Source organism: Macaca mulatta, chromosome 12, assembly GCF_049350105.2.
Source record: "Macaca mulatta isolate MMU2019108-1 chromosome 12, T2T-MMU8v2.0, whole genome shotgun sequence".
NCBI lineage: Eukaryota > Metazoa > Chordata > Mammalia > Primates > Cercopithecidae > Macaca > Macaca mulatta.
In genome coordinates this window covers 8969508-9039740 of record NC_133417.1, presented here as the reverse complement: position 1 = coordinate 9039740, position 70233 = coordinate 8969508, and the positions used below count along the sequence as shown (strand labels likewise).

General features: G+C 56.8%; 1 protein-coding gene across 1 annotated transcript; it reads right to left on the bottom strand.

Annotated features, from left to right (window-relative positions):
- Window positions 1–12415: 12415 nt before the first annotated feature.
- Window positions 12416–66478, bottom strand: HS6ST1 (heparan sulfate 6-O-sulfotransferase 1). The gene is made up of 2 exons (XM_015109806.3): window positions 65645–66478; window positions 12416–15779 (listed from the first exon to the last, which is right to left on the bottom strand). The coding sequence occupies exons 1-2, from the start codon at window positions 66169–66171 to the stop codon at window positions 15071–15073; spliced, it is 1236 nt and encodes a 411-aa protein (XP_014965292.2). The 5' UTR covers window positions 66172–66478; the 3' UTR covers window positions 12416–15070.
- Between the last annotated feature and the right edge of the window lie 3755 nt (window positions 66479–70233).

Sequence of the window (70233 nt, the reverse complement as noted above, 5' to 3'; positions counted from 1 at the left end):
ATGTATATACTCTGAAAGGTGGAGAGAAGATAGACCAGCTAGGGACCTTGAGACCCAAGGAATGATGTATTAATCCATTGTCATGCTGCTAATAAAGACATACCCAAGATTTACAGAGGAAAGAGGTTTAATTGACTCAGTTCTTCAGGGCTGGGGAGGCCTCAGGAAACTTACAATCAGGGCAGAAGGGATGGCAAACACATCCTTCTTCACATGATGGCAGGAAGAAGTGCCGAGTAAAAGCGGAAAAGCCCCACATATCCATATATATATATGTGTATGTGTGTATGTGTGTGTATATATATAATCTATATATAATTTTATATATATATATATATGTATTTTTGAGATGGAGTTTCACTCTTGTTGCCCAGGCTGGAGTGCAATGACGCAATCTTGGCTCACCGCAACCTCCGCCTCCCTTGTTCAAGTGATCTCCTGCCTCAGCCACCCGAGTAGCTGGGATTACAGGCATGTGCCACCACGCCCGGTTAATTTTGTATTTTTAGTAGAGATGGGGTTTCTCCATGTTGGTCAGGCTGGTCTCGAACTCCCGACCTCAGGTGATCTGCCTGCCTAGGCCTCCCAAAGTGCTGGAATTACAGGCATGAGCCACCACGCCTGGCCAAGGAAAAGCCCCTTATATTAATAAAACCATCAGATCTCATGAGAACTCACTATCACAAGAACAGCATGATGGTAACGGCCCTCATGATTAAGTTACCTTCCACTGGGTCCCTCCTGTGACACATGGGGATTATGGGAACTGCAATTCAAGGTGAGATTTGATGTGGACACAGAGTCAAATCATATCCAATGAAATAGTGGTGAGTCCCTGGGTTTTCTTTTTGGCCTCATGTGTCCCAGACTTGGAGGAGAAGCAGCTGGCAACCCAGAAATGCTCATGGACATAGGAAAAACTAAAACCCCAAGAAAGTCTGCTATCTTTTTTTTTTTTTTTTTTGAGACGGAGTCTCGCTCTGTCGCCCAGGCTGGAGTGCAGTGGCCGGATCTCAGCTCACTGCAAGCTCCGCCTCCCGGGTTCACGCCATTCTCCTGCCTCAGCCTCCCGAGTAGCTGGGACTACAGGCGCCGCCACCATGCCCGGCTAGTTTTTTGTATTTTTTTAGTAGAGACGGGGTTTCACCGTATTAGCCAGGATGGTCTTGATCTCCTGACCTCGTGATCCGCCCGTCTCGGCCTCCCAGAGTTCTGGGATTATAGGCTTGAGCCACCGCGCCCGGCCGAAGGGCGGACTATCTTAGTCCAAAGACCAGGAAAGGTGTCGCCTACCAGAACAGAAAAGTCTCAGGCAGTAATCATTCTAACCCCGCTGAACACCACAGAAAAATCTGTAGTCCCCCGAACCCCCACCAGCAAAGGCCAAGGTGAGATCCTAAACTATAACAAAGCACCTCAACGTCTGCTGGGATGGTGTCAGAGAAGGCCAAATAGGGGACTGGGACTTCTATCCCCAGTGGCTGGTTATGGGCCCCTCCCAGGTTTCAGTAACATTGAGCCCCTCACCTCAGGTGTCAGGAGAGCCAAGCGAGGAACCTGCATCTACACCTGGAAGTGCTGGGACAGCATCAGCGCCTCCCCTGTTTCACCTCCAGAGCCATGCCAGTGACTGGAAGCTGAAACAGAAGGATTCAATAAGATCCAGAGTCTTAGGAAAAATGTCCATATTTCAACAGAAAATCACTCATCATATCAGGAACCAGGAACATCTCAAGCGGAATGAAAAAAGACAATCAGTAGATGCCAATACCAAGATGACAGGGATGTCAGAATTATTTGAGAAGTTTGACAATAATTCTTAAAACAGCCATGATAAAAATGCTTCAATGAATAATTATGAGCACTCTGGAAACACAGGATAAAATAGAACGTCTCAGCAAAGAAATAGAAGCTATAAAGAAGAACCAGGCTGGGTGCAGTGGCTCACGTCTGTAATCCCAGTGCTTTGGGAGGCCAAGGCAGGTGGATCGCTTGAGGCCAGGACTTCGAGACCAGCCTGGGAAATACAGCAAGACCCTGTCTCTTCTAAAAATACAAAAATGAACCAGGTGTGGTGGCACACGCCTGTAGTCCCAGCTACTTGGGAGGCATGAGAATTGCTTGAAGCTGGGAGACAGGGGTTGCAGGAGCCAAGATCATACCACTGCACTCCAGCTTGAGCAACAGAGCAAGACTGTCTTTCAAAAAGCAAAAACAAGCAAACAAACAAGAACCAAATGGAAATTTCAGAATTGAAAACACAATAACTGAAGTAAAAATCTCAGCCGATGGTCTCAATAGCAAATGGAGGGGACAGAAGAAAGAACTAATGAACCGATGAACCGGAAGACAGAACAAAAGGAGTTACCCAATCTGAAAACAGGGATTAAAAGCAGAGCTTTAAAAAATGAGCAGAACCTTATGGGCCTATAACAAGATCTTACATTAATACCATCCAACTCCTGGAGGGAGAGAAGAAAGAGGGTGAAGTTGGCAAAGTATGTGATGAAATAATGGCTGAAAACTTCTCAAATTTGGCAAGAGACATAAACTTATGTATTCAAGAAGCTGAATGAATGCCCAACAGGATAAATTCAGAGAAATCCACTCCAAGATACATCATAATTAAACTTCTGAACACATAAGATAAAAAAAAATCTTAATAAGTAGCCAGAGAAAACAACAAATTACCCCTAGAGGAAGAAAACATTGAAATGACAGTGTATTTCTCATCAGAAATCATGGAAGCCAGGAGAAAGTGGCATAATTTTTTTTCAAGTGCTGAAAGAAAGGAATTGTCAACCCAAAATCTCATTACTACCCCTGCTCCCCAGATCTTTCAGGAATAAACCAAGACATTCTCAGATGAAGGAAAACCAGGAGAGGTGGTCATGAGCACACCTACCCTAAAAGAGTGGCTAAAGGAAAGTCTCTAAACAGAAAGGAAACAATAAAATAAGGAACCCCGAAACACCAGGAAGGAATAAAGAACATGGTAAGCAAAAATTTGGGTGACTACAATAGGCTTTTCTCTTCTTGAGTTTCCAAATTGTATCTGATGGTTGAAGCAAAAATTGTAACATTGATGTGGTTCTCAGTGTATGTAGAAGAAGTATTTATTAAGATAATTATAAATGGGGGAGAAAAAAGGGAGGTAAGGTTTCTATACTGTATGCAAACTGGTAAAATGATGACACTAGTAGACTGTGATAAATTGTGTATACTTATGTAATAGTAGAGCAACCACTAAAAAAGCTGTATCTAGAGATACACTCAAAAACACTACAGATAAATGAAAATAGAATTCTAAAGAATTGTTCAGCCAAGCCACACCAAGGCAAGAAAAACAAAATAGAAAAATGAAAAAAGAGGACAAACAGAAAACAAAATATAAAATGTTAGACTTAAGCCCTACCTAACATATCAATAATTATATTATGTGTAAGCGGTATAAATATACCAATTAAAAGACAAAGAAAATGTGGATGAAAAAACATCCCTCAGTTCTGTGTTGCTTACAAGAAACTAACTTCAAATAAAACAGTATAAGCTGGCTGGGTGTGGTAGCTTACACCTGTAATCACCGCACTTTGGGAGGCTGAGGCAAGGAGGATTGTTTGAGGCCAGGAGTTTGAGACCAGCCTGGGCAACATGGTGAAACCCCATCTCTACAAAAAATGCAAAAATTAGCCAGGTGTAGCAGCATATGCCTGTGGTCCCATGTACTTGGGAGGCTGAGGTGGGAGGATCACTTGAGCCCTGGAGGTAGAGGCTGCAGTGAGCTATGATTGTGCCACTGCACTCCAGCCTGGGTGAGGAAACAAGACCATGTCTCAAAAAGCAAAAAACCGGCCGGGCGCGGTGGCTCAAGCCTGTAATCCCAGCACTTTGGGAGGCCGAGACGGGCGGATCACGAGGTCAGGAGATCGAGACCACCCTGGCTGACACGGTGAAACCCCGTCTCTACTAAAAAATACAAAAAACTAGCCGGGCGAGGTGGCGGGCGCCTGTAGTCCCAGCTACTCGGGAGGCTGAGGCATGGCATGAACCCGGGAGGCGGAGCTTGCAGTGAGCTGAGATCCGGCCACTGCACTCCAGCCTGGGCGGCAGAGCGAGACTCCGTCTCAAAAAAAAAAAAAAAAAAAAAAGCAAAAAACCAAACAAAACCAACCAAACAAAAAACCCAAAAACAGCAACAACAAAACAATATAGGCAAGTTGAGAGTAAAAGGATGAAAAAAGATATATCATGTAAAGATTAATCAAAAGAAAGCAGGAGTGACAATATTAATATCAGAAGGCAAACTTCAGAGCACAGACAATTACCAGAGATAGTGTGGGATAGTATATAATGCTAAACCGGTCAAAATCCACCAGGAAGGCATTGTAATTTTAAATGTTTATGCACCAGACAAGACAGTTATAAAATACGTGAAACAAAACTGAGAAAAGAGAAATAGATAAATCCACAATTATAGTTAGAATCTTTAATGTCCCTCTCTCAAAAATTGATAGAACAGCTAGACAGAAATTGGCAAGGATGTAGAAGAATTCAACAACAAACAGACTTAATTGGCATTTATAAAACAACAGCAGTATATACCTTCTTTTCAAGTGTCCATGGAACATATACCAAGACAGACCATATACTGGGTGATAAATCTCAACAAGTTTAAAAGAACTGAAATCATGCAGAGCATGTTCTCTGACCACAATGGAATAAAATAGAAATCAGTAACAGAAAGATAACAGAAAAATCTCCCAATATTTGAGAACTAAACAATGTCGTTCTGAGTAATCCATGAGTTAAAGAGGAAGGTTTAAAATGAAATTTAAAATTTAAATGAAATTTAAACATTGAACTAAGAATAAAAATGTAACAGTAAAATTTATAGAAGGCAGCTTAAGCAGTGTTGAGAGGCAAATGTACAGCAAGAAATGTTTCCATTAGAGAAGAGGAAAAGATTCAAATCAAGAATCTAAAGTCCCAGGTCAGGCCCGGTGGCTCATGCCTGTAATCCCAGCACTTTGGGAGGCCAAGGTGGGTGGATCACCTGAGGTCAGGGGTTCGAGACCAGCCTGGCCAACATAGCCAAACTTTCTCTCTACTAAAAATACAAAAAAAAAAAAAAAAAAAAAAAAAAAATTAGCTGGGCTTGGTAACGCACCTGTGATCCCAGCTACTTGGGAGGCTGAGGCATGAGAATTGCTTGAACCCAGGTAGTGGAGGTAGCAGTGAGCCGATATCATGCCACAGCACTCCAGCCTGGGGACAGACCAAGACTCCATCTGAAAAAAATAAAAAAAAAAGAAATCCTGGGCAGTGATCTGATTGGTTCTGCTTGTGTCATGTGACCACAACACGGCCAATCCCTGTGGCTGGGAGGCAGGGCCCTTTCCCCCAAGGTGTCCGCCTCCACGTTGCTGGCTCAGTGGACTTCCCCTCACCCAGCAACGCTGTGTGTGGTAGGGCTGTGGCAGCCGGTCTTGGGGGCTCTTGTGAAAGGGGACAAAACAGATGTGTGGGGGAAGGTGGGCCTACCCTGGGGGAACCAGGACCAGTGTCACCATTGCTCTATGATTAATCCAGCAACACGATGTGCCACGGCTTAAAGCCCGTGTCCCTGGTCTCCCCTGCCTTCATGGCACCTGGCCACCCAGGAGGTGCCAACCAGCCTGGCCTCTGTCCATGTCCTGGGAGTGCTTGGACCTGGCTGTGGGTGCCAGATCCCTTTCTGTTTCGGGAGCGGGTAGCTTGAGGTAGCCCAGGCTTCTGTGCTGGCCTCACAGGCAGGCTTATTCAAATTATGACTTTATTTTGAGACACATAACCACACAGGAAAGTCCAAAGAACAACGTGTATCCTTAGTACGTATTTATGTATTTATATTGTTAATATATACTATTGTTATATAAGATATATACATATTTATGATTCCAATATTTATACTTATTGATTAATAGATTTATAAATTTATAAATTTTTATAAATTTATAAAATCACTCAGAGGTGATGATTGCTGTCCTTATTTGTCTTATTTTCTAATGAAAATATGTAAACTGTTACAGATAAAGTTGATGTTCCCTTATTCCTCCAACCTGAGAAGTCCCCATTTTGCAATTTTGAGAAAATTCCTGTCACGAATTTAGTGTTTATCTTCCCTTCCATTTTGCATTTGCTTTTATTTCCAGCGATTTATGTTTTGAATGGGTAATTCAAACATAACGTCATTGTCTTCATCTTCTCTTTCCCTCCTTCCCTCCTTCCCTCCCTCCCTCCCTCCCTCCCTCTCTCCCTCCCTCCCTCCCTCCCTCCCTCCCTCCCTCCCTCCCTCCCTCCCTCCCTCCCTCCCTCCCTTCCTTCCTTCCTTCCTTCCTTCCTTCCTTCCTTCCTTCCTTCCTTCCTTCCTTTCTCTTTCTTTCTCTCTCTCTTTTCTTTTTCTCTTTTCTTTCTCCTCCCCCTCCCCTCCCGTTGCTTTCCCTTCCTTTCTTTTTTGTGAGACAGGGTCTCATTCTCTCGCCCAGGCTGGAATGAAGTGGCTCGATCTCGGCTCATGACAACCTCCAACTCCTCAGTTCAAGTGATCCTCCCGCCTCAGCTTCCCAAGTAGCTGGGATTACAGGCATGCATCACCTCTGCTGTCTAATTTTATTTTATTTTTTTGTAGAGACGAGGTCTTGCTATGTTGCCCAGCTTGGTCTGGAACTCTTGGCCTCAGCAATCCTCTCAAACCTCCCAAAGTGCAGGGATTATAGGTGTGGGCCACTCCATCCGGCCTCATTCACATGTTTCAAAAATCAAAAGGTACAAAAGGCAAAAGCTCCTTTCCCCTCTCTGGGCCTTTTAACACTTGCACATAAATGAAGCCAGGAACAGCAGCAGTGTCTTGCGTAGTTGGTGGAAAGAAGGTGTTATTACATGGGCTGCAGCCTCCAGCTATGCTCTTTGTAGGAATTTGATCTTTAGTGGTTCAGTTGAGAGTGACAGAAACCCCAAGTGACACTGGCCTTAACAAGGTACACATTTCTTTCTTTCTTTCTTTCTTTCTTTCTTTCTTTCTTTCTTTCTTTCTTTCTTTCTTTCTTTCTTTCTTTCTTTCTTTCTTTCTTTCTTTCTTTCTTTCTTTCGTTTTTTCAGACAGAGTCTCACTCTCTTACCCAGGCTGGAGTGCAGTGGCATGATCTCAGTTAACTGCAACCTCTACCTCCCAAGTTCAAGCGATTCTCCTGCCTCAGCCTCCTGAGTAGCTGGGACTACAGGTGTGCACCACCACTCCCAGCTAATTTTTGTATTTTTAGTAGAGACGGGGTTTCACCATATTGGTCAGGCTGGTCTTGAACTCCTGACCTCAGGTGATCCACCTGCCTTGGCATCCCAAAGTGCTGGGATTACAGATGTGAGCCACCGCACCTGGCCAGAACACACATTTCTATTTGACATGGATAAAGTCTTAAGGTAGGCATCCCACAGCTATTAGGGTGGTTCCACAATCATCAAGGACCTATCTTGTTGCTCGAGCACCCTCACCACATGGCATCTACTTCATGGTCCAACATGGCTGCTTGAGCTCCAGTCATCACATCCTCATTGTAGCCATTCAGTAGGAGAAAGGGAGGAAGTTACTTCTGTTTCAGGATTGTCTCCCAAAGCGGAAAGGAACATTTCCTCTTGCACACTGTTGGCCACAGGGTGTAGTGACAGCACAGGTAAGTGTACTCTTGATCCTGGCTGGCTGTGTCACCGCTGATACGTAGTGGTTCTACCGCTAAGAAAGGAGGGAAGAACGCCTACCAAGGCACAGCTAGCAGGCTCTGCCACCATGCCTGAGTTTCCGATATTCCAGGTTGAAAAACCCCCGCCTTCATGGAGTGCCCGCCGGAAAGGGACCGACTTCAGGCCACTTCCCCAGCGGCACCTCTGGGCGAATCTCAGAAGCTGCAGCCAGGCTGCGCAGGGCCGCTTCCTAAGCAAGCGCATGAGTCACACAGGCGGCCTTTGTTAGCTCAGCCAGCTCTCCTGGAGTCCTCCTCCCGGAGCCGAGGGCCCCGTCCAGCTCTTCCTGCGCCCGAGGCAGAGGACGCAGTGCAGCAGTGAGCCCAGCCGCTCAGCCTCATGAACCACATTGCCTGGTGCTCCCCAGCCTGGGACCCGGCCTTTGCGGCTTCTGGGCTGGGCGGGCACCGCGGGGAACAAAGAGGCGTTCCTGAGCCTGAGCCACGCGGCTCCAGGCCGACTCCCTGGAGTCTTGGAGAGGCTGGTCTTGAATGCCTGGCTTTTTGTTTGAGAAAGAAAAGTGTTTTCCAAAGTCCCCGGGCTTCCTCTTGCATAGAAATCACAAGTTCCGAGGAGCCACAGTGTGTGGGGTGGGCGGACGGGGCAGTGAGGACGCCCTGTCGCAGGGGACAGTGAGAATGTGCGAGGGGTGGGGAAGTCTGGGGGCACAGGTGAAAGGGAAGACACCCCACCTCAGCCCTCCACGGCTGTGGCCTCTGCCGGGGCCGGGCGCTGGGAGGCGGGCCGTGGCATCCACCTGGAATCCTGCGTGGGGCGTCTGGCAGGCCTGGCGGGGTGCAGTGCAGTAGACACGGCCGTGGGCGCTCAGACACGGCTGAGGTGCAAGGGGGACCTGGGGCTGAGGTGGGGGCTCAGAGCAGGGCATCAGAGGGGTCTCTGTGTCTCGCCGGAGCCAAGAGACTAGACTCTGAGTTCCGGCCGCCCTGGACACGCCTGCAGTGGAGCTGCTGAGGGCAGAGGCTGGCGGTCCTGGCGAGACCAATGACCCCTCTACAAGGCGGGGTGAGGGGGACCATGTGTGAACGTCCTGTCCCTGCTAGGGGGATGACTGACTTAACAGGATGTAGGTGGTTTTTTTTTTTTTTTTTTTTTTTGAGATGGAGTCTGGCTCTGTCATCCAGGCTGGAGTGCGGTGGCGCGATCTCGGCTCACTGCAAACTCCACCTCCCGGGTTCACACCATTCTCCTGCCTCAGCCTCCCGAGTAGCTGGGACTACAGGTGCCCGTCACCACGCCCGGCTAAGTTTTTGTATTTTTAGTAGAGAATTCAGTAGTGAATTTTAGTAGTGAATTCAGACCCTCCTCTGGATCTGCCCCAGGAGCCCAGGTCCCACCTGAAGCCCGAGGCCCGGGGCTGAGCTGGGAGTGTTCGTGCAGACAGAGCTGGAGGCCAGTGAGAGGCAGCAGGGCTGGCAGGAGGGAGGCAGACAGGCGTCCTCTCAGTGTGGGGCTGGGAGCAGGATGGCAGGGCCAGGCAGGGTTGCGTGGTAAACTGTCATGGCCCTTTCGGGGAAAGAAAGGGGGGAGAGAGGGACACTGCGTCCGTGTGCCCATAGGAGGGGCTGGGCCCACGTGGTTTTGCTTGGCACCTGCAAGGCAGTGGGTGGGGCCAGGATTCTGTGCGTTCAACAAGGCCCCCAGGTGGCTCATTTGTGGTCCATGTTTCGTCCGCCTTTGTGGGCAGGTGTAGGGCCAGGCCTGGCTCCCCCGATGCAGCCGGATCCTCAGCCGGATCCTCACGGCAGCCTTCCCTTATTTTTTATTTTTTTATTTTTTTATTTTTTTGAGATGAAGTCTGTTGCCTGGCTGGAGTGCAGTAGCATGATCTTGGCTCACTGCAACCTCTGCCTCCTGGGTTCAAGTGATTCTCCTGCCTCAGTCTCCCGAGTAGCTGGTATGACAGGCGCCCGCCACCACTCTTGGCTAATTTTTTATAGTTTTAGTAGAGATGGGGTTTTGCCATGTTGGCCAGGCTGGTCTCGAACTCCTGGCCTCAGGTGACCCGCCTGCCTAGGCTTCCCAAAGTGTTGAGATTACAGGCGTGAGCCACTGTGCCTGGCCCAGCTTTCCCATTTCACAGAGAAGGAAATGGAGGCACAGGAGCGAACAGCAGCCAGCGGTCCACTTGGAACCCAAGACCTGATCTGACAAAGCGACTCCTGCAGGTTTCTCTGCTGCTGCCGCTACATGTCAGGGGAGCCAGACCCAGGCTCTCCCTGTAGGGGTGTCGTTTGAGCCCTGAGGTGAGGCCCTCCTAGGAAGGCGTTCTCATGTCATGAATACACTGTGTGCCCCCCGAATCCTCCTAGTCTGGAAGCTCCCCAAGTCCAGGTGTACACTCCCAGGAGAGGTCTTGGGGCTCCCACCTTTACGAGGGTGGCCTGAGGATGGGCTCCTCTCTGTGCCACAATGAAGGGGACCAGGGGCCCCAAGCCAGGCACCTGGGAGACCACACCTACGTAGGGGTCGTGGGGGCCCAGCTTCCCCGAGGAAGAGAACCCAGCGCTGTGTGCAGAGGTGCCCCCAGCTGAGCAGGGTGTGAGGACTGATACTGGCCTGATGGCTTTGGCATGAAGCCCAAGGGGGAGCAGTGGGGAGCAGGCCCAGTAGGCCCGTCCAGGGATGGGGCCGTGGCTGGCCATGGCTGGAGCCTCTTGTGTGAAGACGGAACGCCGGGGCAGGAGGGATGAGGCATGTGGTGCTGGCCATGAGGCTGGGTGGTGGAGGCGCTGCCTTTGTCCAAACCCAGAGGCCCAGGAGCAAGGACAGATGTGGACTTCCCTGGCAGGATAGAAGGGGGTAGGGGACCTCGGAGAATCGGGTGAGCCTGACGCTCACGGGACTCTGTGGCAGTGGGCAGGAAGTGGGGATGAGGGCTGGGCAGGGGGCAGACCCGAGCCTCCTGGGTCTTTGGCTCAGGTGGACTTCATTTATTAATTTATTTTTGGAGATGGCGTCTCGCTCTGTTGCCCAGGCTGGAGTGCAGTGGCACGATCTCGGCTCACTGCAACCTCCGCCTCCTGGGTTCAAGCGATTCTCCTGCCTCAGCCTCTCCAGTAGCTAGGATTACAGGCGCCGCCACCACGCCTGGATGATTTTTTTATGTTTTTGGTAGAGACAGGGTTTTACCATGTTGGCCAGGCTGGTCTTGAACTCCTGACCTCAAGTGATCTGCCTGCCTCAGCCTCCCAGAGTGCTGGGTGTGAGCCACTGCGCCCAGCCTCCTTCTGGCGCATTCTGACTCCTGCCCTACTTGTGCCATGACCCTCCCAGAAACATCCTGGTGACCTTTGTCACTGGGATGGTGGCGAGTACAAGCCTTTACCCTCCTAGAAACACCACGGTGACCTTTGTCACTGGGATGGTGGCAGATACGAGCTGGCAGGTGACCATTATGGTTGGGTTTCCCCAGGGCCCCAGTGGGGAGGCTGGACTTCCCTCATCCAGGGAACAGAGCCAGAAGACACCTGGGCTGACAGAAGGTGCCTCGCCCGAGGGCCTTCCTGCCCAGTGTCACCAAATCTGACCACTGGGAAACTTGCATGTGCAGACCTTTTAAGACAACTGGCCCGTATTAGTCAAATAAGTCAATCCTGAGAAAGATGGGAAAAAAGAAGGGGTGGCCGAGACTCTCTCCTCCATTCAAGGAGACAGGAGAGGCACACAGAGGATCGTGTGGTCCTGGGGCTACGAAATGCTCCGAAAACATCTCTAGGACAAGCGGAAGATCTGGATATTGGAAAATATTGTATTGTTAGAAAATTTGGGGGCTGGGATAACAGGGTTGAGTTTTGTGGCAGAACGTCCTTAGGAGACATGAGCTGATGGATTTAGAAGTGCGGTATTGTGATGATCACAATCTACTTTCAGATGTTTCAGACAGGTGTGCGCATGTGTGCGTGTATGAGAAAGTGTGGGCACAGGATAAAAGAAGGTGAAGAATTTAGGCTAAGAGCATGTGGGTGTCCATCAACTATTCCTCCACCCTCTTTGTCATTTGAAATCTTTCAAAATTTCAAAAGACAGGGAGGGAAGAGGTTAATGGGAATGTAACTCAGTGGCACCTGCCTCCCTCTCAGCTGGGTGTTCTTCCCAAATACTGTCACTGATGATGAATAAATGGTTACTCTTTATGGTGATGACAAAGTCCCATTTTTTCTTTCAGAATGCCTTATTTTATTTTGTATTTTATTTTTTTGAGACGGAGTCTCGCTCTGTCACCCAGGCTGGAGTGCAGTGGCCGGATCTCAGCTCACTGCAACCTCCGCCTCCCGGGTTCATGCCATTCTCCTGCCTCAGCCTCCCAAGTAGCTGGGACTACAGGTGCCCGCCACCTTGCCCGGCTAGTTTTTTTTTTTTTTTGTATTTTTTAGTAGAGACGGGGTTTCACTGTGTTAGCCAGGATGGTCTTGATCTCCTGACCTTGTGATCCGCCCGTCTCGGCCTCCCAAAGTGCTGGGATTACAGGCTTGAGCCACCGCGCCCGGCCTCAGAATGCCTTCATGTGACTGTCCTCACTGAGCCCCCTGCACCTGTGCCACACACCCCGCCCTTGGGACTCGGTGTGAGACCCCCACTGGGAGGGGCAGCTATGCCGCAGAGACCACAGCACACCCACCACTCCTTGTCAGAGTTTATTTCATCGGCTAACATTCATTCTCGACCTAGACAAAAACAATTAGATGATTATGACTTGCTTTTCCATCATCAACTCATTTTTTTTTGTTATGAATAACCAAAACATTTCTTCTCAACACTTTTTTTTTAAGAAGCTATAAATAAATAAAGCTTTAAACGATCCTGGGTTCAAGTTAAACAGTTCCAGTTCCCGAAAAGTTCACAGCCTTGTTTCGTGGGCAGTTCTGCTGTTCCTGGCTTCCCCCTCCAGGAAGGGACGTTTGCAGGCCTGGGGGTCCTGGTGACTAAGCTGTTAGCTCCACTGCCTGCCTGCTTCTGTCCTCGCAGCCCTGGGAGGGCCCTGGGGGACAGAGTTCTTACAATTTAGGAGATGCTGCTGGCCAAGGAACCGTTGACCCAAAGCAGGTGGCCTGAACGGGAAGTGCCAGGCTGGAGACTCGGGGGCTGAGGGCACTGCCAGTTGCCACCACCTCGGGACACCTCAGCCCGGCGCGGGCCCGAGACTGCTTTCCAAACGCAGCGGCGAGACTGAGACGAGACCCGTGCTTCCGTGTGAGTTGGGCTGCGGGGCATAAGTTAACACATACTCCAATATGTACAAAACAACCTGCGCTCGGGCCTGTGCACCCAGGACGCCCGTGGCCAGGTGAGGCCACCTTGAGCCAGGCCTCTGGCTGGGTGTCCACCTCCTGCCAGCAGGCCAAGGTGCCCCATGTGGCTTGTGCAAGACCCCAGGCTCCCCTGAACATGCTCCTCCCAGGAGTGCACCCACCCCAGTGTCGAGTGTCCGAGCAGATTCCCATTGACCCTGACCTCCCTTTGAAAGAACCACACCACTGCATCCCCTTGGCAGTCACTTCCTTAGTGCGATGCATCCACCCAGGGAGGTGCCCCTGCGCCAGCACGCTGCCCACCCTACCCTGTTGACTGCCCTGTCCTTGGACCCCAAAGTAAAATGGGGCCAGCGTAGGAGGCCTGAGGGTGGGGCCGTATGCCACACCTCCAGGGGTAGCAGCCTCATCTGACCACACCTTCGCCTTCTTGTGCTGCAGAAGGCGCTTGCTCCCAAGCCCGTGGTGACTCACATCTCTCCCCCACAGTGGGGCAGCTGCGGTGGCTGAGTGAAAGCTGGGGCAGGAGAAAGGGCCCCTGCCAACCCCAGCCAGGCGGCTTGCAGAGCCCACTGCCCTGCATCGGAGTCAGCCTGCGGCCTGAGCACACCCGTCTGCCCTCTGGGGGACCCAGGGCGCCTGCGGGGGCCCTCCTAGAGACACCAGCCTGGCCTCCTAGGGCATAAGGGGTGGGGATAGGGCACAGGGCACGTGCTTACAGCGGATATGCAACATGGCTTTTACTAGGGCCACTGCAGCCAGTGGGGAACCCTGCGGGGCTGCTGGGAACAGAGCTTGGCCAGCCTTTTGCCAGGGGGTGGGCAGCTCGGGGAAACGCAAGGAGAGCCAGGGTGGGGAAGGCTGAGTACCTGGTGTCAGGGAGGCCACCTACAGCTGTTTTGTCAAGGCTAGTTGAGAATCTGAACGCTCAAGTCCCCATTCCTGGCCATCCAGAGCCACTGTGGTCCGAGGGTATGGCTCCTGGGCAGGGGCTACGGTCCCACGCTCCAGCCCATGGAGGCCTGATGAACTTAATCCACACGCTGGTGGCAGCAGTGGTATTTGAGCTCTTGAGTACGTGTCTTGGTGATGGGGCTGGGGCAGCCTGCTAGCAAATCCCAGTGGGTCAGAAAGAACAGAGGCAGGGGAGTGCTCGGTCCCCAGCCCTTCCAGTCTGAGCCAGGTCTGCCTGGGTGGTCACCTCCAAAGGCCAGCCAGGGACTCAGGCACAAGTGGCAGCATCTCCGGTCAAAGCCTCCCCACTCCTGGGCTGCCAGTCGGCCCACGGAAGGCCGGCAATACAGCTTGGGCCCACTCCCCAAACCCCTCCTTGGTCTGAGGACTGTGGGAAGAGGGTGGGGCCTGAACATCAGCTTTGGCCTCCTGACCCAAAGCATGAAGCAGGACCATGGACCAGAGCGGAGTGGGCTTCCTGGGGGCTGGACTCGAGTCTTCTCTGCCTCACATGGGGTGGGCCCTGACCTTGAGGGAGCTACACATGGGTGAGCTGGGGGCTCCCCAGGCCTTGGGGCATCGGGGGCAGCCAGAAGGGGAGGGCCTATGGGATGGCCTGGAGCTGGGGCAGTTGCCAGAAGCTGGTCTCACTCCTAGTAGCCTGGACAGAGGAGCTAAGAGCGAGTGCCGTGTGCATAGCTGGTGAGGGACACACTCCTGGCCTGGCAGGTCCACTTTCTGCTGTCCTTGTCTCTTGTGCAAACCTTCAGTTTTCGTGATAAATCCAAGGGGGTCAGGAGAGCAGGCACAACCCCTGCTCTGGAGGCCCTGCCCTGCCCATGGCATCCTCCGAGCATGCTTTCCTCTGACCCACTGGCTGCACCTGTCGGTTCCTCAAGCCCCCATCCCCGCCCAGCCCCACTATGTCCCTGTTCTGTTTATTTTCAGGACGCAGCTATCTCTGTGGAGCAGGTGTGGCACAGTCTCCCCGTGACAGTCTTGGGTGGACCTGTTGTCTGTCCTGTTTTAACCCCCACACCCCCCAAGAGGCCTCCCCGTGGCCACCACCGCCACTACCACTTCTCAATGATGTGGCTCATGTAGTCCTCGGTGGGCACGCGGCCCGGCTCGTCAGCGTCCTCCCGCGGCAGCGCCTCCTTGGCCCGGTGCAGCAGGCGCTCCTCGCGGCTCCTCAGGCGCTGCTCCCTGCGCTCCAGCTGCCGCTTGTACTGGTAGCGCTGCTGGAAGAGGTCCTTGGCGTAGTCATACAGCTGCATGTCCAGGTCGTTGAGCTCCTCGATGCGCCGGATGGTGTCCTCGTCCACCTCCACGCCGCCCGCCCGCGTGCTGTTGTACTGCATGAAGGGCCGGATGAACTTGAGGTTGAACGTCCGCTCGAACAGGTACTGCGTCTTGCGCTGGAACTCGGTCAGGCCGAAGAAGGCCATGCCCCGCAGATTCTTCTTGGCGCTCTCAAGCAGCAGCTGGGCCCGCTTGCCCTCGGGGATGAAGGACAGGTTGTAGCAGCCCACCAGGCTCAGGTCGGCCAGCATGCGCACCTGGCGGTTGTTGGCCAGGTTGTACGGGCAGTCCATGAACTCCTGCAGCGTGCAGCCCGACCAGTCCGTGCCCTCGTAGCAGGGCGGCAGCTCCTCGGGCGTGGGCGTGCGCCCGTCACACATGTGCAACGACGTCTTCCACGTGGCACCCCTCTGCACGTGCCGCCACTCACTCAGGTAGCGGGACACGGGGTCTCGTAGCAGGGTGATGTAGTAGAACTTCCTGCAAGGAGACGGGGAGAGGAGGTGAGGGCTGTGGCAGCATGAGGGGTGCTACCAGGGCTGCTCGGAGTCAAAGTCCCCACTGCAGGGGTCTGGGCTTCACCTCCGAGGCCAACCAACGCCTGTATTTAGCTCTCCAACAGCCGTTTCAAAACCCGGTATCAGAGATGCCAAGGAGCACGCCACGGTCACACGGCTCCCCAGGGTGACCACCACGGCGCCCTGCAGTGCCTGGCCTGGCTCCTCTGGAGGGACAACCTGACTTTTCCTGCTGGTGGGTGAAGCTGCCAATACCTCATCCAGGGAGGTCCCAGAGCCACAGCCGCCTGAGACCAGCAGTGTTCGCCAGCTGTTTACAGCCTGGGCACGGTGCCACCCAAGGAGCCACTCAGCAGGAGCAGAGGGTGGGCAGGGGTCAGGGAGGGTCACCTCCAGTCCCAGTCCCAGGGTCCTGCCAAGGCCTGGTGGTTGGGCCCAGTGGACCATCCAGCCCAGGACCCCAGGGGAAGCCATGACTTACACAGTCTCCGACTCTACTTGGCGGGCTGTCCCCCAAGACGCCAGCGCTTTGCACAGTATGTACGGGTGCGTGCACAAGGGAGAAACGACCCAAGGACGGCTCCACCTCCCACCGTCCCCTGCACGGCAGGAGCCCAGCGTGGAGCATGTCTTTGCCAGGCTCGCGATGACGCTGGGCTGGAGGCGTCAGGACACTGGACAGGTGGGTAAAATGTGGCGGCAGCTGCGGATGTGCCCAGTGTGTGTGTGTGGGGGGTCAGCCCTGGGGAGGCTGCAGTCATTCTTAGACAGTTCCTCCTCCTGGCTCCTGCCCGTGCCGGGGTGGGTGGGCGGGCCTCAGATCAAGGAGCACCAGGGCCGGGCAGACAGCCTAGGAGCCCACAGGGCCCCTCACTGCCCGGGGGAGCTGCTCCAGAAGGGCCATGACCCACCGTCAGGAACTCCCCATGGCAACACGGAAGTGTACCCACACTGCCCTCCTCCTCCCCTCACACTGCGCTCCTCCTCCCCTCACACTGCCCTCCTCCTCCCTCACACTGCCCTCCTCCTCCCCTCACACTGCCCTCCTCCTCCCCCACACTGCCCTCCTCCTCCCCTCACACTGCCCTCCTCCTCCCCTCACACTGCCCTCCTCCTCCCCTCACACTGCCCTCCTCCTCCCTCACACTGCCCTCCTCCCCTCACACTGCCCTCCTCCTCCCCTCACACTGCCCTCCTCCTCCCCTCACACTGCCCTCCTCCTCCCTCACACTGCTCTCCTCCCCTCACACTGCCCTCCTCCTCCCTCACACTGCCCTGGGCAGGGGTGGGGATGGGGGGGCATGGGGGGACCCCAGGGAACACAGGCCGCTGGCAGCTGCCCTGATCTGACCGCACACCTCCCTATGGGGAGGGAGGCACAGTGCCTGGCAAGTGGTGCGGTGCCACTGCAGGCCACCCCCGCCTGTGGGGACATGTCAGAAAGCCCCAGCGGGGGCAGCTCTGAAGCAGGCGGGGTGGCCAGTGATGGCTCCAGGGGCAGGCAGCAAAGCCAGCACTACTGCATGCAAACTGCTCAGGAAGGGACAGGCAGCTGTCACCCGCCCGGTGTTCTCTGTGGCCTGGCAGGCCCAGACCCTGCCCTTGAGGAGCTCCCAGCAGATGGGGTGGAGGGAGGACCCGGCAGGACTGAGCTGACAACCCCAGGGTCAGGCACCGCTGGTCTCCAGGGGGCAGACAAGCTGTGGCCAGCAGGGGCGAGAGCAGGCCTCAGCTTCCCTGCTCCAGGCTCCCACTTCACACGCCCCAAGGCACACCTGGCCCTCCCTGAGCACCCTGCACCCATCGCCTGCCTGGTACCACCCATCCGTGCTGATGGCAGCAGCTCCTGGGTACTCAGGGCCTCAAGGGTCAGAGGGTGGGACCTTCTTCAGGTAGCAGGTGAGACAAACGCTTTAGAACCAAAAATGACCGAGGGCCAGGGAGTAAGGGCCTGAGGCGGCCGGGGCAGGCTTCTGTCTCCCGCCTCGGGCTCACAAGGCCCTGACCGCTCAGAAGAGAGGCCATCCATGCCTTCCTAGCTGACCCGGTGTCCAGGAGGCATAGGGCTGCATGGACTTCCGCTCCCCACCCTGTGGGGCCCTGACCAAACGGATGGAGACAGGGCAGCGTGAGGGGTTTCTTCTGAACACAGAGAACCAGTGTGATGCGTCAACCAACAGAGAGGCTTGCCCTCCCAGCCCCAGCCAATGACCCGGTGAGTGACGGCCACACAGACCCCTGAGGGCTTTCCCCCTCCGGGGAGGAACTTACTCCTCAGCTGCACACGGTCTGACCACACCGTGGGTCTTGGCAGCCAAGCTTGAGCAGCCGCCACTAGGGCACATGACCGCAAATGCCACGTCAGCAGCAGAGCGCGGAGGAACTGAGGTGAAGCCGGCACCGTGGGAAGGGCCAGGACACGGTCTACACCAACCCCATACCCAGGTCCCCTGGCAGTTCAGGTGGTCCCTGGCCACTCGAAAGCAGGAGCCTGGTGGTGAGGGCAGCAGGGGCCACAGCCACAGCTCCCTTCTCTGAGTCCCTTCTCCCTGGCAGCGACCTTTCTGAATGACAGCCTCCTCACCTCTGCGAAGCTTGGGGCCTCTGCCGGGGAGGGGCTGGAGCACCCACCTGCCACCCGCCCCGTGTGGCCTGCGGCCCTCCCCTCCCCAGCCCCGTCGTGGTCTGCAGGCAGGAGCACATAGATACACCACCCCTGGTCTCTGCATGGGCCACGCCCTCCGTTGGAACGCCAGTGTGAGTGACTGCCGCTTGGTCAGACCTCTCTACCTTTAAGACCCAGCTCAAAAAGATAAGCGGTTGCCAGTGCAGGAGTGCAAGAAGAGCCCAGAGCACCCAGCGGGCACGTGTGGTGTACACAGTGGGCCGGCTCTAGTAGCCCCAGATGGCACACGACCTACTGACCATCGTGGGTTAGGGTGGCAGCCGGCTCAGTTATCACGTGTCCGACGGTGGCATCCTCTCTACGGGACACAGCTGAGGGGAACAAAGGCCTCCCTGCAGGGGCAGTGTCTTGAGGGGACAGTGAGACCCCGGTACAACTGAGGCAGAACTGGGGGCCAGAGACAGGGAGGAGGAGAGGAGAGGGCTCGGTTTTCTGGGTCCAGCCATTGAAATGACTTAGGTTTTTCGTGTGCGAGCCACTTAGAGAAGCCGTGAGCAATTTACTCTTTGGTTTCTGAAAAAGCTGGGAGGGTGAGCGGCTTCCGACAGACACTCATTTGAAAGCCATCTAAGTCTGGGGCCCTCACAGCACTGGAGGTGACACTTTCTCCTTGACAACCCCAGGCCTGGCTCTCTCCTTTGCCAAGGACTTCTGTGCACAGAAGGCCCAGCAGGCACCAACAGGGGCAACGGTGGGGGCAAGGGGCACCTGAGCCAGCCGAAACTCTCATGGTCCCTAGAATGACCGAGCCTGTCAGCCTCACCTGTCCTTCCTGCGTCCATTTCCCAAATAACCCTCTGGACCAAGGCCTCCCGCTGCAGGGACAGCTGCTGGGGACCCACACCAGGGAGGCAGGTGTGTGCAAAGACACGCGTGTTCTCATTAGCAGTGCCGGTCCAGCGGCTCTGCATCTTGCAACAAAATGACGCAACGGGCACTGCGCCTGGGGGACCCTGAGGAGCTGACCGAGGCCCCCGTCCTAAGGCCCAGGGGCTTACACTGTCCCCACGGCTCCCTGTGCACCTTCCCTGCTCAGAACATTGCCATGCCCTGGGTTCCCTGGTTCTGTCCCCCAGACACGGCCTGTGGTATAGACAAACGGCCACGCAGACTCTAGAAGTTGCCTGTGAGGCCAGTAGCCAAATGTGTTTGTTCCTGTCCCTTTCTGCAGATGTGACAGCTGAGCCAGGGACGGTGACCTGCCCTTGGCCACCATCTAGTTCCTACCTACCCCTGCCTAAACAGCTTGGAAGCCCTACCTGGCACACCCTCCAGAGCCGGTGGCACTCTTTACGAGCCAGAGGCGTCCAGTCCCATGCCCACCACGCAGAGCCCTCCCCTCCCCTCTGCCTTGTCTCCTTCCCTCTGCCGAACACTGCAGGCACTGCTGGCCACAGGCATGTCCTGGCTATCCACTGCCTCGGTGCCTCAGCTCCACCTCGCCCTGTCCCACCTCCCGTGCTCTGTCCTCTTTCCTCCACTGCATGCATTGCCAGATGCATCTGCTGTTTACTCTCCAGTCTGTCATCTGCCAAAATGTGGGGTGGAGGTGTCGAACAGAAGTGGGAAGAGGGCGGGGTGTGGTGAGGTGCACAGGACTCCCCAAATGGCCCACCCCGGATCTAGTCAGCTCTCTGACATGTGTTCTCTGGAGGTGCCAAGGGGGCGGCTCATGGCTCAGATGTTCGAGGAATGGTCTGCACACCAAGGTGGTCCCCAGCCCCTGCCCTCAGGTGCCCAGGCTCATCTAATCCCTGCCCTGCACCCCCTGCGGAAGGGTCTGTGCCCCAGACCAGTCTTCCCTGCAGTGACACCTGGGACCCCACAAAGCAGGGGGCTTTGTGCCTACCACTATCCAGCAGGGTCTATCCATCCAAGTGCTCCAAGTGCCTGCCAGCAAGGCTTCTGGAAAGAGGGAAGAGAAAAATAGAGGAGAGGAGATGATGAGAGCAATAACCAGAATTGGAGTCCATCATTCACTGAGACTGAAATGGCTTACCAAGTGCCGAGAAAATGAATGTGGGGACTGAACAGATGACTGAAAAGTTGACCCTTGAAGCATCTGAACAGAAAAAACAATACAAAAAGGGCATGCTTCTCCATGGCAATGCCGTATGTTAGAAACCAACGGAGCAAGGTCTTCAAAAGGCAGAGGGAAAATGACCAATGCGATCTCATACCCAGCCAAACTATCAATCAAGTGTGGGCAGTAGCGACGTCTTCAGACATACAAAGACTTAGGAAATTCACCTTCTGTGAATCTTATTTTAGGAAGATCCTGGAGTAGGTATCTCATTTAGCAAAAAAGGAAAAGAAACAAAACAAAACAAAACAAAAAAAAGCAAACTTGGGAGCCGGCAGCTCCAACCCGGGGGCAGTTCCAGGATGTCAGCAACACATCCCACTGGGCCTGACACGAGCAAGGGGACAGAAGCTCTAGGTAAAAAGGGGCAAAGGCCGGGCGCGGTGGCTCACCCCTGTAATCCCAGCACTTTGGGAGGCCGAGGTGGGTGGGTCACTTGAGGTCAGGAGTTCGAGACTAGCCTGGCCAATGTGGTAAAACCATGTCTCTACTAAAAATACAAAAATTAGCTGGGTGTGGTGGCACATATCTGTGTTCCCAGCTACTTGGGAGGTTGAAGCAGGAGAATCACTTGAATGCAGTAAGCGGAGACTACAGTCGGCCGAGATCACACCTGGGTGACAGAGACTCAGTCTCAAAAAAAGGGGGTGGGGTGGGGGATGGACAGACGGCCTGACGCAACTGAGTAGTTGGTGGGAAAAAACGAACGGTAGGTGTGTGGCAGATTCTGGAATCATTTGGAAAAAATCCATGAAGATAGAAAATAAGGCAAGTAAAAATACAAGGCAATCATGAATTCCAGGAAAAACAAAAAGCTACATAGAAAAGAAAATGAAGTATACTACTTGCCTCAGAGGTAAATGATGGTTTTGAAGGCATCATCATGTAAACGGTGATTACTGTAACAGTGAATACTGATTTAATAAAACGTGAGCTTTAACTGTATGTGGATGATGGGTGGGGTGAGGACAGACTGTGTGAGGGTGTAAGAATGCTTCACCATCTATCGAAACAAAGTAAACAGAATATCTAAGTCGGCCGGGGGCGGTGGCTCAAGCCTGTAATCCCAGCACTTTGGGAGGCTGAGATGGGCGGATCACGAGGTCAGGAGATCAAGACCATCCTGGCTAACACGGTGAAACCCCGTCTCTACTAAAAAGTACAAAAAACTAGCTGGGTGTGGTGGCGGCACCTGTAGTCCCAGCTACTCGGGAGGCTGAGGCAGGAGAATGGCGGGAGGCGGAGCTTGCAGTGAGCCGAGATCGCGCCACTGCACTCCAGCCTGGGCGACAGAGCCAGACTCTGTCTCCAAAAAAAAAAAAAAAAAAAAAAGAATATCTAAGTCAATAAATTAAGAAATGGCACTATACGTTATTTAGAAATATGAAGGTAAACACCAGAAGTATATTGAGAAACCTGCAAACGGTTCTCTGGAGCGGCTGGAAAGAGAAAGCAGATCTGCTGGTTTTCATCATAAGCCAACTGGAACTATCTGTTTTTAAGTACGTATATGAATTACTTAAAAAAATTAAAAGTAAAAGAAAATGAGGAAACTGACCAACAAAGCGTATGGAAAGAGGCTCCCGTGCGTCAGTTACCAAGGCAGTGGCACAGGAAGCCACAGGCAATACCAGGAGAGTGGTGGGAAGGCAAAGCCGGGCAGCGGCAAAGAGTAGGCACGAATACAGGGTGACCCTCCTGCCATCTGCTTGCGGATGTGAATGAGACAGTGAGAACAGCCATCTCCAAGTGTCTTCACTGGAAAGCAGAAGGTACATATACCCCAAGACGCAGCGAGTCCTCTCCCAGATGCACATCGCAGAGAAACCTTGCTGTGTACACAGGAGGTGTGGGGGAGGCTGCAGTGGCGTTCTGGTAACAGCTCCAAATGCCCACCACGGTGGTGTGCTCACCTCCACGGTGGCATACTCCACTCAGCAATAAAAATGAACAAACGGCAGCTACTCACAACACCATGGGAAACGTGACGAAGAAGGTTCTGCACATCAAGACTGGATTAGGATGGTAACGTGTATTTTGTCAAGTTCTCAAAAATAAATCCCCAGAAAACACTATTCAGGGAGAGAGATATATATATATCTCAACATATATATTTTCAACATATATATGTGTTGAAATTATTGTTGAAATTATTATTATTATTGAGATAGTCTCGCTCTGTTGCCCAGGCTGGAGTGCAGTGGCGTGATCTGGGCTCACTGCAACCTCCGTCTCCTGGGTTCAAGCAATTCTCCTGCCTCAGCCTCCTGAGTAGCTGGGATTACAGGTGTGTGCTAATATTTTGGTATTTTTAGTAGAGATGGGATTTCGCCATGTTGCCCAGGCTGGTCTCGAACTCCTGACCTCAGGTGCTTAGCCTGCCTCGGCCTCCCAGAGTGTTGAGATGACAGGCGTGAGCCACTGAGCCTGGCCTGTTTTTTAAACAAGTGATGAGCTGAAACAGGAAAATTCAAATCAGAGGCTAGCCCTGGGGTGTGGGGCTGGGGTGGCACCGGGTGCTCACAGTGCCTTACGTGGTGCCGATCATGTTCTCGTGCCTCCGGTGAGCAGCTGGGGGTACAGGTGTTCACTGTGACCATTTATTTCCTATGTACATTATGAAGTTCTTTTGTATGTCCCAAACACTTCGTGTGAATCAAAGTTTAAAGAAAGGAAGAAAGACAAGAGTGAGACCCTAGAAGGCAGCCTGAGAGGCCCAGCTGGCCTTCCAGGTGAACCAGTCTTGTCAAGCCAGAGCCTCCATCCCCAGAGCTCCCCGCCCCGTCTCTATCCTTTGCTCTGCTTGCAACCCCCTGCTACCTCCATGCCCAGCAAATCCCAGGCGTCTGCAGCACTTCCTCTCCCCTCTCCTCTCCTCCTACGAACTATGCTGCTGTGGTGAGCAAGACAGGCTCCACAAAAGGGGTGGAGGGCCCCTGTGGGTATCAGTGAAGGCGGACCACCTCAAGGGCGGCCGGGTTCCAAGGCAGTGGGGGTTGCCCTGAGGTTTAGTAACTAACCATGCATTAATGAGTCTGAATGCTCTGTGGCCACTCTGGGAAGGAACCACAGGTCCTGCCCAGCCCAAGCATCCGGCTGGTGGTTGGTTCACCGTCCAGGAGTGCCCTGAGGATGCAAACAGGGCCACTTCTCTCCTTAGGGATCTCCCTCATTGCTGCCAACCTGATGCGGGAGGCTGGGGACCCTGCCCAGTGACTTTGCTGGCAAATGATGTTCTTTCAGGGTGGCAAACCTCTGGCATCTTCTGTGAGCACAGCCCCAAGCTGTGGTCCGGCTGCACGGCACTCACAGCACCCTGGCCGCCAGAGCAGATCTCTGTGGACACCTCTGCATGCCATGTACTGGGACAGACCAGGGCTCCCAGCGTTCAATCCTGAATGGGGCACACACTGGTCACTCGAGGGTGATGGGGAGACCCTGTCCGCACCACTGGCTGCTCACTACCACTGTCCAGTCAGTGGGCAGCAGCTGTGACGTGTTGCCATCCCCGAGGCGCCACATGGGGGCAGCTGGGGTCGTCTGTGTCTGTGTCGCCGGCCAGCGTCCCTCCCTCTCACAAGTGGCGTGAGGGGCCAGCCCCTGAGACCCTCTGCGGGTAACAGGGCAGCTTCTCCAAGGCGGGTGAGGTGAGGGCATGGCCAGTGAGGCTAAGGCACACAGGCAGGGCCAGACCAAGGAGGGTCTGGTTCACTCTATAGGAAAATGAGGTTGGATGAGTAATGGCCCTGAGTGCAAAACTCACATGGATTTCAAAGATGAAGCATGAAACGTCAAAGGACTTGAAATGCGCTACGAAATAATTCTAGTCTGCACAAACTGCAGCTTCTTGTGACAGAGCACACAATGATCGCCTGGATCATGCACTTTGGCATTTAATTATGCTTGGTTTAATGCCCTCTGCGACCTGAAGCTGTTCTGACATTTTTCTGGGCACTGGTTTAATGCGTCCCACAATCGGGTAAGATCTAGACACTGCTGTCAGGGCGTGGCGAGTTCTAAAATCCAGGGTCTGGATTCTTTTTTTTTTTTTTTTTTTGAGACGGAGTCTTTGCTCTGTCACCCAGGCTGGGGTGCAGTGGCGCGAACTCGGCTCACTACAAGCTCCGCCTCCTGGGTTTACGCCATTCTCCAACCTCAGCCTCCCGCGTAGCTGGGACTACAGGCGCCCGCCACCTCGCCCGGCTAGTTTTTTTTGTACTTTTAGTAGAGACGGGGTTTCACCATGTTAGCCAGGATGGTCTTGATCTCCCGACCTTGTGATCCGCCCGTCTCGGCCTCCCAAAGTGCTGGGATTACAGGCGTGAGCCACCGCGCCCGGCCCAAGAGTCTGGATTCTTACAGGACAAACTTAGACCTGGCCTGGGAGCCCCCACTCAAACACAGAACACCCCAGGGAAATACTGCAGGTACAGCCCATGCGCTCTGAGTGTCTTCCAGGCCGGAGGGCGGGGCAGGCAGGTAACAGCTGAGGCCAGCATCAACCAGGCCGGGCCCTGCAGCCCATGGTACCTGTCCCTCGCTCCTCCAGTGGCTCACGCCCATGGCTGCAGGGGGCTTCATTTTGTCTCCTCTGCCTTCGAGTGCTGCTCTGACCCAAACTCACGCCTGCATCTTCTTATTGCTGACTCTGCCTTCTGGAAGCTCAGGACTCCAGCCAGAAATGAGACTTCAAACCTGGTTCAGGGCATGTGGGAAGTCCAGAGCTGGGGTGGGGAAGGAGGGGCACAGGAGACTCGAGCCTGGTGAGGGGCTGGTGCAGTAACTCCACCTCTAGGAAGGTGCTGGCCCTGGAGGGAAGGGCTGAGACATGGCAGGGCCGCCTCAGAGGGTGTGCACTGGAGTGTGAGCTGTCACAGGGAGTCACGGCCATGCAGGTGGAGGCTGAGGGCAGGCACACAGTGGATGGTCCCGCAGCCCACGGCGGGGGTGCCAGCAAGACCTGAAGACATGGAGACATGCTGCACCAGCCCTGGAGCTGACCATGGGGTTCCACAAGCAAAGGTCTGTCCCTTTCCAACGTGCAGGACAACAGCATGCTGTGGTCCTGGTTTTGTAAGATACACACATGCTCAGAAAAAACACCGCCCAGACAGGAATGGACTGTTCAGTGGCTGTCTCAGCAGTGAGATGATGAATTTTTTTCAGCATTTTACTATAAAAATGTTTAAACTGACAGGAGGTGAGAGCTCAGTGAAAACCCATAAGCCCAAATGTGACCATAACGTTTTCTTTTTTTCTTTTTCTTTTTTTTTTTTTTTGAGACGGAGTCTCGCTCTGTCACCCAGGCTGGAGTGCAGTGGCCGGATTTCAGCTCACTGCAAGCTCCGCCTCCCGGGTTCACGCCATTCTCCTGCCTCAGCCTCCCGAGTAGCTGGGACTACAGGCGCCCGCCACCTTGCCCGGCTAGTTTTTTGTATTTTTTAGTAGAGACGGGGTTTCACCGGGTTAGCCAGGATGGTCTCGATCTCCTGACCTTGTGATCCGCCCGTCTCGGCCTCCCAAAGTGCTGGGATTACAGGCTTCAGCCACCGCGCCCGGCCAGACCATAACGTTTTCTTTGTCTATTTCTATATTGTCTGTAATTAAACATTACATAAACAACCTAACAGGAAATTTGGCCCAAGAAGGAATGATGTATATGAAATAATGAAGATCACGAAAGCCTCCCTGCTGCCTGGGACAGGGTGCAAAGGGGCCATCACACGGGGCCAGCCGCGCCAGTCCTGCTTGCATTGCATTTGTCCAGGGTGTGCCCCTCCCCTCCCATGCCCGAAGCTGATGGCGGTGCGGGGGTGGGTTCCATGAAACGGGTCGAACCCGCACGTTCCTAAACTCAGATCCTGAAACAATGGCAAATTTTCTACCAGTGCCAGCAGAGGGGAAGCTCCCTAATTGTGGGTGAGGACACTGCCATTTAGAGTCAGAATGACAGAACTTTTTTTTTTTTTTTTTTAAGAAATATTGTTGCATTTCTTCTGACTCAGTTACTGGAAGAAAATGGTTTTCCGTGGCTCAGAGGAAGAGTCCTTGTGGGGCCGGCTTCAGTGAAGCCACAAGCATGCCTGTCACATTCCAGCCCCCAAGGACAAGGACATGGTGTGGTGAGGGAAGCTCTGAGAGGGGCCCCGAAAGTCCTCTCTCCCAATGGTGCGCTTGGATCTCTCAGGGACCAGGGGTCCCACTATGAGGACAGAGGCCATTACCATGAAGGCTGCATCTCAATGATTAGTTTTAAAAACCCTACTCCAGGCAAGGCATGGTGACGCGCACCTCCGGGCAGCCCGAGCTACCTGCAGGCTGACGTGGGAGGATCACTTGAGCCCAGGAGTTCAAGGCTGCAGTGAGCTGTGACTGCCACTGCACTCCAGCCTGGGCAACAGAACGAGACTCTGTCTCTAAACAAAACCAAACCTGGACTCCAAGGGGCATCAGAAATTCAGAGAGGCAACCTGGGAGAACATTCCTCCGAGGACTGCATGAGCACCTGGCAGCACTCAGCAACGGCACCTGCTACCCCAGCCTACCCTGACTGCCGGCCTTGCCCCAGGCCCATGGGACACCACAGGGCACCAGGATGGTTCTCTCCGGAAAGCGACCGGGCCTCCCTGAGGCCTGGGTCCTCATCACAGGAAGGAAATGACAACCTTTAGGAGGATGCCAAAACTGGGAGCTCACGGCATAACACGCCACCGTCACCCTCATCGGCACTGTCTGCTGCCAACCTTACCAGGGGCCCCTGGTGCCTATGCCCCTGACAGCACCAAGCAGTCCAGCTTCTACTCAGTTTGTTAGAAAAAGTGGAAGTCTGACTTTGGCTCCAAGTCCCACTGCGGGGTGGAGGCCGCTGAGCACCCCACGTGGGGCGGGTGACCGCCTCCTCTTTCCTGTGGCAGGAAGGGGCCCTCAGGCACGGCTCTCCAGGGCCACAAGGCCGGGCTGGCTGTCCACAGTGTCATTCCCTCTGAGAGGGGGCAGCTGCAGGTCCAGGAGGGTGAGGGTGGGGAGACAGCCCCGAGGAGACGACCCGCTCCCAGGAGGCACAGGCATGTGAGCCACGGCCTGAGAGGGAACGGCTTCCCCATCGCTCTGGTGTGACCCTGCGCGGGTGTGCCTGCACCTGACCCAGTGCCGCAGCACAGGCCTGGCTTGGCCCGAGGGCAGGCAGCCCCTCCCCTCTGCCTGCAGAAAAACCCAGATCATCAAGTTCTGAGCTGGCAGCAGCAGGCTGGGGAGCCCCTCTCCAAATGCAGCACAGAAAATGCTGGGCTAAGGCTGTCCCTTCTTGGTAACGTCTGCAGAAGAGTAGTGAGTTTTTTTTTTTCATTAACTCAATCTGCTTCCAAACATACCCAGGTCTGGAGAGAGGCCCCATGACATCAGCGGTCAGGTGCTGTGTGGACACGGGGCAGTCCTCGCTGCCCACACCCCTTCCAGAGAGCCCCCTCTCGCCTCAGGACACGCGCAGGGCAGGCAAGGCTGACCCAACCCCAGGGAGCCCCTCGCCAGTGACCTGACAGCCTGGGCGTGTCCCAGCTGGAGAGATGAGGAAGCAACACCAGAGAGGCCAAGGCCACGCAGCCCCTCAAGCGTGGGCTGGGCTTGGAGCTGGGTCAGCTGAGGTCCAGCCTCAGCCCAGTCCCTTGGCAGGAAGGGAGCAGCAGGGCTGAGGCCCATCTCCCTGCCCTGCCCCCTCTGGCAGACAGAGGCACCTGGGTCTGGACAGGACTGGCCAGCTGGTGCCTGCTGGCCTCATGACGCTGCTCCTGCCCTGCCTACCTCCAGCAAAGTGCGGCATGGGGGCGCGGGGGAGCCTCCTTGGCTCACCCAGGGGAGCTGAATTCTTACGGATGGGTGGGAAGGGAGTCCAGGTGGTGCAGGGCTCTGTGCTCACGTGGCCCTCAAGAGACAGGCCTAGAAAACTGCAGAAAGTCCCTGAGGAGGAAGACGCCCAGGAGATGATGTGTAGCCAGGTGTGGTTGTGTGACTGGCCATCACGATGTCCTTAGAGACAGCCTTCTCTGCCCTGTTTTCCTCCTGCTGACTGGAAAGCGGACGTGACTGCTGAGCACCAGCAGTCCCCTTGGACCGTGAGGCAGGAGCTTTGCAGAGCAAAGAAAAAGAGCCTGGGTTCCTGGTGCTTCCTTGGCTTTCCACCAGCCCGGTCTGCTTATGCTGGGCTCCCTTCCAAAGGGACGGAAATGAAAAATACACTGCTGCCCCGTTTTGGCCTCTGAACCTAATCCATCTATTCAGGGAGATACACCAAGGACCTGAATGAGAGGAGAGGCTGGGCTCCCGGGCGAGGCCAGGGGGGCCTGGCAGCAGCCTGGGCTCAGGAGTAACTGAATTATTAATTTACTGAACTCTTGGCGCTTTACCCAGTAACCCCGTAGGACGAATTATTCTCATGTTGCAGATGAGGAAACTGAGACCTGGAGAGGTTCGATAACTAGCCCAGGCCACAGGGCTGGTCAGGGCGGCACTGGGATTGGAGCCCACACCCACCTGGACCCAGGCTGTGACTGACTGAAGAGAACCATTCGCCTGCTGAGCCACCGCCTCCGGGCTGGGAAGGGCAGGCTGACCTCGCCAGTTCCGGAGGCGACGCAGATACGACGGTCCAGCAATGCTGCTCAGGACGCCCTGCTGACCAATGCCCAAACCTGACCAGGAACAGAAAACACAGCCCGTAGAGCACAGTGAATCAGTGAAGACTCAGAGTGGTCGCATAAAGAAAAAACCGCCTTCGGCCCCGCAGTGAAGATGCAGCAGGAGCGGGCTGAACCACTTGAAACAGGAGCCGCGGCCATCTAGCGGCACCGGAGGGACAGAGCTGAAGCCCTGGACTGTGGCCCAACCCGGTGGTACCTCGCTGTGGCTTGCTGGGGGGCCTCCCTCCAGCCTCCCGGACAGGGTCTCTCTGATCCCTCACAGCCCCCCAGCCCCCACCGGCCCGTGGCAGATGGCTGAAAACGCTGCCGGTGCAGAGCTGGGCTGTGGCCCGAGGAGCTGAGGGCAGCTCGGCCAGCGTCCTCACAGCACTGCCAGCCCCTGCTGGGAAGCCAGATGGGCAGAGACCCCGAGGCAGGAGGGCATGTCAGGGGCAGGTCTGTGTGTCCCTGCAAGGCAGGATGTGGCAGGGCAGGGACAGGCTGCTTGAACCCCACCTCTGTGCCTCTGCAACTGCCCCGGTCCCTTCCAACTCCCGCTAGCCGGTGAGGCCTGGAATCCAGGGGAGACACCTGTGCCTGCCAGGAGCTCCTACTCGGAGGGGAGCTGGGCACTGCGGAGAAGCAGAGGGCCCAGCCCGGAAGCCTGAGCATGCCCAGGATGCACAGCCCAGCCCTGCATGTTGGGCTCCAAGTGCTGCAGGCCACAGCTCCTAACACAGGCGGTGCTGACTGCCCCACATCGGGGGCCTCTGGACCTCAGGGGACCAGACACCCTGGGGAGGGGCTCACTGACTCCATCCTCACTGTCAGGGGGCTCTCATCCCCACTTTGACCCACTCAGTTCCACCTCCAAAGTCACCTCTCCAGCAAATAAAAACCAGGTGTCCTATCAGATTCCAAGCACCTGGCTCCAGGCCCACAGCTGCGTGTCCTGGGCAGGCCACCCCTGTAAGCCCACTTTCCTGCAGGTGAAAAACACCAGGACTCTCTTGCTCCCCATCACAGAGCTGGGGCAGTGTCCCCAGAGCCCCCGGGTGACTGCTTAGGAGCTCCAGGGCACTGCACAGGAATCCGCTCACAGCTGGGGGCACTGCAGGCCTCTGTCACCGCAGCAGCTCCCTGTCTGGACAGAAGGGGCCCTGGTAGGTTTCCAGCCCTAGGGCTTAGCAGTGCTCACATCTCTGTCTCCCCACTGGCCTAGTTCTTCCCTGGTGGCAGGGACCCCACATGATGGGGGGCAATCCCAGTGACCCCCGGCAGAGGACATGGTGGTTTAGGAGTCACTGTGCAGCTACGCTGTGAGACGGTCTGCTCCACTCGGAGCAGCCAGGGAGAGGTCCATGGCGGAAGTGACCCCGGGCCAGGCCTCACGTGAGGGGGTGGCCTCCAGCAGTGCCACTTACACCTGGAACTGTGTGAGAGCTGGAGGGTGCTGGGCCCCATGGCCTGGTCCTCACGAGCATGCCTTCTGCAGCCTCGGCCTCACCCCTCCCTCCCCCATTATAGGGGTGACAGGGGTGGGCTTTGGCCAGGCTGCCGGGGTGTGGGTCAACCCCTGTGTGTGAGGTGCCTGCTGGCAAGAAGACCTCGGCTCCTTCCTGAGGAAGATGCAGGGAGCTCTTGGTGGCTTCCTGAGTTCCAGAGCTATCGCCACTCCTCCCGAAACACCTCTCCCACTGCAAGCCTGGGTTACAATGCAACTGACTCCTGGGACTGTGGAGATTTGGATATAAAAATGGCAAAAACCGACCCCACAGCTGTAAATCCCACATTCTAGGTCAAGCAATGGAGGCTGGGTGGCCCTCTCGCCTGCCGAGGGACACAGGCCTGGACGGAGCTGGAGCAGGGCTGAGTTACACCCATGGGGCAGCCCCACAGCCTCGCCCCACTTCCAGGGCCCCGCAGCCATCCTCCTGCCCGCCCTGTTCCTGGGGGCTTTCCTGCAAGGATGTAGGCTTCCTGGCTGGACTCTGCCCTCAGGCTCCTGCAGCCATGTCTGCAACTAGGTGCTCAGCAAGGGCAGGGGAACCCGGCTTAGGCATCTCGGCTCCACCCTCCAATGGCCTCTGTGCCCAGGTTGCTAACACAGGCACCTGGTCCCCTCATCCACAGGCAGCCCCCACCCTAGGAGCCTTCTCTTGCCTCCCTCCCACCTGTTGCCACCTGTCCTCAGTCACACAAGGCCCCAAGTCTCTGCCATCCCTCCCACATTACACCCACGGGCACACACCAGCCTGTGCCCCAGTCACTCATCCTTGTGCCCCAGGTGCTGTGCACACAGCAGCACCTACCACACTGTGGAGGTACCATCTCTTTTTTTTTTTTTTGAAACGGAGTCTTACTCTGTCGCCCAGGCTGGAGTGCAGTGGCGTGATCTTGGTCACTGCAACCTCTGCCTCCCGGGCTCAAGCGATTCTCCTGCCTCAGCCTTCCGAGTAGCTGGGACTACAAGCCCGTGCCACGACACCTGGCTAGTTTTTGTATTTTTAGCAGAGATGGGTTTTTGCCACGTTGGCCCGGTTGGTCTTGAACTCCTGACTTCAGGTGATCCACCTGCCTCAGCCTCCCAAAGTGCTGGGATTACAGGCATGAGCCACTGTGCCCGGCCCCATTGTCCCTCTTAACAATGGGGCTGACTGAGCCCCTGAGAGGCTGTGAGTTTCCCAGGGCCACAGCCAGAAAGGGAGAGGCACCCCATGGCTGCAGTCCCCCATCCCCCACCCGGTGGTTTGGGCCTAAATGCTGAGCTCAGCTTTTCTGGACCTGCCAGTGCTCCTGCTAAGTACTCCTCCCTGGATGCCACCACCGCGGCCCCGCTGGCAAGCCTGGTGCCCGGGCCTCACCAGAACACCCTGTGCTGTGACCTGACCTCTGGCCTCCAGGAAACAGGCGGCATGCCAGAGAACACGCACTGATGGAGTGCCTACTGCATGCTTTAGGTCACCGACCACCAGCCAGGTCCCGGGGCCGCAGTCCCCGTCTAGCCTGTTTCCCAGAGTCAGGGAGCTGCGTGTTCCCCGCTCTCTGGGCTCTCCCCTTCTTCTCTGTGGCCTCCCGGCCAGGGGTCTGGTGGAAGTGTGACCCCTCTGTCCCATGCCCTTGAATGTGGTATGGAGGTGGGGAGAACGAGGCAGCCCCCGGGTTCTGGGCGCTCCCCACTCCCCTCATGGGCAGGGCAGGTGGCTCTCTCTGGCCTGCCCTGCCCTGGCGGCAGCGTCCACAGACCCCACTGGGGCCCAGCCGCGTGAGGCCCCGCCTTGCCCTGCACTGGGCGCCTGTGCACCCAGTCTCCCAAGGCCTCGTCCCACCTCACAGTCAAGCTGCTAACCTGGACGCCTGCCGCTACGGCCCAGCGCTGCTACCCTGAGGGCTCAGCTGCACTGTGCGGGGAAGGTTCCAGGACCGGGGCGGTCTTGGGGGATGGGCAGGGCTGTCTGACCAGCACCTGGGCCAGTGAGGCTCGAGGGAAGGCCCGTCTGCCGTACCCCTGCCTCTGCCTCCACCCTGCCAGGCTGACTCCTGCCTGGGGGTCCATACACTGTCTCCCTGCCCGTGGTGGGTGTCCCTGCCTGCCAGTTACTGCTTCCCGCCGGCTTGGGCAACCATCCCCATGGGCCAGGGCCTTTCTCCACTGATGGGTGGTGCTGGGAGCTGAGGGCCTCCACCCCACCCTCAGGCCAGCAGTGGGACGGGTGCCGTCTGCCCCAAAATAGCTGTGTCCAGCAAGGGGGCTGAGGAAACGGATGAGACAGTCAGAGGGGACACAGGTCCCAGTGTCAGACGGATGAACAGGTGGGATTCCTGCTCCGCCAGCTATCCCCTGTGTGACCTAGGGACAGTCACCTGGCCCCTCTGAGCCCCAGGGACTGTTTCCATAAAACAGGTAGACAGAAACCCACTTCCAAGGCTGGCAAGGATCTGGTGGGTGGCATATGTAGAGAGCATTATAGCCTACAACACCCTGCAGGGGTGAGGGCTCATCCAGCCCAGGACAGGCGTGGGGGCCCCCAGCAGGTGCAAACTGTGTGACCTCACCGTGTCACAGTCCCTGCCCCCAGCAGGTGCACCAGGTGTGAACTGTGTGACCTCACCGCGTCACAGTCCCTGCCCCCAGCAGGTGCACCAGGTGTGAACTGTGTGACCTCACCGCGTCACAGTCCCTGCCCCCAGCAGGTGCAGCAGGTGTGAACTGTGTGACCTCACTTCATCACAGTCCCTGTCCCAGTCCCATCCCATCTGCCATTCCTATTCCTCCCTCCCAGGGGATCTATCGCGGCCGATGTCTGCAGGCTGGAGTCAGGGTCCTGCCCTCACAGCATCCCGGAGGGATGGGAACATGGCCACTGAAGACCCAGGCAAGCAAGCGCCAGGGAGAGGGGGGTCAGGGGCCTCATCAGACTCCAGGTCAGGAGCCTGGAGGACGAGGAGGAGCAGGCCTGGCAAGGGGGCCGGGGGCTGAATTCAGACAAACCTGCAGAGTAGCAGAGGACATGCAGGAAGCCGGGGAGGGCCCCTGGGAACTTGCACTGCACGCCCAGGCTTTGCAGGCCATCCAAGTGCACGGGTCGGTCAGAAGAGGAAATGAGTTCATGGTTTCAAGGACAGGACCCTGCTATTAAATGGTGGGAAAACGGAAAACTTCTGACTTTGTTTAAAAATACTGACTTGTCAAAAAATAAAAAACAAAAGGCTTTATTAGTGTAGGTTTAGGAAATACCTTCTCAGCCTCCTCCCTCACAATGTCTGCAGGCGGGTGAAAATCTGTGCAGGTCAGCAAAGGTTTCAGAAAACAGAGCAGGCTGCTGGCCACGATACGCCTCGCCCCCTGTAAAGCTGTGCCCTCCCAGATAGAGAAACCAAAGCCCCACCTGGCTGCCTGGGGAACAGCATTCCCCAAGGCAGGAGGCCCCTATGAATGTCTCCTAAGAGCCTGAAACTCCCATCTTCCCCTTGGGGTGGTGGGGGAGCAAGTGACCAGGAAGCAGAGGCCCCACACTGGGGGAAGCCCAGAGGTTTTCCTTCAAAGCCCCCTGACCTGCATGATCTCATTGGGCCCTGAGAAGGAACCCTCTGGGGCAGGGGGTGGCTGAGCCATAAGGTGGACACACACTGTGGGGTGCTGCGCAGGCCACACCCACCACACCTCCACAAAAGCACAGATGGGAAGGAAGCGCCCAACCTCCTGGCCCTAGGAATGGTCACTGCCATTCCTAACCAGGGCAGTCCCCCGGCAAGAGCCACCTCCGTGGATATACCCAGGGCCCGGGGCACTCCCCAGAGAAGGTGCAGGCGAGGCCTCTTTCCCCGAGATGCAGTCCCCAGCTGTGGGCAGGGACAGCTGCCCCCCCACTCAGTGAGGGTGAACAAGACCCCAGCAGGCCCCTGATGGGCTGCTCCTCCGACAGCACTGAAGTGGGGGTGCACAGAGAACTGGGCAGAGGGCTGGGATGTGAGGCTTAGGACCGCCCCCACCTGGCAGGTGTCAGGGAAGGCTGTGACTGCTGGAGGTCCTAGAAGTCACCCCCAGCGTAAGGACCACAAGAGGAGGTGCTGGCAACATCCTCCTAGCAGGGCCAGCTAGAGACGCCGGGTCCAGGGGTGCTCTCCACCAGCCCTCTTCAATGAGGGGAGAACAGGCGGGTGCCTTTCTGGGAGCCTGACACCTGTCAAAAAGCCCAGCATGGCTGTGGGCAGTCCGGCCCCAGATGCTGCTGACTGGACACCTGGAATGGGGCTCTGCTGAGGTCTTCCGTGAGCAGAAGGGGTGAGGACCACCTCCTCACCTGTGTCCCACCGCCCTTCAGATTCTCCTGCCTGCTGCTCCAAGGCAGGGCTCCAGCAAGGGCGTGAGGGCCCTGCGGGGCTGCTTGCCGGGCATGGAGGCTGCCCATTCATATTGCACGCCTGCCCACCTGGCACTTTCTGGCTTCTGACGCCAGCAGGCGAGATGTCCCTTTTGCCTGAACGCACACACTCATACCTCCGGGTCACGGGAAGGTGACGGTGCCCTGCTTCTTCCCAGGGCGCGCAGTCGAGCAGCAGGGCAGTCGGCTAGGGGCGGGCTGGCTCGGCCTGAGACCTGTCTCCAGAGCTGCAGCCTCCTCTTGCCCTGGCCAAGAGTTCTGGGGCTCACTCCTCACTCCTGCTTCCAGGCCTTTTGCTGAGGCTACTGCGGGGACTCACATGGCCCTTCCCCTTCCTCACAGCCTGTAACTACACACCCACCATGGCCGTTTGGGCCCAGAGAGAGAGACGCGGAGGCCCGAGACGGAGGCTGGAGGCAGTGTCAGGTCTTGCCGGGGTGTGCAGTATCCGTACCCAGCTATGAAACTGTCCCTGCCAGGTGAGAAAGTGCTCAGGGCCCTGAGACCAGCCGGCACGAATTGATACCTACGCCCGGTGACTCCATGGCAGTAGAAACGCACAGCCCTTTCCGGGGCGGGGACTCTGCATTAACACAGGAGCTCATTTCTGCAGGCGCAGTGAGCAAAAGAGCCACATCAAAGCTTGTGGGTACAGCCTGATGCCAACTCTGGAAAACACATGAACTGCAGAGACGGAGCAGAAATGCAACCCGCGCCAGGTGTGAAGACGGCTTCTCCCTGGGCCATTTTTTCTTTTGCTGTATTTTTCCAGTTTTATATAACCAATCATGTATTAGAAAACAAACAAACAACAAAAGGATAATGTACACGATCGAACCGGACTTTCTCACAGGAGGCAGGAGAGTCAGGGAGGCCTGGGAGGCTCAGGGCCTCCCCAGCAGCCTCTCAGGACATCTCCAAAGCCACAGGACCATCACCAGTCATCAGCCTGTCTCGGGGACAGGAGGGTGAGAGCTCATCTAAGGATCACTGGGAGTGTCCCTGGGACCCTTCCAGGCTCCACCTCCTGCTGAGCCCACAGCTGGTGGCAGGCGCCACGCCCTACAGCAACTCATCTCAGGGTCCCAGGCAAAGCCCACCTGGTTCTCACCCGCATGACCCCACAGAGCCTCTCTGCAGAGAAGAGGGGCCGACGCCTGCCCCCTCAAGCCCTGAGTCCAGATAAACACAGAGGGGGCTGGGGAGAGATGGCCTTGCATGCTCTTTAATGTAGACTATTTTTCCCCAGACAGAGAAATTCAGAGCCTAAACAGCGTACCGCAGAGATAAGCCATTCTGTGCCCAAGCGAACGGCAGCATCCAACTCTACACTCCTGTGGCCCTGCTGATCTGGCTCTACTCACAGGAAGGGCGACAGCTCTGGGTGATGCACTGAGAAAGCTGTCACCTGAGCAGTGACCCGGGGGACTCGGGAATGCTGACTCTTCCAGAACCAGGACTCCCCCAGCCATTTTATGGCCCCCCATCAAGCACTTTGCTCATTTTATTCCTGCAACCCCGGTATGGTCACCACCATTAGATCCCTCCTGCAGACGGGCAAATGGAGACTCAGAGATCCTTCTGCAGCCAAAGTCTCCCAGATACCAGAGGTGTCTGACTTCATAGGCCACAAGGCATGTCTGCCGCTCACCCACGTGCACGGTCCCCGAGATGAGCAGCACGGGGCTCCCAGGGGAACCCGGCGTGCCGTTGGCAGCACCAGGAAACAGGTCTCCAGCTTGCTAAGGGATCTGCCACCCAACAGCCGTGTGGCCCTGACGAGTTCCCCAAGGAATGCATCTGGCATCTGTTTCCTCCTTGCACAAGACAAGACAATATGCCTACTGGAGGTCACAGCATGACGCCCGGTGTGAGGATGGGCCCACCCCAGCTGGCAGGGAAAGAGAGGAAGCTGCCGGAACAGACTTACCTGCTTTCACCATCCACAGGTCAGAGGCACCAGGAGAACATGTAAGAGACAGAGAGAGGATAACTGTCAAATTATTTGTGTAAAATGTCCAGATATAAAAGTCACAAACAGCCCAATAGTCTCAAAAAGCAAAAATCAAAGCAGTAGTTTAAAATCTTCCTAAAACATTGAGGAAATGTCTGCAGCTTACTTTCAAATGCTTCTGCTAAAATGCAAAAGCACGTATATAACTACATATATAAATACACCTATAACAGCAAGCGAGATCACCCACTCACAAGCACAAATACTGCAAAATGTTAACAAGCAGTGGGTCTCCGTGAAAGGTATGAGGTTCATTTTGCTACTATTTCAATGACTTTGTAAGTCTGACATTTTTCAAGACAAAAAGTTAGGGGGAAAATTCCTACAAAGAAAATGCCAGGCTCTCTCTACCAAGTTTTAAAAGAACCAGATTTTTGTAAGCAAACCCTCCTAGACAACAGTAAAGCAGTGGACACTCCCAATTCATTCTATGAGGCCAACATAATCTTCCAAGACCAAAGTTGGAAAAACGCAAAAGAGAGGAAAATTGCAGCCTGGTGGACAGATCTGCTAAGCTCACTGAGTTCAAATATAGATACAAAAATTCCTGAACAAAAATGTTATCAAATCCAACCCAACTGAGCAGATGAAAGATATTACACTACGACCATACTTAGTAACCCCAGGTATGCAAGGATGGCTTAACAGGAGAAAATCCATCCATGTGACTCATCACAGCAAGACTATAGATCTCAGTAAATGTGTAAGAAGCATCTGCTAAAAACACTATTCATAATAAAAACTCTCAGGCAACTAGGAATAGAGGTCCCTTAATTTGGCTGGGCGTGGTAGCTCACACCTGTAATCCCAGCACTTTGGGAGGCTGAGGGGGGCAGATCACTTGAGGTCAGGAGTTCGAGACCAGCCTGGCCAACATGGCGAAACACCGTTTCTACTAAAAATACAAAAAAAAAAAAAAAAAAAAAAAAATTATCCATGCATGGTGGCACGCACCTATAAACAGGCTGAGGCACAAGAATCGCTTGAACCCAGGAGGTGGAGGTTGCAGTGAGCGGAGATCACATCACTGCACTCCAGCCTGGGCAAAAGGGTGAAACTGTCTCAAAGAAAAAAAAAAATTCCTTACTTTGATAAAGTATCCCCAAAACCTAGAGCGAGCATGGTCCCCATGAGGAAGAGTCAGATGCATTCCCTCTAAGATCACGAATAGGACAAAGATGTCCGCTCTCTCTGAGGCAACTCTGCACGTACTGGGGATCTCAGCTGACACAATAAAACAAGGAGGAACTAGGGACCTAACTCCCAGTAGAGTCCCCTTGCCTGTCCTTCTTGTCTTTACTGAGCACCCGGGAAGGCATTACCAGGCTGGGGGCTTCACACACCCTCTCAGACAGCCGGAGTCCCGGCATGGGGGAGGGCTACTTTTCTTGCCCACTGCCCTTGCCCTGGGTCCAGAACACCCCATAGTTAGGGCTATGGGTTTGCGCTCAGTGAGGTGTGAGTCCTGGAGGTTTGGGGTGGCCATGGCACCGGAGCGGCAGGAGGAAGCAGTGGCCTCCTCAGTCTGGATCCTCACTGTGTCTCTTGGGGGCTAGACCTGTGGCAGGGAGGGCCCCAGGCACTGGGTGAGCTCAGCAGGTGCGTCAGCAGGAGCAGGTGGCTTCTTAATGGGCTCCGCAGGCCTGAGGGAGAGCCCCTGAGGGAGAGCCCCTGGCTGCAGGACCTGGCCCTCCACAGGCTGACGCTCTGCCTGGGCAAGGTGGAGCTCGAGGGAGCCCGGGCACAGGCTGTGTGCCTCACCTGGCATGGCCTCTCCAGCCTGGGGCTCTTGCTGCCTCATACCAGTCCTGCTGCTTTCCATCACTTGGCCCCTCCTCCTTCCACGGGGAGGCCCTGGACAGACCGCACGGAGGCAACTCAGCAAGGACGTGGCTAACAGCTGCGCAGGGGCGCCGGCCCTGTAGCCTGCCAGGCGTCTCTCCACAGGCTCTTCCCCAAGAGCCTACACACGCTTCCCCATAGGTGCTTCTTGCCCTCTGTTCCTTCCGTCCCACACCCTCCCTGCTCAGGGCTGGCAGGCTCCTCTGAATGCACACTCTTCTCAAGGCCCGCCCAGGGGAGACCCTGACAAGCTCCTCCATCCCAGGGTGGCTGTGTGGGGAAGGGTCCGGCTCAGGGGAGGCCCCTGGATGCCAGAAGAGGGGCCTGGATGGAGCCGGCAGGGGAGGCGGCACAGGGCAACAGTGAGGAGGCTGAATTGAGGCCAGGGGGCTGGGCCCAGAGAGTGCCAGGGATTCCCGGCCCTGCCCAGCTCTAGGCCCTCCCAGGGCCACAGAGACCACCCGGTGAAGGTGTGGGGAGAGGGGTCCCCAGAGGGTCCATGTCAGGCACTCTGGGCCTGCTCACACCATGTGTGCCCGCCCTTCCATGGCACCCATGCCTGGCAGGATCTTGGCCTGGAGCGGCTCTAACTGGCTGGGCTCCTGATGAGGTGAGGTGGGCCCTGTGCTCCAGGCCCAGCTATCTACCCAACACCTTCTCAGGGCAGGGATGCCCACACCAGTCTGGACACAACAAGCCGGGGCGAGACACGTACTGGAGAAGCCGGTGCTCCTCACCCCGGCGCTCTGGGACCTCGCTTCCCAGGAGCTGGAAGGGACCAGCCAGGCATCCCGGCGAGGATGTGGAGGGTGGTGGAGGACCCACCCCTGCCTCGGGGAGGGCGGCCAGGCTCGCAGGGAGGCCGTGGCATGCGGGCATGTGAGTGGGCAGGGACAGCCCAGCAAGGGCTGCGGGAAGCAGGGAGGTCAGTGCCCCGTGCAGAGGCTCCAGATCGAGGGCATTCAGTGTGCCGCAGGCCAGGGCAAATGGCACGGGGGGAACGGGGCGGACGGGAAAGGGCATGACTCACAAGGCCACGGGGCGGGCAGAGGAACAAGGGCAGCAGGAAGGGCAGGCGGGGGTGCTATCAGCTGACGGGCTCCTGCTGGAAAAGGCGGCTCGACTCACAGGAGGGCACCTGAGACATGGGGTATGGGGGAGGGCAGCGGGCAGGGCGAGCCCAGGCAGGCCTCCCACTTGGCCGCCTCTCCAACTCTGTTGCCACTCCTACTGCAAAAGGGCCCTGGAGACCACCCTGGGTCTGGGGTCCTTGGCGTGGCTGCGGCCCCCACCTGCCCGCAGCCTGTGTGGTTCCACCCATGGGCCCGGTGGAGATGGTCCCTGCTCTGCCCCTCCACTCCGGGCCTCCCTCCCAAAGGCCAGGCCTTGCTCTGCACACAGTGGGACCCAAACCAGCCAGGCACTCCAGTGCCCCACCCGCACACCCCGTCTCCCGTGGAAGCACACTGCTCCCAGGCACAGCCCGCTCTGAGACACAGGCGTGTCACACAATAGGACGCTTTTCTCCTCTGCTGGCCTGGCTCCCCATTAGCCTGCCCGAGGGCCAGCCTGGGCCTGGGCAGAGCAAGGCCTGGGAATGGCTTTGAGGCCTGGAATGAAGCATGACTGTCACTTCCTAAAGCCATGAGTAAAGCTAGTCTGAGGGGTGGTGGTGGCTGCCGCCAGCTGCTGGGCACTTTCCTTTCGAACACTGGAACGGTACGAGAAACCACCGTTCCTCGTACCCCAGGAGGGGAGGGGACCTCCGAAGTTGGAGGGAGAGCAGCAGCAGACCACGGTCCTGAGGGGCGCTTCCCGGGGCCACAGCCTCGGGGGATGTTTAGCAAAACCACGGGGCTGGTGTGGACGGCGTTCAGGCCTGGGGGGCCCGGAGCCAGAGGAGGAACCTGCTCCCAGACTCTCTGGGGCCACGGGGACAGAGGGCAAAGAGAGGCCATCAGGTGGCCTCAAGTCACCAGTGCCTTCACCGGAAGGCGAGTTCCATTTATACCAAGCACCTGTTTTGGGGGTCCTCTGGGGGTTGAGGAAGGTGGGATTAACCACCAGCTCCAGCGGCCAGCGCTATGTGAGCGGGGTCTGTGGCCACATGGGATCCAGTTAGTCCTGTGGTCAGCCTCTAGGTGCGGAATGGCCATGCTGAGCCAGGCAGAAGCTGACCCAGGCCTGCTGAACATCCCAGGGCAATGGTTTGGCCACAGGTTGGGGGGGTCCATGCTGAGACCACACTGCAGGGACACAGACAGGGGCACCATGATGGCACCATTCCTGGGCCCCGAAGCCAGTAGGCTTGGCTCTGGGCCTCCTTGAGGGCAGGGCCCTGCCTTCTCCTCTCTGCACCTGCCCTGCTGGCCCAGACCCTCTGCTGGAAACTTGCCCCAAACTCCATGAAGCACTGTCCTTCACATCACAGCCTCTGGGCCCACGGAACCTGAGCCTGGACTTGACAGCCTCCTTCTGAGATCCCACGTGGCTCTTCTGTCATACACGCCCTCTGCCCAGCCCTGGCACCATGCTCTGGATGGCCTGCACCAGGCCAGTAACAACTCACTGAGACTCTACTGCATCAGAGGGGGCACAGGGCGGGATGGGCTGTGATCGAGGGCCCAGGGCCCCGCCCATGAAATGCCACAGCCCCCGAGGGAGGGGAGGGCTCTCCCTAGCTAGTGCTTGGGTCCTCCTTTGTTCTCAGCCTGTCTACTGGGTGGGTGGGACCTGCCACCTTTAAAAACTTGTTCACCCTGGGGCAGCCTGTTAGAGTCAAGAGGCGCTGGCTGTCCTTAAGATAACACCAGTTTCAATAAGTTGGTGGCCCAGGCAGGACAGAGACACCGTCACACTCCCACCTGGGAGCTGCGGCCCCTCTGAGGACAAGTGCTCGGGGCCTGGAGAGCTAGGAGAAGAGGGCAGGCTACTGGGCAGTAGAGAGGCTCCACCATGAAGAAGGGAGGCGTGTGTGTGTGTGTGTGTGTGTGTGTGTGTGTGTAAGGGGAGACAAAAGAGGTCTTCGGACCACCCTCCCATACTCAGGCTCTGGGATTCCCTGGCTGTGGCCCACAAGGTACAGGGGTGTCAGCCTGGGTGGGCAGGCCCTGGAGCCTCCTGCTTCCTAAAACTACTTCCTTCAGGCACATTTGTGCTGATTCTCAATGGACACAGCCCTGGCCTCCCCAGACAGACTCCAAGAGGAACAAGGAAAATAAGAGGCAGTTGCCAGGATACCCAAGGCTCAGTGGGCCCCATGACCTACTCCAACCCACCTCCCCTTCTTGGCTTTCCTATGTGGCAAGGCAGAAATGCAGGATTCTGAAGGCAGAGGGGTCTGGATGTGCCCAGTGAGGAACCAGCAGCCGAGTGATCATGTGCAGATTCAGTGCCCTCTGGGCCCTGGGTCCCTCTGTCCTCAAGGGCTACTGTGAACACCGTGAAATGTTGTCAGCTGATGGCACAAGCAGCATCCTTGCTTGGTCCTTGTCCTTGTTTGGTCCTCTCCTCACTCCAGGGCAATGGGTACCATTCTTCTCTCCACTTTAGGGCAGGGGGTACCATTCCTCTCTGTTTACAGTTGAGGAATCAGGCACAGTGAGGCCTTGCTCAGGGCCACACAGCCAGGCAGCTGACTGGGTGTCCACACCCTTGACTGCAAGGCATTGTGACTAGGCTCCCAGCACATGCTGAGTCCCGAGAGGCTCTCCTGGGACTAACACAAATCTTTCCCAAACTTTTCCAAAAAACTGAAGTGAAAAGAATACTTCCTAACTCATTCTATAAGGTCAGCATTATCCTGATAGCAAAGTCAGACAAAGATAGGACAAGAAAACTACACACCAATGTCCCTTATAAATTCTGATGAAAACATCCTCAGTAAAATACTTGCAAATTGAATTGAACAGCATATAAAAATGATTATGTATCATGACCAAGTGAGATTTATCCCCAGAATGCAAGGATGGTTCAACATATGAAAATCAATGTAGTATGCCACAATAACAGAATGAAGGAAAAAAACCATATGATCATCTCACCTGATGCAGAAACATCACTTGACAAAATTCAATGCACTTGCATAATAAAAACTTTCAACAAACTAGAACCAGAAGGAAACTACCTCAATGTAATAAAGACCATTGCTATGGACTGAATGTGTGTGTTCCACCGAAACTCATGTTGAAGTCCTAATCTCCAATATGATGGCATTTGGAGGTGGGGACTCTGGGACGTAATTAGGTCATGAGGGTGGAGTCATAATGAATGGGACCAGTGGCCTCATAAGAAAAGACATGAGAGATGATTTTCTCTCTCTTGGCCATGGGACATACAGAGGATACACAAGCCAGGAAACAAGCCCTCAACAGTTCCAAATCTGCTGGCTCCTTTATCTTGGACTTGGATCTCAAGAACTGTGAGAAATAAATGCTTGCTGCTTGAGCCACCCAGGCTATAGTGTTTGTTATAGAGGCTGAACTAAGACAGCCAGATACAAAAAACTCACAGTTAACATCATATGCAATGGTGAAACACTGAAAGCTTTCCTCTACATTGGGAACAAGGCAAAGAAGCCTACTTTTGCCACAGCTATTCATCAGAGTACTGGAAGTTCTAGCTTGAGCAATTAGGTAAGAAAAATAAATAAAAGGTATTTAGATTGGAAACAAAAAAGGAAAGTTATCTCTCTTCTCAGATGACATAATCTTATATGTAGATAACCCTAAAGAATCCACCCCCACACACAAAAACCTGTTAGAAGTAATAAACTAACTTAACAGTGTTGTTAAGAAAATAAAAATTAAAAGAAATCAGTTGTATTTCTATTCACTGCAACAAACAATACAAGAAGGAAATTAACAAAACAATTATGTTTTTGATGGCATAAAAAAGTATAAAATAGTTAGGAGGAGACTTAACAAATGAAGTGAAATACTTGTATACTAAAAACTACTGATGAAAGAAATTAAAGACAACACCAATAAATGGAAAATCATCACATATCCATGAACTGAAAGACCTACTATCATTAAGATATAAATACTGCTCATGTAATCTATGCATTTAATGAAATCCCTATCACAACCCCAACAGTATTTGCTGCATAAACAGAATAACTTAACCTAAAATTCATATGAAATTTCAAGGGATCTTGAATAGCCAAAGTACTTGACAAAAAAGAGTGGCTCATGTCTGTAATCCCAGCACTTTGGGAGGCCGATGAGGGAGGACTGCTTGAGCCCAGGAGTTCGAGGCCAGCCTTGCCAACAGTGCGATGCTGTTTCTACAAAAAATTAAAAAATTACTCAGGCATGGTGGAGTGCCTGTAGTCCCAGCTGCTGTGGTGGCTGAAGTGGGAGGATTGCTTGAGCCCGGGAGGTCAAGGCTGCAGTGAGCCATGTTCACATCACTGCACTCCAGCCTGGATGACAAAGCGAGACCCTGTCTCAAAAACAAACAAACAAAAAAACACCCAAACCAAAACAAATACAAAACAAAGTTGGACTCCCATTTCCTGATTTCAAAACTTAACTACAAAACTACACTAGTCAAATCAGTGTGGTACTGTCATAAAGATAGACATATAGACCAATGGAATACAATAAAGAGCCCTCAGAAATCAACCCTTGCATATATGGTCAAATGGTGTCAAGAATATTCAATGGAGAAACACAGTCTTTTCAACAAATGGTGCTGGGGAAACTGGATTTCCACACGTAAAAGAATGAAATTGGACCCTTATCTAATATTATACACAGAAATTAACTCAAAATGGATTAATGACTAATGATAAGACCTAAAACTGCCAACTCTTAGAACATAGAAGAAAAGCTTTACGATACTGGATTTGGCAATGATTTCTTGCATATGACAGCAAAACACAGGCAACAAAAGAAAAACTAGATTAATTGGGCTTCATCAAAATTAAAAACGTTTAGGCCGGGCGCGGTGGCTCATGCCTGTAATTCCAGCACTTTGGGAGGCTAAGGCGGGCGGATCACCTGTGGTCAGGAGTTCGAGACCAGCCTGACCAACATGGAGAAACCCTGTCTCTACTAAAAATAAAAAAATTAGCAGGGCATGGTGGCACATGCCTGTAACCCCAGCTACTCAGGAGGCTGAGGCAGGAGAATCGCTTGAACCTCGGAGGCGGAGGTTGCGGTGAGCCGAGATTGCGCCATTGTACTCCAGTCTGGGCAACAAGAGTGAAACTCTGTTTCAAAAAACAAACAAACAAACAACAACAACAACAACAACAAAAACAAGTTAAAAACGTTTGTGCATTAAAGGATTGTATCAACAAAGTGAAAGACAACCCACAGAATGGAAGAAAATATTTGCAAATCATATATCTGATAAGAGATTAATATCCAGAATATATAAAGAACTCCTATAACTTAACAACCCAATTAAAAAATGTGCAACAGACATTTGAGTAGACATCTCCCCGAAGAAGACAGACCAATGGCCAATAAGCACATAAAAGATGAGCATTGCTAGCCAATAGGGAAATGCAAATCAAAACCACAATGAGATTCCACTTCACATCCATCAGAATGGCTATTATCAAAAAACAGGAAGAAATGTTAGCAAGGACGTAGAGAAACTGGAATCCTCCTGCAGTGCTGGTGGGAAGGTAAAATGGTACTGCTACTGTGGAAAGCAGTATGGTGGTTTCTCAAAAAAAAAGAGATATAGAATTACCGTATGATCTAGCAATTCCTCTTTTATTTGTTTTTTTTTTTTTTTTTTTTTTTTTTGTTTTTTTTTTTTTTTTTTTTTTGAGACGGAGTCTCGCTCTGTCGCCCAGGCTGGAGTGCAGTGGCCAGATCTCAGCTCACTGCAAGCTCCGCCTCCCGGGTTCCCGCCATTCTCCTGCCTCAGCCTCCCGAGTAGCTGGGACCACAGGCGCCGCCACCTCGCCCGGCTAATTTTTTGTGTTTTTAGTAGAGACGGGGTTTCGCCGTGTTAGCCAGGATGGTCTCGATCTCCTGACCTTGTGATCCGCCCGTCTCGGCCTCCCAAAGTGCTGGGATTACAGGCTTGAGCCACCGCGCCCGGCCGCAATTCCTCTTTTAGATATATTCCCAAACAATCTAAAAGCAGGACTTAAACAGATATTTGTACACCCATGTTCCCAGTAGCATCATTCACAATAGCAAGAAGGGAGCTGCCCAAGTGTCCATCGACAGATGAAGGGATGATGAGCAAAATATGGTACATACAGACGATGGAATATTATTCAGCCCTAAAAAGGAAGGCGATTCTGACACAGGATAAAATATGGATGAACCTTAAAGACATTATGCTACGCCAGTTTGAAAAGACAGTATCATATAATTCCACTTAGATCCGCTATTTAGAGCAGCCAAATTCGTAGTCAGGAAGTAGGACGGAGGGCGTGAGGGGCTGGAGAGAGGGGAATGGGAAGTTCGTGTTTAATGGGGTCAGAGCTCAGTTTGGGAAGGTGAAAAAGTTCTGGAGACGGATGACGGTGATGACTGTACAGTGTGAATGTACTTCATACCACTGAACTGTACACTTAAAAATGGTTAGAGTGGTAAATTTTATGTTATGTGTACTTCACCACAATAAAAAACAAAAAAAGCCTTTCCCACGATGAGTGTCCTCAAGAGCCAAGTCCCTGCAGCTTCTCAGGAAGGAAAAGAGCACTTCCCTGGGTGCTGCCACCCCCGGTCCACCAGTGGGGTTGGCCCAGGCCTAACCCACCCCTTACCTCCTCTCCTTCCTGCACAAGTGCGTGGGGTACTCCTTGGCTCTCGGAATGAGAGGCCCAGAGGCTAAGGACACCAGAATCGGCCTCAGACGGGGCAGAAACACACCTGGACGTGGCCCAGGGCTCAGGTGGGACCTAGGACCCAGTTTCTGTCCTTTGGAGGGATAGAGCAGGCTCCGCAAGTGCCTGCCTCCTGCCATGCAGCAGGGAGCTCACAGCTCCCTCCTTGCTCTGCACCATGCCTCCCGACGCACCCCAACAGCATGGGAGGAGGTGTCCTGCTCTCCCGTCCAGAGCAAACTGAGGCTGCGGCTGTGCCCTCGGCCGCGGGCCCACCAGCAGGAGCAAACCCTCCGCCCTGGCCGGACCAATCTTAGCAAACTATAAGAGGTCAACACAACGTAGACTGCAAATTATGCTGCTGAGGCTCTGCTGGCCCCAGTCTCAGTGTGACATGTGGGGACACTGAGTGGATGGCAGGCCGTGCCCTGTCCTCCAGACTCCTACCCTGGACACCCCAGGCCCAGCGGGGAAGAGCCACAGCAGCAGCGGAAGGCACGCTGAGGCCCAGCCCCATGCGGTGGACGAGGGAACTGAAGCAGAGAGCTCACATGCCGATGAGCAGCACAGCGGGGCCTGGGCTGCCTGTCTCTGTCTTTGAAGGCCACGCATGACCTGCACCAGGGCCCTGGCAAAGAGCTGGGGCGCAGAGGGTAATCACAGTGGTCCGGGCCTCCCTGGAGGGAACCCAGCTGGTGGAGAGACAGAGGCACACAGCGTAGGAAGCTGTGGCCGGGAGGCTCACAACCCCTCACCCATCCCGGCCCGGCTAACACAGCCCATCTGCCAGGCGGAGGCTAGGGGTGCAGGCGAGGGCGGTAGACCCCGGGCTCTGAGCAGATGGAGGAAACCCGGCTTGCAGCAGCACAAACACGCAGTAACGCAGGTGGCTCTGGGTGGGCAGAGGGCTACACCCCACCTCCAAGTTGGGGTCTCGCCAGCCCCTTCCCATCAGCACTTAAGTTGTCTTGTGAAGCCCAGGCTGGGGCAGCATGGGAGAGTCAGACCTCGGCCTGGGTAACGCTCTGCTTCTACTGCTGAATTCACCAAACCAAGGACCCCAGCGGCTTCGTCTGTAAAATGGGGGGCTTCTCCATAGTCCCAAGCAGACTTCAAACTCCTGAAACCGGAACTACAGGCCCAGGCCCAACCCACGGCATAAGCTGAAGGCAGAGCTGGCATGGACGAGGCTGTGCAGGAGGCCCACGCAGGGAGGCCTGCCCTCCGGAAAGGGCCGGCAGCCCCAGGACCCAGCTACCATCCCTACCTGGACCCTGGCAGGGATGGGACACTGCAGAAGACGGAGGGACCACCCACCCTCTCCCAAACCAGCGTCGCCTTGGGCTATGCTGGTGACCAGCTGGGGCTTCCAGGGTACGCCTGCCCCTAGCCCTGCACCTGGGCCACACACCAAGGGGGCCGTGTGTTCGCGGAGGTGTCTACTTGGGGTGCTGTGTACACGGGGGTTTCTCTGGGTTCTTGGTCCCTGAAGCTGAGCAGCTCCAGTCCCTCTCCCAGCAAGTAGGGAAGGACAGCTGGGACCCCCACAGGACTGTCTGTCTAGCACCTGTTGGTAATTAATCTCTTCGGCTGAGACTGAAAAAACTCAGGGCAGGGTGGGCAGGCCACCTTGAGTGACGCAGGTGGAGGACGCGGATGCCCAGGACTGGGCCCAGCTCCTGCCCGGCATCATCATCTGGCCACACCCAGGGCCCCTGCCGTGCCAGCTGCCCCCATAGTCAATCCATGAGTCCCACAAAGTGGAGGTGCCTGGCGCAGACCCTCCTCCCAGTTGCTCAGGGCGTGTCTCGCCCTCCAGAGCAGCCAGTCCCACACCCGTCCTAGCCTCGGCCAGAGAGAGCTGCCACCGTGTGCTGTGTGTGATGGGGGTGGGTGCAATGGCATGTGCCTGAGAAGAAATGAGTGTCTCTGTCATTGTCATTAGCTGAGGAGGGCAAAAGAAAGGAATGGGAACCCTGGATCACAACGTTTGAGAAGTCTGGGCTTTTGGGTGCTTGGACACACGCAGCGACAGCCTCCTGAACGATCTATAGAAACCAGCCTTCCCTCCCGCTGTACGGGGCGGGGTCCCTGGGGGCTGCATGGTTCTAGCCACCCCTCTGTGGGGCAGACATCCCCAGGGGCTCCATGGCTCCTGCCCCCTGTGTGTTAGGCAGGGATTCCCAGGGGCGTGTGGCTCCAGGCCACCCTTCCTGTGTCTGCAGTGACAGCAGATCTTCTTTGGAAAAGAATCTCCTCTAATATCCTTGGACCATTCCAAAGACTTCTGAGGGCTCGGGATGGAAGAGCAGCCTGGCTCAGAGTGGAAAATTGCTCAGCTCTTCGAGGGACCAGCGGGAAGGAATTTCAAACACGAGGAAACGTCCCCAAGTGCCAACCACTTGTAAGGAAAAGAGGAATTCTTGTTCCAGAATGTTTCTGAGTCACCACCGGCACCAAAGCATGAGCTGCTGCGGGGGGTGTGTGCACGAGTGTGCGCGTGCGTGTGTGTGTGAGAGCATGCCTGCTTTGTCAGCCGCTGCTCAGCCCTGGGAGTCCTCCAGCCTTGCACCCTCAGGGGTACATGTGTGCTGGTCTGAAGCCTCCAGCTGATCCTGCCCGCTGGGCCCAGCCTCCACGGGGTCTCCTGCACTCATGGACACTGGGCAGCATGCGTCCCCGGGCCCCACTGGCTCACGCAGGCATCAGGGCTGCCAGGCAGTCAGGGACACCGTGCCGGCTGGTGTCTCCCTGATGGGAACAGCTCAGAGGCTCCAGCTTGGCCTGAGGGGAGGGAAGGCAGAGGACTGGGCTCTCCACGGTGCCGCCAGCTCCTCTCCCCGGATAAAGTCATGCCCCAATCAGAAGATATTCCCGCCAGAGTCCTGAAGCCAGTCCCATCCCTCAGGACATCCTGAGGCAGTGGGTGTCGCCGCTCAGTGTGACCAGAGTGGAGGCTGTGCCTGGGAACTTCTGGCCAGGTGCTGTGCTCCGGGCTGGCGCCGCTGCCTCAGGGGGTCTGAGAGGCATAGCTAGGGGAGGACACCTGGTCTCAGGCCCCATGACTCACTGGCCACCTGCTAAACTGGGGACCCTGAGGTCACACGGGTCAGGCTGAGCTGGGGCTGTGCAGCCAAGGCTGGGGGTGCGTGTGTGTCTGCATGTTTACTGATGTATGCGTGGTGTGTTCGCTTGTGGGAGTGCGTGTGGGGGGCTCTCTCACTAAGCATCCAGCTGAGGACACTCCCATCTGATCCATTCCCTCCCAGCGCCGGCCCTGTGACCGTCTGCAGCTCCTCTAGGTGTAGGGCTAGCGGCTCCCCAAGGGTGCACCCAGTCCTCTCTTGGGGCCCAGGAATGGCTCTGCACACAGGAGCGGCTCCTGGACACAGTGGCTCCCTCCGCAAACCCCCCGCTACTCCTGTGCCTGGTGGTTGGCTCCCCTCCCCTCACTCCTTCAAGCTGCACATGGGATCCTCCCCACCAAGCCCCTGCCACCCTTGGGCTTCAAGGCATTTCCTGATTCCGGGCCCTGGCAGCTAGCTCTCCCATTGCAACGGCTCTGTGGTGGGGCCTCTTCTGGGAAGACAGCTGGCCAGTTCCCTGCTCTGCACAGGGCAAGGCCTGGCCTCTCACCAGCTCCAGCCCCTTCTCCCCTGACTGCCTGCCCTTGAGGGCCTTGCTCACAGCACCTTCTGCCTGCAACGCCCTCCTGTCCTCACCCTCCCTGTATGCTCCTCCACAGTGCTGACCACAGGTTTCTCTAGTCCCCCACAGTGTAAACCCTGGGAGCCGGGCCCACACACGACCGGAATGCCAGGCTCTTCCGGGGCCTGGCCTGCCCCACCCCGACGCTCAAGGGCGAGGCACACAGCCAGGACACCTCCACTCTCCATGTTCTCTGAAAGGACGCCCCAAGATGCAGACCAAACATGCAGCCAAGGCGTGCTTTGCAGCATCCCAGAGAACAGTAAAGGCAGGGCCAGGAGGGTGTGTGAAGTGCCAGGGACACGGGGCCACGTGGAGAAGTTGGGAGCAGGTTGACCTTGACCCTAACAGCACAACACCCACGGGGCCGCCTGAGGGCTGGGGACAGCTCTATGTAGTGCCTCTGTGCTTGCGAACAAGTTCTAGAATCAACATGCATTACTGTTACAGTAAGAACAAAACCGAAGTATCTAAAACGTAGTTTCCAGGTCTAGCACCCAATCACGCAAAACCCTGAGCTTCAAGTCCCACCTGCACATGCACCTGTCTGGCCCAGATGCTCCTGCGTACACGGTGGGGGGGACACCGCTGGGCAGCCCCGTCAGGTGGGCACGTGCCACCAGCTGGCCCTGCCAACGTCCTTCTGCTTCATGACATCCAGCCTGCTAAAGGCGACATCTGGGAGGTGCCTAGAAATAAATGGCTGAGGCTCCCTTGGGAGAATGCCACTGCAGCCCAGTGTGGGTGCTCAGGTCCTCACTCAAAGGCCACTGTGGTGGCTTTTAGGTGTCAGCTTCACTGGGTTAAGAGACACCAAGATTGCTGGTAAAGCTTTGTTTCTGGGTGTGTCTGTGATTGGCATTTGAATCGGTGGGTTGAGAAAGGAAGACCGCCTTCTCCAACGTGAGCAGGATCTTCCCATCTACCACGCGCCTCGGCAGAACAGGAAGGTGGAGGAAGGGCGAATCTCCTCTCTCTTCTGGAGCTGGGACACCCATCTTCTGCCCTCGGACATCAGAACTCCACGTTCTCAGGCCTCTGGGCTCTGGGACCTAACACTGCAGCCTCCAGGTTCTCAGGCCTTTGGCCTTGGACTAAGCCTCCTTGCTGGCTTCCCTGGTTCTCCAGCTTGCAGATGGCAGATCTCGGGTCATCTTAGTCTCCCTAATTGCATAAGCCAATTCCCCTAACAAATCCTCTCTCACCTGCCTCTATATATCCTGTAAGTTCTGTCCCTCTGGAGAACCCGAATACAGCTCCCCTCCCTGAACCCTACCCCAGGGGATGCTGCCAGCCATGTTCATCCTCTGGAGGTGTGTCCGAGCCTTCAGAAACTGGGTCTCCCCCGTGTGGGTGCTCCCCAGGGACGGAGATGGTGCGTGGTACAGGCCTGGTGAGAGGAGGGCCTCTAGCCCCTCAGGACAAGGACCACTGCCTGGGTGCTAGGTTGTCTTTGGTTAAGGGGCAGGAGGACGAAACTAGTACCTGTCACAGACTGCAAGGCCCTGGCATCCCTTGGAGGCTGCCTTGCTAATGGACAGCTGCAAAGGACTCCAGAAAGGTCCCTGGGCTGGCTGGTTCAAACCCTGGCCCTGCCCATCTGGCTGGTGACCTCTGCCCGCGGGTGCCCTCGGGAGAGGAGCCCAGCACTGCAGCAATGCACACAATCACTGCAGTCAGATGCTGCCCAAAACCCCTCTGCCACTGGGAAGATATGGAGGCACCCAGGTACCAGAGGACAGTGACAGGGACACGGTCCCATCAGAGAGCTCACGGCAGTGTTGCACAGCGGTGGCAGCCCTCACGGGGTCAGTGAGAGGACCCACCCTGGAGCACTCAGCATCTCACCACGCTCAGGAGTGGCTGCCTTCCTCTCCTGCACCCGGGCTGGGCTGGGCTGCACTGGGGAGGACGGGTGACTGGGCAGCCACACACACTTGCAGGCCATCATCCCCTGGCTCTGTGGCAAACCATGGAATGTGGTCCCCAGGGTCTTCCTGGTGGCCCAGGGCAGCACCTGTGATCTGTGTGGAATGCACAGGGTCAATGTCATGCAGGAGGCGGCTCCCTGCGATGAGGGCCTCCTAAGCTCTCCATTCTGGGATTCTCCAGCCTTTGCTGGCCTGACCCATTGCCTGCCTGGGTCCCCATCTGACCCACTTGCTTAAGGATGGGGGTTTGCTCCTGTCCTGGAACAGCCATACCAGTCCCACTACCTGCCTTTTACCCACTGGGTGAAAGCTGACACCCCTCACTTTATAAGAACAATGTTCTCTGCTGGGAAGGTTGCCAGCCCAGCTTCCAGGAAAGCAGAGGAACAAACCCCTCCTTGCCGGGCTTGGCTTCCCGACGGGCCTGCTTGGATGGTGAAAGCATGACTTGGGAGGCGTATACTTTCGCAGGGTTCAGGATGTGGGCCGACAAGCAGCCCTGTCTGGACTTGCGTGAGCAAAACCAACCGCTCAGACCTGCTCACCTTCCTGCCTGCCAGGAGGGAACGGAGGCAGGAGAGGAGGGGCCTGGAGCCCTGGGGGCTGTGGTGGGCGGGAAGGAAGGAGGCTGTGGCAAGGGTTGGAGTCTGGCCCACTGAGGCCCTTGTTCTCCAGGCAGAGCTGGAACCTGCTCTCACTCCGGGGCCCACCTTCTCCCCGGCTTAGGGCCTGGGCAGGGCCTCTCCTTACAGGTGACATCACAACCCTCTCAACTCCCCGGGAGACCATCTGCTCTGCCTGCCCTTGATCCTCTCAGGGGAGCTGACGCATCACACCTGGTGACAGCTGCTTCCAGCAGGTGGCCACTCACTCTGCTGGACCTTGAGGAGGGTGGGCCGGCGGTCCCTTGGGACCTGCCCAGGGTCCCTGCACCATCCTGGGCTCCCTGGAGAGCCCACCACTCACAGAACAGCTGCGTTACCCTCCCAGAGGCAGGGACCGTGGTGGACACGAGCCCCATGCCTGGCTGACGCCTGGCTCCCACGCTGGGGAGTGACCTGCCTGCACCTTGTCACTGGGAGGAGTTTGGGGGAAATCCTGGAGGCATGGGCCTGTGTGTGAATCCCAGCTCTGCCACCGGTGGCCTTAGGTGATGAGTGAGTTAGGCTCTTTGAGTCTCAGTTTTCTCATCTGCAAAACGGGGCCCCTGACAGTGAGGCCTGAATGAGACTGGCCTGGCCTGGAGTGGGTGGCAGTCGGTCACAGCCCCTCTCCACTCCCAGACTGCACCCTTGGGACAGGAATGCCCTCCTTTGTGCCTCCACTCCTCAGCAGTGCCACCACGCTGGCATCACCCACAGCACAGCACCTTCCCTGGCCTTCCCTCCATCAGCTGCGGTCGGGCTGGAGGACGTGGCTGCACCGCTGCGAAGGTTTCCCTGCCAGGAAATGTGGACCAGGATTCCAGGGAGAATGCAGCTGCACACTCCGCAGCCCGGCGGCTCCCTGCTCCAGGACGACACCCCCACCTCACCCTGGCCACGATGACGCAAACACAAAACCTCAGTGCTTACAGATCCCGATCTCCCAAGGTCACCAATGCTCCAGAGAGGTAAATATTTACACGGGAGCCTCCAAAGCTCATAACTCAGAGGGGAGATGCTACCCCTGCTGCCTAGGGGCTGCAAACATTTGTTCCTGCAAGCCCTACAGCAGAAGGCGCTTTCTAATTCTCATGTGGACGGTGAGGTGTAGGCCCTTCTGTCTGAGGCCAGTAGGGGCACGGCAGCAGGGGTGCCGCAAACATGCGGCTGGGGCCACGTGGGGTGGGGGCACATTCCAAGGCTGGGATGATGGGGGGGCTGCCACCCCCCCGCTCCTTTCCGAGGGGGTGCGAGAAGCTTCATCCACAGAGCAGTGTCCCGCAGGGGCAGCCCTGGGTGCTCCCGCAGCAGACAGTGCCCAAGGGGCCTGGGGACTGAGGGCAGGGCCAGGCACCAGGCTGGAGGCACAAACAGCAGTGTCGTCAGTGTCATGGGGGGAGGCTGAGGCACAGGGTGTGGACATCCAGCTCCTTGGCAGGGCTGGGGGGTGACACAGGCAGGCTTCACTCTGGGAAAGGCCCACCCAGATTTTCACTGGGAGTTGGGGTGGGGGGACCCTGTGACTTCAGAGCTGTGGGTTCCAGGCTCTGGTTTTAGCTGGTGTTAGTTGGGTTTCCTTCCAACTCAATCTCAAAGGGACCCCAATACATGGGGCAAAATCGCTGTGAGGGGGCCCTGGCACAGGAAGAACTGCCTGCTCGTCTGGTCTTCCTGGGCTCGGGGCCATGCAGGTGCCACTGTGGGCACTACTGAGGATCTCCAGGGAAAGCCCTGGAGGGTGCGTGCTGCAGGGAGGATGCTGGTCAGCTGCCGTCTGTCCACCCGCTCACACTAACAAGTCCCGGCTGAGCTCTCACCGCCAGCAGGGTCCCATGGGGTTCAGAGGTCAGCAGACATACCTCTTCTTGGCATCTGTCTCAGCTGCAGGATGGGATGTGCCTGGGCCAGCCTGGCCCTACCCGGTGCAGGCACCGGGATGCCCCAGGCCCGAGCCCACACACGGAGAAACGATGAACAGGAGGAGAGAAGCGGACAGCATGCTACCCACAGAACCCTTACAGACCGATGTGCAAAGAACAAACAACCCTGCAGGGAAAACAGGCCAAAGACACGAACAGCTCGGTGGAGGAGACCTCAGTGGCCAATAAACACATGGTGAGATGCCATCTCTCCGCCAAGGGGAGACACGCACTAAGAGCACAGAGGTCCCATTTCCCGGCTCCTGGCCTGGCAGAAATGAGCCAAGTGTGCCCGCCCAAACAATGGGGAACCACAGGCACAGCATGGTGGTGAGGAGAACCTCCCTCTGACACACTCCTAGGGACACGTAAGGACGGTGTGCGAGCACCGTGGCCGCACCTGGACTGTGACAGCCGAAGTGAAATGCTCCCCGCAGCTGCATTAGAACCGAGCACAGATCCGTCCGGACTACCTTGATGTTAAGTCCAGCAGTCAATGAATTAAACATGCATGTCAGGGACCAACAGGGATAGATCTCAAAACAAGGCTGAGTGAAGACAGCAAGTTGCAGAAGGTCAAGGAGAGTTTGATAAGGGTTCTGGAAAATTAGTAACATCAAAATGGCAGTGTGTATCGTTTAAGGAATACACACATCTACAGCGAAAGCATAAACAAAAGGGCAGGAAACACGCGAAACGCAGGACAGTGGTGCTGAGCGAGGCTGCGGGGAGGCCGGGGAGGGGGGGAGCACAGTGCGTGGGGTCTTCACCTGTGAGCCGCACCCAGCTCCGAGGCTGCAGCGGGAACGGAGGTGACACTCCACAGGGCTCCCCAGTTACACCCCCGGAGATGCCATGTAGGGGGCCATGGCAGCTGGTGGGGTCCAGGGAAGGGAGGAACCACTGCATCTGAGGAACAAGGCCTGGGCCCTCAGCCAGGAGGGCCTCTGCGCAGGGCCAGCATCACGCGGCACCCACCCCTTCCTCCTCTTGACCCTGAGTTCCTCTTGGTTGGGTCTCTAGGTTCTCAGATGGCTGGGGGTGGGGTCGGGCTGCCACCCACAGGGTCTCACGACCTGGGCAGCAGGACAGACGTGCACAGTCTCTATATCCTGGCTGCTGGCCAGGGAGGGCCAGAGCTTTTGGGAGATCCTGGTAGAGACAGCCTTTTGTCAAGTGGGCACAGTCAGGAAGGCACTGGGCGGTCCCAAGGCCATAGCCCAAGGTAAGCAGGAGACCCCCACAGCCAAAGCACAACATGCTCCAGGTCATCACCTTGGAAGGCCAGTGATGACGCTTGGTGATGTCCCAGATCACAGGACCCAACCTGCCCAGACTTCAGCTGCTCTGCGGGAAGCTCCCTGCAAACCAACCGATTCATGGAGTGAGAAGAAGGGCTGACTTCCTAGCTGGCTCTGGAGGTCTCTTCCCTGTCTCCAGGAGAGCCGGGCCACATTAGCCTCTTACAGTACAGAGGCCACAGTGGAACTGTGGGTGCAACTCCAAGTGCCTACGCACCGCATAGGCATTATCAGTGTGCCCATTTTACAGACGGGGAACCTGAGCTGCAGAAGCCTATGAGATGCAAAGCCAGGATTTGGCCCAGCTGGTCTGGCTGCAAGCCTGGGGCCTCTCTTTTGTTCTGCTGCCACCCCTGGTACGGTCCCGGGGTTCCCCAGCCCCGAGGTGGGTCCCGGCCAGCCTGGCCTGCCCTCCTTGTTGCTGGGTTACCCATAGAACCTTCTGTCCCTGTTTGCTGTGGAGGGTGAAGGATGGCGTGGAGCTTACAGAGTGGACTCTCATCTCCCACCACTCCATGAGGCAGGAGAAGAAAACAAGGCTAAGTATTCCCAACTTCTCTAGGCGGGAAAGGGGCCAGAGCTAGAATGCCAACTGGGCTGGCCCCAGAGATCGGACGTTCCAATGTCCACCTGACACAACTTCCGAGCAGTGGCCTGGGCTGACCAGTGGAGAGCCACTCCCAGGGAACAACTGGGATCCTGGACAAGGACCAGGCCTGCCTTAGCAGGAGGCCCTGTCACAGGGAGATAACAGGCCCCTGCCCCTGCCGATGACCAGCGGGGGCGGTCACCCACGGCCACCGACCTCTGTGGCCTTCAAGGCTTCGTAAACAATTAACTCCAGAGCTTCAGTCTCTCCAGTTCGTATCTTTCCAGACAATTAGCGGTTTGCTCTGACGGCCCTCCTGTTGGGCCTTTTAACGTTCTCCGTGTAAACAATCCCAGGCAGCTGCGCTGGTCACGTGTGGCCTTCAAAGGCAGGCCAGGTGCAGGCCGTGGGAGCTGCCTCTCACTGAAGCCTTGGCCCCGCGGCCAGTCCCCCCACGGCACGCGGACAGCTGCTGACGGCTCGCTCTCCCGATGAGGAACTGGGCCTGCACCAGGCTGCGGAATGCCAAAGGGTTATGAGTGGCCATGGCTCCCATAGGACACGGACACGGTCCGGGGCTGAGGGATCATGAGGTCACAGGGGTCACGGTTAATAAATCACTGGTTCCTCTACAGAACCAAATGGCAGACTGCCACCCCCTTTTAGAGATGGGAAGACTGAGGCTCAGACAGATCTCTACCTGGGCCCATGAGACCCAGCCACAAGGTAGGAGGGGCTGCCCAGGGCACTCCTCTCTTCCTTGGACTCTCAGCAGAACTTTCCAGAAGAAGCCCACCCAACACACATCCCAGGTCCTGAGCAGACAGCTGAGTCCCTACGGATTCCGTGCCCTCCACTGCAGCCTCAGTGCCTGGTCTGCACAGAGAGGACCCAAGAGCTCCCGAGGTGGCCTTGAGGCAAGGAACGTGGGGCGTGCCACCCCTACAGGCACCCTCCCCCAGGGAGCCAGGCCCCAGCCCCAGCCCCAGAGCACACACTGTGTGAGTCAAAGAATCAAGGACCAACAGTGGGGTGGGTGTGAGGCCCCAGAGGTCCTGCGCCCTGGAGGGAGTTCAGGGCAGGGGCACCACGGCAGCAGAAGGCCACAGGCTGGCAGGGACGGGTGCAAATCCTCAGCGCAGCTCCCAGCACCCACAGAGCTGGCTCAGGAGCAGCTGGTGGTGCGGAGGGGGAGAGCTGTCCTGCATGGTTTTCGCTCCATGGTCAAGGAAGACAGCCCCAGCTTCACACCACGGCTGGGGTAGGACGTGTGTGGTCTCTGGTGACTGGACAGCCTCCCTCCACCCATCTGCTGAGCCTAAATGCCCTCTAACAGCCTCTACCCTGGGTTGGGTGGTCTGGGATCAGCACTTGAATGCTCCTGTGTGCGCATGTACCTGCCATGTTTTTCCAAAACGACAGCCCTTGCACGCTGGGGACTTGGGACAATGCCCTATCACAAAAGAGGCACTTTCAGGAAAGGAACAGAGAGATTAGGCCACAAGTCCCACAGTCAGAAAGCAGCCGGCCTGCATGCAGGGGCCTGTCTCCACTCACGCCGTCCCATCTCCACTGGCCCCTCTTGCTGTGACTGGCCGGGTCTCGGATGCTGTGTCTGAAACCCAACTGTGCTTTCCAAGCGCGGTTTCCATTCCACACCCCTGCTCATCCTGCAAACCGTGTACGTGGGAGGCTTCTCCACTCGCTCAGGGCACTGCAGCCCATGCCTCTCGCTGCCACCAGCTCACTGTCATTTGGGTGGAGCAACCTTATCCCCTAGGTCTAGACCTATTTTTTCAGCATAACATACCCCACCCAAACCCCAAACAGACAGCAAATCTTCATAGAAAGAGCCAACTGAGTCTCTGAAAAGGCAACAGAACAATGGTCTTAAGAGATGAAAACCTTTTTGCAGACAAAATGTCACCTCACCTATAACTGCTGCCGTGTGGAGTGGGCCTCAAGGACAGGAGAGCAGGTGCCAATGAGTGTCCAGGTGGCTGCAGAGAAGTGCCCGAAAAGCAGCTGGCAGGGGATGGCCCGAGTCTGCCTCCCGCCTGAATCACGCAGCCCTTCCAGTGGGGCTCCCCTCTGACGGGGCCCCGCATGCCACCACTCGGTAACTGCTCCCCGGAGCTCGGCTTCTCACGCTCTTCCCGTCTCAGACCCGAAAGACCCACCACACGCTACCATCAAGTGGGGGCTGAGCCCAGTCCTGCTGCCTCCGTGATGCTCGAGGTCTGACCCAGAAACACCCCCCAGTCTTTCATAGGGGAATTCAGCCCCACAAAATGCCACGTGGGATGGTGATGGCACCCAGAGAGGGAAGCTGAGGGGCTGGGGAGACTCCTGGGCTTCCCACCTCCTCACCCTCCAGCACCCACTGGGGCAGAGCAACGACATAGGAGCAGAGGGATGGCCTAGACCCAACTGCACCCACACACGCTCACAGCACTGCCCCTGCACGGCTGACCCTCCCTGGGCTGGTGGTGGCATCGGTGGTGCAGGACCAGAGGAGTACCTGAAAACAGCCCGATCTTACGGGGAGGTGGCGGAAGGGGCTGGCCACACTGTGCCAGCAGTCAGGCACCGCCATGGGCAGTCTCTGCTGCCAGGGGGCCAACTCTCAGGCAGCCTCACCAGCACTACCTTTGCAGAGCCCAGAGCCCAGGCGTGATGCCCGTCCTTCTGCTCTGAGTGAAGGCCGCCAGATGTCTTCCAGTAAACGCTACAACACAGGCCCACGTGGGAAACTGCCCGGGTCTGCCCAGGTCTCAGAAGCCCCGGCGTTCCGCATCTGGCTGGCCTGGGCCGGCGGCGATCGTTCCCGCCTGCAGACAGCCTTCCACAGGCATGCAGGGGTGGCGGGGAGCAGAGGGCTGGCTGCGGCATACCGCCTTCAGGACAGACAGACAGACAGATGTCCACATGCCAGCTCCTGGCCCTCCAGGCTGAGGGGCTGACACATTCTCCACCATCTCTGGGGCCTGACTTGTGTGGAAAATGGGGCCGATCTTCATATACGTGTCTTGTGGGAGTACTGGGGCCAAAGATGACCCATTCCAAGTGCCTGTTAAGCACTCAGGGGACAAGAGCCACCCTGCCAGCCTCTCTACAAGCCCCATGGCTTGTCACGCCTGCCTCAGAGAGGTGGAATTCAGTCCCACAAAATGCCACGTGGGACAGTGATGGGCACCCAGAGAGGGTGCATCCCAGGCCCCTGGGAGCTGCACCCCTCTCTCAGCAGGGGTGAAACTCAGTCACCTGTCAGCAGGTGAGGACACGTGGGTGACTGGGCACGGCTGCTCCCAAGCGCCCTACATAGATGGGCCACCCCGAGGGTGCACTCGTGGGGCAAGGCTTTGCAATAAAAGCCAGAAGATTGGTACTTTTGGGTGATTGAAGAAAATAAATTAAAAAAGAAATTCACAATAGGCTGGTGCAGTGGCTCGCACCTGTCATCCCAGCACTTTCACAGGCGAAGGTGGGCAGATCACCTGAGGTCCCAAGTTCGAGACTAGCCTGGTCAACATGGTGAAATCCCGTCTCTACTAAAAGTATAAAAAAATTAGCCAGGTGTGGTGACGGGCACCTGTAATCCCAGCTACGTGGGAGGCTGAGGCAGGAGAATCGCTTGAAACCGGTAGGTAGAGGTTGCAGTGAGCTGAGATCGTGCCATGGTCCAGACTGCACTGGACAGAGTGGGACTCCGTCTCAAAAAAAAAAAAAAAAAATTCACAAGCTATTCAGTACCAATGAGCGTGTCCCTGACGTGGGTGCTCATAGACCACAGGTGGGAGCACACCAGGAGCGGGTGTTCCGAAGAGGAAGGTAACGCTTCCACCGAGAGCAGTAAAACATTCAGACTCTTCAACTCAGAAATTCCACTCCCAGCAATCACCAAAGGAAACCAGAGCTAAGTGGAATATTCACACACAAGGAGCAGTCCCCACCGAGTACAGAATGGGCAACCTGCACGCTCACCCACTGCCAGCCAGCGGTGGCACACCCAGAGCACAGCAGCTGCAGCCACTCAAATATTAAGTTTTTAATGACAACAGACAACATTTATGGTGTAATTTATGCGATGGCTTCGATTACAGTGGAAAAACCATGCATGGGGAATGGATGATTTTCCTTCTCTTCCTCTGCCTCGTACTTTCCTCCCACTCACCTACCAAACAATCATTAGAACCACAACAAAAGGGGCGTGAAAGAAAAAGCCTCCAAGTCCTGAAAGGACGACAAAACCAGGCCCTGGAGGACGCCAGACCCGACGTGGCCATTCCCCCCGCATGGCAGCCGAACTCCCGCTGAGGAAGAAACCTGGATTCCCTGGCCCTGGGGACCCAGGTGGGCGCTGCACTCTCTGGGACTGGGCTCTCTGATGCAGGAGCAGGAGTCCCCAGGGCTCCCCGCAGCCCACGTTTTACGGATGAAGTGCCTAGGACAGGAAACTCTGGCTTGAAGACCACCAGAGCAGCACAGCAGAAATGATCTCCCAAGCCAGAGGACCGTCTAAAATGATCCCGTCACCAAACCATTTGTAAGTTTGCCTTATCATGTGTCTGCTTTAAAAAAAGGACTTTTTTTTTTTAAAAAAAATCTGTTTTTAGTGAAAATCCAGGAGCATCTTAACCACAGATTCCCTTCTCATCGTAACCAAGGACTCTCTAGGCAATGCAGGCAACAGTGACACCCCCAGCCCGGTCCCCAGGTCCTGCTCATTGGCCCCAGTCACATGCTCTGGGTAACATCTGTCCCCATCACAGCAGATGAGGGCTTGTCCCTTGATCTCAAAGAAGAAACGGATTATGCAGGTAGGGTGGGAACTGTCGTGTGCCACAGAAACAAAGGCTCTCATCTAAGCCCACCCCCGCCTGGTCTGCCTCACCAAAGAGTCCCCCAGGTTCTCAGGGAACAGCATGACACTCAAGGCCGACTCCGTGAACTTGAGTCACAGGGAAAGGGCGGGGACAGAGCCCAGATCCTGCAGAGCCCAGGAAGAAAAAACATTCTCACGGTGCCAGCAAGAGGGCAGTGCCTACTCAGCATCAGGCCACAGCAGTGCCAATGCACTGTGCAGGTGCCAGGGTGGCAGATGGGAGAGCAGTTGAGGCGCCTAAGGCAACAGGGGAGTCTAGGAACAGAAAGCCAGGGAAGGCTTCCTGGAGGAAGGGGCATCTGAGCAGAGACTGAAGGGAGGGGAGGAGCAGGCAGAACAGTGGAAGAGGAGAGCAGGCACGCCAGGTGGAGGGCACACAGGCCTAGCACCAGGCGGATTTCCGGAGTCTGAGAAGGCTTCAGGATCACGGAGGGCAGGTCAAAGGCGAGGCTGCAGGCACCGAGAGGGCACATCACGAACCTGCGGGCTCCTGCGCCAACCCTCCTGCAAGGAAGCATTGTCTCTGTAGGCCAATGTCACAGAGGCTTTGAGCCCACTGAGGGCTCCAGAGAGGCCCTGGTGCAGAGAGGATGTGAGCTGGGCCCGGGACCCCGGCCAAGGTGGCCCAGGTGCCACACTTGGGCTCCAGATGCCCTCCATGGCTCCAAATGAAGCCTACATGATCTCAGGGACATTTCCAGGGTGGCCCAGGCAAGGCCCTGACCACACCTCCTCCTGTGTTACCTTCAGGCAGAGGAAGGGGGAGGTTCTCGCTCTGGAGCACCGTCCGGACCCTCTGAGCGACAGCAGAGCATGCGGTGCTGAGACATTCTAACCGAGTGGTCCCTGGAATGGCTGGCCATTTGGCTGCTGCCTGGGGATGGCCACACCTCTTCAAGGCCAGCCAGCAAACGTCCTTCCAGGGCAGTCTTACACGCACCCTGGCTGATGTTGGCGGATGAGGCAGCCGCCACAGTGAACACAGGACCAAAGAGGGACCCGCCAACGCTCTGCTCACACTCATTTCTCTCTACCAAGGCAGCCAAGCACTAACAGCCACTAGAAGTTTCAAACCATATTCCAGGAAGATGTCAAAATCCTGTTCATCTCCATGTGTCACCTGAGTGTACGCCCAGCTGAGAGCAGCCCAGGCTGATGCTGTGCAATGGGGAGGCTGGCAGCCGGGAAGAGCCCCACCTCTCTTACACGCACCACAGGCCCACTGAGGCCCTCACAAACCGCGGCAGGGGATGGGAGGGGCTTGGTGGAGAGGTTCCAGGAGCCAGCCTTGGGCAGGGAGGTGGGTAGAGACAGGAGGAAAGGAGGGTCTCAGTCCCCAGAGAACACGGAGAGGGCAGGGCAGAGTCAGAGTGAAGACATCGCAGGAGGGCCAGGGTGACACCTGAGTCTCCTGACACCAAGCCCACTTAACACCAGGCACCCCAGCAGGGACGGGCACTGCCCCTGATAGAGAGTAGCTGGGTCCCTGGGCAGATGGGGGAAGCGCATCCCAACCGCCACAGCACAGCGGCTTAGCCCAGCCCCAGCCTGGGCCAGAGGACTCAGGTGGCGGGGTAGCACTCAGCAGGTGGACCTCGGTGCAGCTCGGCCCTGCCAGCACAAAGCCAAGATTACCTTGGCCTCCTGAGGAAGCTCATTAAAAAAGCAATCTACCTAGTGCCTGCAACAGAAATGAAGGGAGTGGAGGCAGAGAAGAGGGACTCGGGGGGCAGGATGCTGTCACCTGCCTGGTAGCACAACCCACTTCCAGAGTGGGCGGCAGAGGGGGCATCCTGAAGGCCCTGGAAGCCCCTCCCAACCCCGCCGCATGCTGCTGAGCTAGCAGTTTCCAGGCTGGCAGCCCACCTCCGCGAGAGGCATCTGTGTTTTCCGTTCTTGCTCCACACATGCTCCCTGGGCAGGGGGAGCCGGGCCGCCCTGGCACAGCACCTGGCGCCCCATCAGCCCCACCTGGTCCTCCCACTCTCATGGACAAACTCCAGAGAAAGAAGGCCAAGGCCCTTCACTGTGGGGACCCACAGGCATGCGGGGCTGCAGGGAGAGTGTGCTGGTTGCAATCTAGGGCTGAGGTGGCCTCTGCTGAGCAGGCTTGCTTCAAAGGCTCTGGCTTCTTGGCAGCCTGAAGCTTCCACGTACTCCTCTTAGGCTGCCGTTCCAAGTCCCTCTGGCAAAGGGGGTGGCCCCCACCCTCTTACCCGCCACAGGTAGGGAGGCACCTGTTGGTACTGGTCAGTGACCAATTCTGGAAGCCTACTGCTCCGGCTGGCAGAAAGACGGTGGGGGCATGGCGGCAGTCCCAGGCACAGCTCAGTCTAGCATAGAGCGGCTGGACCGGGGCTGGGGGCCCTGCAGCAGGAACGTGGATCTGTGCAAAGCAGACCAAGTGCTGGGCCGGAAGTAATCCTTCATGGGCCCTAGACAGGCATTTCTGTGACCACCAAGTGTAGAATGTGGCCCTAAGGGGCTCAGAACATCACCTCCCAGGCTGGGAGCTGCTGTGCGTGTGTGTGCATGCGTGCGTGTGCATGCGTGCGTGTGCATGCGTGTGTGTGTGTGTGTACAGTGGGGGGTGGGGGGAGAAAGGAAAGTGGGAAGATGCTCCTCCAACTCTAGGACCCCCATTTCCTGACAGTCTGAGAAAGACCAGAGCAAGGACTGAGGGCTGTGCAGGGGAGCAGTGACTTGGACTCTGCTCAGCTCCAGGCCGGCCGGACCTTCCAGGCTCCCCAAGCACACCTGAGAGCCTGCAGCCTCTGGACCCAAGAGTGCCAGCCAACATGCCTACAACCACCCAGCCTCCTATCACCAGCCTGTCTGCAAACTCAGCCCGAAGGCAAATTTGGAAGAGAAACAAAAGGCAGACAAGAAGCCCTGCTCCTGGCCCTTCCCAGCCCAGACTTTGGGGAGGAAGGCCCCGAATAACCCAACTTTAACTGCTGGAAACCCAGCAGCACCCCAGGTTCCCCTACAAACGGCTTCCCAGGAGAGCTGCCCCGGCACCCCTCCCATGCCCTGTGTCCTCACGCAGCTCAGCTCTGTGCTCCCCAACTCCCGCAGACATGGGGCTGGGGGACCCCAAGAAAGAGGTGTGGCAGCACAGGTTCCCTGGACCAGCTCAGCTACCCCCATCCTGGCTGGTGGCTTCCTGGGGAAGGTGGTCCCCCATCGGCTGGCTTTTGTTCCTCTCTTCAGGCAAGCTTGTGCCTGGAAGAATTTGGCTGGAAGGCCCCACTGGGAGGACAGGCGGTACTGCCTCCTCCCCGCCCCCAGCCCCAGGTCAACAGGGCCTTTGTTCTACCTGCACACACCGGCAGGCAGGCGGGCAGAGCCAGCCCCCTTCCCTGGCAGCTCCCCCACCCTCTGAAGGCAGGCACTCCAGGCACAGGGGCGGCACCTCACTACTCTCCCTTGCACTTTTGGGACCACAGCACCGAAGCGGCACGGGGAAGCCAATACTCCAGGTGGGCCACGCATACACCCAGAAGCCCGCGTCCCCAAGTCCGGCGGGCCAGACATCGCGGCGCACAGCAGGTAAGGTGGCCCGAGGGCAGCGGGCGGGGACCCTGGAGAAAACCCGGGCGCTGCGCAGCCAAGCCGGCAGTGGGGCAGCACCATGCAAGGAAAAGAGGGTGAGAGCGAGCTCAGAAAGCGCGGTGACAGCCGGCCAAACCAGAGGAGCTGGGAGCCTCGGGTGCCCGGCAGGTCGGGAGGGGTGGCGGCGAGTGGGGGCCCCCAAGAGGGCAGAAGCGGGTGAGGAAGGCAGGGCCGACCCAGCACTGCTCGGCGGGCATACGGCCCGGCCTCGGGGGCGCAGCTGCGCGAGGATCCCGCCGCCCCGGCGCTCACCTGGGCGTGCGCAGCGCGGCGGAGTCGCGGCGGTCCAGCACGCCGGGCACGCAGTTGGTGAGCTCGGTCCAGTCGGCGTGCAGCCCGCAGCTCCAGCCGGTGGAGAAGCGGGAGAAGAGCCAAGTCTCGCGGCGGTTGGGCCGGTAGCAGGTGCACTTCTTCTGGCCGGGCCGGCAGTCGCAGGGCACCTCGAGGCGTACGTTCTGCACGAGGTGGCGGCCGAAGGTGGTGCCGCCCGTCTTCTGGATGTGCAGGAAGACGATCACGTCGTCGCCCTTCATGTCGAAGCGCAGCGAGCGCTCCAGCTCGCGGACCGGGAAGTAGTACTTCTTCTCGTAGTGGGGATCGGGCGTGGGGAACAGGTCCAGGTCGTCGGGCGGCGCGCGGCCGCCGGGCGCGCCCAGGCTCAGTCCCGGGCCCGCGTACTGGTACAAGATGAGCATGAAGCACACCGAGCCCGCCACCACCAGCACGAACTTGCTGGCGCGCTCAACCATGGTCCTGCCGCCGGCGCGCCGCCGCCGCATGTGTCACCATCGCCGGGGCCCGGGCGCGGGGCGCGGGGCCTGGGAGGGCGGGGGGCGCGGGCGCAGCTGCCTCCGCCGCCACCCGCGCTCCGGCCCGGCCCGGCTACTCGGCGCCCAGGCCGCCCGCAGCGGCTCGGGCCCCGACCCTCCGCGGCGCCATGGCTGCTCCTCGCCCGGCCCCAGCTCCCCGGGCCCGACGCCCGACTCCGCTCCCGCTCGGCCCAGCTCCCGGCCCCGGCCCGCACGGCGCGCCCCGCGCCCCCCGCACCCGCAAGCTCCGCTTCGCTCCGCGCCGAGAACGCTCTGCGCCGCCCCGCGCGCCGCCGCGTCTCCGCAGTCCGCCGCCGCCCCGCCCCGGCCCGCCCCCGGCCCGCCCCCGTGGCGTCTCTTGACGTCGCCGCCCGCGCCGATCCTCGGCCCCGCCCCCGGAGTGCCGGGGGCCGCCGCGGGTGCTGGGCGCGGGACCAGGGTCTGCGGCCGTGGCAGGGCCGCTCGCGGGCGGGCAGCCGGGGACTGGGAGGTGATTCCTCCCACAGGGGCGTGGGGGACCAACCGGCCGCGCGGAGCCCAGGCGTGGGAGGCTCTCCTGGCTGGGGCCGCGGCGGGGGGTGGGGGGCGCGGCGGCTGGAGCCTCCGAAGCCTGGGTCCGTACCACCTCCTCCCCGAGTCCCGCCGCCCGCGTCCCTGCAGCCCGCGCGGGAGGAAAGGCCTTGACCTTGCACTCCGGGGCGCTGAAGTGAGACGCAGCCGACTGGGCTGCACTTCCAGGGACCAGGGCGGCGGGGGCCGCGCACCGCGGGAGCCGAGAGGGAAAGCCAGGCTTTCCGTTCCTGCCCGACCCCCTCACCCCCGCGGCTGGCTTTGGGACGGTGCCCCGCAGCCCGGCATTGAGAGATGTTGGGCTGTCTGCCGAGGCCTGCGGACCAGCTTTATGGCTCCCTCCTTGTTTGAAAGCAATTTCAGACACGGTGCGTTTCCCCCCTTCCATGCTTATGATACTCCAATGAAAGAGTTATAAAACATTGAGCCAGGTCTTAAGAATCGTGAGTGCCCACCAAAGATTCTGGCTCTCGTGGGTCGGTGGGAGAGTCCAGCGGCCCGGGCCCATCCTGGCTGCGGAGGCCTCGCTCCCCTTTGGCTCACGTGTGGCCCCGGTGGTGCGGGTTCCTCGCTCGCCGCTGCCCAGCCTGGCAAGCACGCAGCATTCGTGGGGCGGGGGTTCCCGCCAGGTACCCACTCACGCTGCTTGGGCTTTGGCAGTACTCGGAGGCTGCTGCCCGTCGGAAGCGCAGGAGCCGGGCTGGGACCTGCCAGGATCTCACAGCTGCAGGGCCGGCCCCGGTGGGCCCTAGTGTGTTGGTTCAGGCCAGCGCGGCTCTGGGAGCGAGTCCGGCTGCCAGGCTGGGGTCCCAGTGTCCACATCAAGCCCTGCCGGGGACGGGGCAGGCGGGGTGCCCTGCCTTCCGTTCTGTTAGGGGCTGGAAGCGATCATGGGGTGTCACAATTATGCCTCAGTAAAGCTGTTAAACATAGACAGCATCACACCAGAAAGCCCTCCCGGAAGCAAACACAGAGAGCTGGAAAAACCAACACCCCCAAACCCAGCTGGGCGGGCGGCATGCATTTTCCAAAGGGACTGCAGGAATATCCGCTGTGGATGGGGGTGCAGTCCCCATCCCACACAGGTGGGGCCGCCCTGCAGTGTGGTTGGACCCGTCTGCTTCTGCCTGCAGCCCTTTAACACAGCCTGTGGCTGAGCCCTGGGGAGCCTTCCTGTATGGCCTAGGGGACCACAGCTGCCCCGGGTCCACCCCCGAGATGTTTTTACCCAGATAAGAATCCTCTACCAAGTGTTACATCATAATTAAGACTGCTGTTTTGAGGCCGGGCGCGGTGGCTCAAGCCTGTAATCCCAGCACTTTGGGAGGCCGAGATGGGCGGATCACAAGGTCAGGAGATCGAGACCATCCTGGCTAACATGGTGAAACCCCGTCTCTACTAAAAATACAAAAAACTAGCCGGGCGAGGTGGCGGGCGCCTGTAGTCCCAGCTACTCGGGAGGCTGAGGCAGGAGAATGGCGTAAACCCGGGAGGCGGAGCTTGCAGTGAGCTGAGATCCAGCCACTGCACTCCAGCCTGGGCGACAGAGCGAGACTCCGTCTCAAAAAAAAAAAAAAAAAAAAAAAAAGACTGCTGTTTTGGAGACCTACTGGGTGCCAGGCACTGTAGAGGTGTCATTTCCAATTCCATCAGCAAATCTGCGAGGGTAGGCTGTGGTACCCATTTACAGAAGAGAAAACTGAGGTTCAAAGGGGTTAAGACCCTGTCACCCCGTGAGAGTCAGCAGGGCTGGAATCCTGATTCCTGCTGTGAGCCCCAGAACCCTGCCCTTCCCCACCTCTGCACTTGCCCCAGCTCCCCAGGCCAGGAGCGAGGGCAGGGAGAGCGTCTACAGGGGCCACTCCTCAGCGCATGGTGACTGTCACTGCCACCAAGGAGGAATGGGGACCCAGAGTGTTCAAGGGAAAGCTGGAGCAGCTCCGAAGGCCAACGAAGCCATCGGTGGTTGGGCCATGGCCCCACCCTGTGATGATCTCACTGTCCCAAGGGGGAACTGAGGCCCAGGCAGGGAAGAAGTGCCCGTGATAAGGTCCCACCCTTGAATGGGAGCCAGAGCAGTCTGACCCATGGAGCAACATCTCCCCGAAGGAGCTATTTAATCAAACTTCATACCTGCCACACTGGCTGATGGGGAGCACCCACATTAGCCAGGAAGCCCTTTCTTTCTAGAATTCTCTTAAGAGGAGGGAAATCTGCCTGGCTGGCTACAGTCTTCCACTTTGATTGAAGCGCTGCGCATGCACCTGAGACCCCAAGGCTGTAGGTGAGTTTCTGGGGTCTGAAAGTCAAGTCACATGAGCCACCCATCAGTGGACACTTGAGCCAAGTGGAAGGCAGCTCGAGCGCTCGTTGGCGGGGCAGCTTGCATTATGCTACTCCCCACCACTTCTTGCTACTCCCCGCGATGAGTCCTCAGTGTCATGTCTTGGAAAATGGACAGAAACGCAGAGTCCAGTGCTGGCCTGGGATTCCAGGAGGTCAGCGGACACAGCCAGACCCTCAGGAGGTGCGCTCTGAGCGCTGTTTCCTTTCTTCCCTGGGTGATCTCCTCGTTGGCCAAGGTTTGCTCCAGCCCCAAGAGGGCATATGAACTGTTTGCTAGGGGCAGCTTCTAGCCCTGACTGCTTGTGGAGTCCAGGGAAAAGCACTGGCAGCTCTTCTGCTCAGTGGCTTTGTCCCCTAAAGATCCACTTCACCAATTCTTTAATGTGTTATCTCTGACTTAATGGCAAAGAAAAGTGACAGAACACGGCTAGTGGCAGGCTGTGATGATTCCAGAAAAGGCATTAATGTTCAGCTTCAGGAGTGAAGCCTCATTCCCGGCCCACCGTGCTGTCTCAGAGTCTGAGAACCACGAGATCAACCGCGGCGCCCCCTCCCGGCGCACAGTCCCGCGGGCGGCCGCGCGGGGGCAGCACGCGGCCCGGCCCCCGAGCGCCCGCGGTTGACTTTGCAAAATTGGGGGATTTTCCACACTTTCTTCCCCAGTCGTTGGTCCGGCGGCCGCCCATTGTTGTCTGCGAAGGGGTGGAGGAGGGCAGTTGCGTCTGTCCTCAGAGCCTCCCCTGGGGTCGGCCCTGCCGCCCACGTGGGGCGGGGAGAGGGGTTTTGTTTGGGGACAAACTTTTAGAGGGGACTCCGGCTCGCGCGGACCCGCGGGGCCCGGCTCCAGCCCCGACCCCGACCCCGCGGCGGGCCTGGGGCGCCTGGCTGTGCGCCGTGGACGCCGCCTCCTCCAGGGTCGCCAACCCCCGTCCGCAGCCGCCTCCTCCAGGGAGCCCCGTGGCCCCTTTGCCGCCCGGTGGCCCCCTGCGGGGCTCCTCCTCCAGCACCGCGGAGCGTCTGGGCTCCCACGCAGCCCGCAGACGCGGCGGGTCTTCCCAGGGCCCGAGGGGCGCGCTCCGGCCGCTGCCCGGGGACAGCAGGGGTCCTGCGGTTCGG

Bases quoted from the DNA above. Each gene is read 5' to 3' on its own strand.
- HS6ST1 (XM_015109806.3), bottom strand. From the start codon at position 66,171: ATGCGGCGGCGGCGCGCCGGCGGCAGGACCATGGTTGAGCGCGCCAGC. The intron at 15,780-65,644 runs GTGAGCGCCGGG...GTCTCCTTGCAG, and splicing joins GCCGCGCTGCGCACGCCCAG to GAAGTTCTACTACATCACCC.